Here is a 61,779-nt window from a genome sequence, read left to right on the forward strand (position 1 = left end):
GTGATAATACACACACATCAACAATTCTATAAATAAGTGAAGATGTCTGAAAGGTGGCCAGGCACTGCGTAATGCTGAACGGCGCGCGGTGAAACACACAGAGCTGCCGTGGCTTAGGCTGACGCGTTTCGAGGGCAAACCCCCCTTCCTCAGAGCCAAGAAATGCAGAGCCATGAACTACATTTTCCCTTGAGGTTTCTTCAGGGGTGCCTAGGCAAAACGCCTAATAATTGCCCCAAAATTGTATACAAGCCAGCGTGTGGATGAAGCTGCCTTTGTTTTCATTGTGCACCATTACAACTTTCTAGCTGCCAACCTCCTAGCGACCAATGGTATCATCAGTTGATAAGGAGGATGTCAGTTGCCTGCATATTATCCTTGTTTGACCCTCCCTTGCCTCTCTCCATCAGCTTTGGGGTCTCATTAGCTGAGTGATTAAGAGAAATTGAGGGAGAAGAGAAACATTGGAATACTAGTCAGTACCAGTTTGAAAAAGTGTATTTGCTTTGGAAGAATAAATCCCCTCTAATGTTGGGTGTCCTACAATTGATTGTTGCTGCATTATGTAAAACTATTAGAATAGTTTTTACATTTTAGAATTGGGGCGCCTCAAGACTGTCCATAATTTTGGAGGCTGCTTCGAGATTGTCCATAATTTTGGAGGCTGCTTCGAGATTGTCCATAATTTTGGAGGCTGCTTCGAGATTGTCCATAATTTTAAAGGGTTCCTTGACTGAAAAAAATATTGAAAACCTGTCCTAGAGATCAGCTTGAAAATGCCTGAAGCAGACATTCTGATCTTGGCATTGTAACAGAAGATCGCTCACACACACACACATTCTCCCGTGATTTAAGAAAGGTTCTTGTTTGCTCCTATGGTGCAAAGTCATGTGCTTTCCTCTGTTGATATTTGCATGCAAACATTTTCCCAGGCTGTGTACACACTTGCTCAAGGAAAGTGCCAAAATCCAGTGATAAGAGTCTCTGGAGGATGACTGCTGGCCTTTGATGCAGCTAGATAGGATAGTTCTCAGGAGCCATAGTAAATGGAGTGCCTATCCTAGATTATCGACCAAATGAAGCAAACATTTTATAAAATTCAATAAAAGTTGGAAGATTGATGTCTGAGAAGGTTAGTGATTGTACAGGATACTTTTTTTTTCTTTTTTTCACAAACATTATATACTTTCCTGCTCTATAGAATGGTTTTGCACAGAGCAGCCCAGATCCTCCTCTTCTCAGGTCACTCGCTGGCGCTTCTGGCCCCCGCTGAGTGTCCCCATCGCAAGCTGCTTGCTTTGGGGGCACTTTTGCTTGCTCGCTCCCAAGCTCAACTCTCTGTGTCCATAGGCAGGGGTGTCAAACTGCCAACCCTCCAGCTGTTGCGGAACTACAAGTCCCATCATGCTTCTGCCTGTGGGAGTCATGCTTGTAACTGTAAGCGTTGCAATGCATCATGGGACTTGTAGTTCTGCAACAGCTGGAGGGCCACCAGTTTGAGACCTGTGCTATAGAGTGTGGCTTGGCCTTGCCCCCAATCCCTTCTTGTTGGCTGTGGTTGACAGCCAAAGGCTCCCGCTGCTGTGTCTGCGCCAGTGAGGAGGGAGAGAGCCAAGGAGCTACTTCTCCCATGCAGATTGCTGGATCAAGATTGGGCTCGGGTAAGTATAAGGGGGTAGGGGGGGAGCTGCTTGCAGAAGGTTTTTTTTCACCTTTATGCAGAGAATGCATTAGGGCAGGCATGTCCAACCTGCGGCCCGGAACCACAGGCAATGCGGCCCACTGCCCCCTGACAATTTTTATTTTTTGCTGGGGAGGAAGGAAGTCGAGTCGGGGGCAAGGCCATTGAGGCTTCCAACTAACTGTAGGCAGAGGCTGCCTCGGAGGGGATCATCCACTAGTTGTGTTAAATTAGTGCTGGGGGGGGGGCGGGAAGGGCGCAGCAGTGTTTTATTACTTGTATACCTTAACTATAGTATATATTTTATATGTAGCCCGAGGAAATTTCTCTACACTCAATGTGGCCCAGAGAAGCCAAAAGGTTGGACACCCATGTGTTAGGGTCAAAAGCCTTTAGAACCATTTTAAAGAAGCTTGAAACCTTATTGAAATTGTTCACCTTTACAGAGGAAATGTAAAGTTAAATGAACACCATACACCCTCCCCACCCCCAGGTCCCTCGCTGTACTCCCTGGGGATGCTTGCAGCCAGCTGGACTAGATCAATTCACTGTGATGGTACTGACCAATCAGAATCAATCTGGTCTGTCCCAGAAGCGCTGCACAGAGAGGAGGGAGAATAGCAGGGATTTCAAATCTCTGGACGGTTTTGGCGACTTTGTCAGCTCAGCACCCCCGTAGGGTACAATGGAGAATGGTGTGCAGTATTGGTTCACCTTTACCTTTTTTTTTTTTTTTCAAATTTTTTATTTAAAGAATACAATACAGGCAACAGGCAAATATGTAGATTCATGAAACAACAGGTTTGTCATTACAACACAAAAGTGCGGAGAACCAAAAGCGGACAGTATGAGAAAATCTAAAAAGGTGATCCGCTACTTTAAATTACATTTACGCAGAGAACCACCTTTACCTTTTCTGCAAAGGTGAACTAACAGTTTTAGGCCAAGTTCACACTGCGGCGACTCCAAAGTCGACATCCCAGCGCAACTTTGGCATGACTTGCATTCAACTTTAAAGTGGAGTTCCACCTAAAAGTGGAAGCTCCACTTATCTGGCTGGCTGTTGTGCACTAATGGTCCACTTTCAGGCAGGCTCCACGCTTTTACAACGCAGTAATAGAGCTGCATCATTCTGGATAAAATGAGAATCACAATTTTTTTGCTCAGAATAAAGATCACGATTCTCGGCGTGACATAATCTTTCACATTATACAACAAAATTGGGCTAACTTTACTTTGTTCGATTTTTTTTTTTTTAAATTCATTGAAGTGTATTTGTTCCCCAAAAAATTGCTTTTGAAAGACTGCTGCGCGAAAACAGTGTGACATGTGACCTAAAAGATTACATCAACTGCCATTTTATTCTCAAGTGTCTCTGCTGCAATATATATATATATATATATATATATATATATATATATATATATATATATATATAATATGTGTATGTTTGCGGGTTCTAAGTAGTTTTCTAGCAAAAAACTGATTTTAACTTGTAAGCAACAAGTGTCAGAAAAAGACTTAGGCCCCTTTCACACAGGCGGACCGTTTAGATCCACCTGTCCATTTTTTTTGGCGGATCTAAACGGATGCCCCTTGCATCCCTATGGGGCATTGGATGTCAGTGGAAACATGTCCGCTGACATCCGATCCGTCAAATCTGGACGGATGGAAACCCTATTTTCCATCCGTCTATCGGGTCGGATGAGAACTGACAGACGATCCGTTCCCATCCGATTCTCCCATAGAGAAGAATGGGTACCTGACAGCTCTGTCTCCGCACACAGCCCAGAGACAGAGCTGCCATCTGCCTGCTCAGCGGGGGATCGGCGGATCAATCCCCCGCTAAGAAAAAACGCCGACGGACTCTACAGTGTGAAAGGGCCCTTATGCCCTGTACACACTATCAGATTATCTGAAGACTTTTGTCTTCAGATTTACCTTTTCTATGTAGTGCAAGGGCCTGCCGGATTGCATACAAATTGAAAGTGTTTAGGTTTGACCTCATATTATATGGTTTTGGTAAGTCTGCAGACAAAAGTCTTCAGATAATCTGATAGTGTGTACAGGGCATAAGTCTTTAGGTGGTTAAACTGACCTCTTTGGTAGACCGAAGTTCATCCCTTTGATCTAAAAGAACCAAATGATACAATGTTTTTTTTTTATCTCAGCGCTGAGTAATGTAATAAACTTTGCCTGCTGCTTTTTTTTTTTTTTTTGACAGCTCTGAGCAGAGAACGGCTTTGTACTTGTTTAACGTGAATCGTGGAAATGCCGGTGTTTTGCCGGATAATGCCTCCAACAGTCTGCGCATGCCCAGTATGTAACGTCCCTCCAGCTGATCTTTTGTTCAGCTGGTGTGACGTCAATACTGTACATGCGCAGATCGTTCCCTAACTGGAGGCAAAGCGCAGAGGGAGATTCTAATTGTCAGATTCTGCTTCGCTCTCTGTGGATACGTAGCACTTGAGCGACAGAATCTGCCCGGCAACACAGCCAAATCCACCCCGCCTGTGGACTCCGCCTATGACGTCGCTCAAGTCTCGCGCATGCACAGAGAGAGCAAGGCAGTATCTGCCAATTAGATTCTCGCACCGCAGTTTGCAGATCATTGGGTAATGCTTCCGCCGATCTGTGCATGCGCAGTGTTGACATCACGTCAGCTGATCAATAGAGAAGGCATTATCAGACGGGATGCATTATTCGACAGAACACCGGATTAAGGTTGTGAGGGCTGTTCAAACGAGATCGCAATTTTTTTTAACAATTGTGCAGCTCTATGCAGTTACGTAATTTGCACCTTTAACGTACAGTACTATGCTGTGCGGTGCCATTCATTTAAAATAACTTCCCTACTGCATGCATATTTGTAAGCAAATTCTTTTTCTGCATGCAAAAATGCCCTTATGATGTCAGGCAGATTCAACTGGAAAACAAGCCTGCTTGCAAAGAATAAAGCCCCGTACACACGTACCGATCGTCGGCCGAACGATCGGCCGTCTTTTGTCCAGGGCTGTCGTGTCTGTTGAAAACTGCAAAAGACTGCACACAAATTTTGTCGGCCAACAACAGCCGACTGCAGAAGTGATGTCATGTGATGGTTAACTTTCCTTGTCTTTTTTTCTTCTCTGAGCATGCCCAGTCTTGCAAATCTGCTGTCTGTCGGCCGAAATCTGTACTGACTGGCGAACAATCGGCCGTTCTGGTGTCGGCGTACTAAAATTTTAATGCTTGCACGACAGATTCTGTTCGGCCGAAAGTGCGCTGTCGGCTGTCGGAAGCATCATACTAACAAGCCGAAAATCGGCCGATCGGACAATCTGCATGTGTGTACGGGGCTTTAGACATCCATACGTCTTTCCTACTTTTAGTGAATTGCTTTAGGTATACATTGGCTTGCTGTCCCTCTGTGTGTATTCTTGTGTTCACCAATATCCCCCCCCCCCCCCCCCAAAAAAAAAAAAAACACAAACTTTTGCACTGGTGTTTGCATTTTGCAGCTTTTTCTTTTCTTTCAAACCTTTTAGTAAGTCCCAGAATACTTGTTTTTAACCAAAAAATCACATAAATGTAATGCAGTTTTATGCTAGATTTGCAATAACTTCCAGTAACATGCTCAATATAATTAGTTGTCTTGGTATCCTGGAAACGGCAGAAGCTGTAATGTCCGCTCAATTTGCCATAAGATGACTTTTTTTTTTTAACCACTTAAGCCCCGGAGGATTTGGCTGCTAAACGACCAGAGGGTATTTTGCGATTCGGCACTGCGTGACTTTAACGGACAATTGCGCGGTCGTGCGACGCTGTACCTAAACGAATTTGGCGTCCTTTTTTTCCCACAAACAGAGCTTTCTTTTGGCGGTATTTGATCACCTGTGCGATTTTTTGATCACGCGCTATAAACAAAAAAAGAGCGTAAATTTTGCAAAAATAGCAATATTTTTCCCTTTTTTTTATATGAAATTCCCCCCAAAAAAAATGTAAAAATCAAAATTTTTTAATATTTTCGGCCAATTTGTTTTATGCTACCTATGTTTGGTAAAAAAAATCGCAAAAAGCGTATTTTGATTGGTTTGCGCAAAAGTTATTGCGTTTACTAACAAAGGGAAAGATTTTTGTCATTTTTGTTGTTTTTTTTTTTAACGCGTAATGGCGGCGATCTGCGATTTTTTTTTTTTTTGCGGTACTGCGACATTGCGGCGGAAAGATCGGACCCTTGACTGACATTTTTGACACTTTTGGGGTTACCAGTGACATTTCTACAGTAATCAGTGCTATATATATGCACTGTTACTGTAAAAATACACTGGTAGTGAAGGGGTTAACTTTATTTGAGAGGGAGGGGCTGTGTGTGTCCCTAGGGGCGTGATTCTAACTGTGATTGGCTGTGGCTTCAACTGTATGCAGAGTGATCAATGGATCTACATAGTAGATCCATGTGATCAGCTCTCATACAGCGAGGAGAATGACAGGCAGCTTGTTTACACAAGCTGCCTGACTTTCTCCCTCTCCCCCGCCGATCGCAGAGTGGCCGGCGGCGATCGGGTCCGCCGGTCACACGCGCGGGGGGGTCCGTGACCACGTGGGAGCGGGAGCGCGCCTCCGGCGGCGCGCGCTCGCTCCCTAAACCCTCACAGGCGAGCGACGTAGACCTACGTCACTTTGCCTGTGAGGGGCTGACCGCCGCCGTAGATAGTCGTGCGGCGGTCGGCAAGTGGTTAAAACATCATTGCAGTATGAATTAGACAGCTCTCACATGATGTCCAGAAGAGGTAAAACAGTTCCTTTTCAAATGAGTACCGTATTTTCCGGCGTATAAGATGACTTTTTAACCTTAAAAACATCCCCCAAAAATAGGGGGGGGCGTCTTGTACGCATAGCTTCGGCTACATACAGTATACCGCGCTGAGCCAATTACAGTGAGCGATATGTTATTAAATACAAAGCCAGCTCGGATTGGCTGAGTCAGAGAGAATAACAACATCAGCACACCTCTCTGACTCCACCAATCTGAGCAGGCTTTGTACTCAATAATAGAATACATCACTCACTGTGATTGGCTCAGAGCGGTATACTGTATGTAGCCGAAGCTGCGGTAAATACCGGTACAGTATTCCCGCACATCCAGCCACCCTGTGTACTTAAAGCGGAGTTCCGGCTTCAAAATTGGAAAAATCGATTTTGGGCCATCCACTTGCTGAGGGTCACCTGAAAAAGAAATGGATGTTCCCGATTTTTTTTATTTATTTTTTTTTAATTACCTTGTTTTTGAAGAAAATATACTCACCTTCCTTCCACTTCCTCCCTCTGCGGCCACGGCCCGCGCCATCTCTTCCGGCTTGCGATAACTCCTGGTAGCTGAGCGCCATCGCTCCCAGGAGTCAATGCGCCTGCACCGACCCCGCTCGTCACTTCTGGTGTAGGCGCAGCATTCCCTGCTAAACAGCTTCTGGGCATGGGACTCTGATGTCACCGAAGAGTATGTAGAAGAGGATGCGCTGGCTTCAGCTGCCCACACCTGAGATGGCAGCGCTGGAGAAGAAATTTTAAAGGTAAGTATTTCTTCTTAAAGGTAAGTGCGACCTGGGACAGTTCAGAGGTTATCCATTGTGGAATGTACTAGCCCTGACTGTCCCGGGGATATTTTTATCTAAATTTCACCCCCAAGGCCGGAACTCCGCTTTAAACTTTACAAATCTTTAGGGCTAGTTCCCTGAAGAGCAAGCCGTGCATGGTTCGCTCTTCAGGGAGCATTTGGGAGGTGATGTTTTGCCGCCTCCACCGCCTGCTTTAACCCCCCTAAACGCTGCACTGTCGTGTCCTAACCACATGTATTGCGTGCTGTTGCAGCGCTGCCCTATTCACTTGAACAGGGGATAGAACAACTGCCACAGGCATAAAGCAAAGCTACTCAGTCATGCCACATCTACAACACTAACTGCTGCCTTTCCTGCTAAAAAGGGTTGAGGGGGGGTAAAAATGCAGCTCAACCATGTGACCGCCTCCCCCAGCTGCATGTGTAAATGTGCCCTAAAAAGAAAACCCTTGTCTAGAGTTTCATGTTCATGTTTAACTTGCAGAAGTACCCTGAGAGTTTGTCAGCAGTGCCCCCAGGGATACATGAGCAGCACTGTATGCAGTCATCAGCTAGAGCTGAAACCTTCTGGTAAATAGCAAGCGGTTCTGTGGTCCCGCTGGAGCCTGATACATGATATTCAGTGTCCAGAAACAGCCGGAGTGTGTGTAGTGCGCCTGGAATCTGCATCCGTCTATCTATGTCTTTCTGCTTTTAGCATAGGAGCTTCTGAGCAGCCCAAAAATAGCATCCTCCTTCCTCCCTCCCTCCCTTCTTCTTTTTTTGTTCTTGCGATCTCTGCGGAAACGCACTGTAGATGGTTCTCAGCAGCTGCACACACTTCAAGATTTGACAGTTTCTGTAATGTAACTCAACCACGTGGCACGGGCCCGCGCGCCATACCCCACATTCCTTCTTATTCTCCTGGACACCGGCTCTGCCTCTGTGCTGCACAACACTGGCTCTTCCCAGATCTCGCTGGCTGAAAATAGAGATTTTTTTTTTTTACCAAGCTTGGGATATCTGAGGAAGAACATAATTACTGGAACCCGTTCCCGAGCTGTTCAAGGCGGCGTTTTTCGAGTTTCAGAGATGGAGTGTAATTTATAATGATGCACGCATCTCATCCTGGATCCAGGAGCTTTGCATACGCTCGCAAACGGCATCTATATTAAGTCACTTATGTTTGTATAATGGTCAGCGGTGGGATTTTAGCTCATACAAGGTTTTCAAACTTTATAAAAAAAAAAGTGGCTTTAAAGTGTATGTCGGGGCCAAAGCTTTTGGTTCAAATTTCGGATAGAGTTAGGAAGGGTCTGAACTCCCATCTGGCTTTATTGTCCATCCAGGGCAGAGATTTACGCTCACTTCCTGTCCTATGGGCAACAGTTTCGTTTAACTGGAATTAAGGAAATCTGCAACAGGTAGTTAGTTTTCGCTCCTCTCCGCTGCTACACTTGGCACCTTTTCGGGGGGAGGGTACCTGATCTTGACAAGTACCCGCTAACTTCGCTGTGGCAAACTCATCTGGAAGTTCACCCCATGCCCCTCTCCTTCCCCCTGCCGCCGGGTCATTCACAAGGCGCAGCTCCCTTCATGCATGCAGGTACCCGCTCCTTCTTCCAGCTAACTTCACCGCGGTGAACTTCTGGAAGTTCACCCCATGCCCCCCCCATCCTTCCCCGGCCGGGCCATTCACAAGGTGTGCATGCAGGTTCCCACTTCAGCTAACTACGCTGTGGCAAACTTCTCTGGACGTTCACCCCATGCCCCTCCTTCCCCCGCCGCCGGGCCATTCACAAGGCGCAGCTCCCTTCGTGCATGCAGGTACCCGCTCCCACTTCCAGCTAACTTTGCCACGGCAAACTTCTCTGGAAGTTCACCCCATGCCCCCTCCTTCCCCTGCCGCCGTGCCATTCACAAGGCGCAGCTCCCTTTGTGCATGCGCAGTAGGGAACCGGCTGTGAAGTTTCCCTCACCCGAGATGGCAGCACCTGAGAGCCGATTGAAAAATCTGTTCTGGCAAAGACACCGCTGGATTTGTTAACAGGTAAGTCTCCTAATAATAAGTCAGCAGCTATAGTATTTGTAGCTGCTGACTTTTAATTTTTTTCTGAAGGAGCCTGGAGCTCCGCCGTAAAGTGTTACTAAACCCAGGAGCCTGCAGTCACTATATCTGCTCTCCCCAGGAGCCTGCATTCACTATATCTGCTCTCCCCAGGAGCCTGCATTCACTATATCTGCTCTCCCCAGGAGCCTGCAGTCACTATATCTGATCTCCCCAGGAGCCTGCATTCACTATATCTGCTCTCCCCAGGAGCCTGCATTCACTATATCTGCTCTCCCCAGGAGCCTGCATTCACTATATCTGCTCTCCCCAGGAGCCTGCAGTCACGATATCTGCTCTCCCCAGGAGCCTGCATTCACTATATCTGCTCTCCCCAGGAGCCTGCAGTCACTATATCTGATCTCCCCAGGACTCTGCAGTCACTATATCTGATCTCCCCAGGAGCCTGCAGTCACTATATCTGCTCTCCCCAGGAGCCTGCAGTCACTATATCTGATCTCCCCAGGACTCTGCAGTCACTATATCTGATCTCCCCAGGAGCCTGCAGTCACTATATCTGCTCTCCCAAGGAGCCTGCAGTCACTATATCTGCTCTCCCACAGTACACAGAACATGAAAATGCAATTTTTTTTTTAGTAAATATAAACTGCTAAATACCTTTTCTCATCAGCTTTTTATAGCCGTCTTGTGACTTCTATCAGTGTCTGGTTAAAGCTTGTAGGAGGAATTTTTATTCTCCCCTGATTTTCCCATTAGGCTGCATGACCCCTGACCCTACAGGAGACCATGCCAGAGATGGCGTAAATAGTGCAGCCGGAACTGCTTTATGTTGCATCAAATAACTTAAATGTTATATTTAGTAATCTAGATTTGGGCTTTAACCATTTGCCTGCTGGCAGTTTTTTTCACACACATTAAAACCTGCATTTTTTTTTTTGCTAGAAATTACTTTGAACCCCACTTTATCAAGGAAAGGTGGATGTGTATGGACAACCAGCAAGGTGCAGCGTGCAGGAAGATAAAACTGCAGACTGTTTTTACCGTCCTGGGTGCCCCTGTCCGCAAGCCCTAAAAGTTGATCCTGGGCCTGACTGCTATGGTGATCACATAGTATTGTAGAGATGGAATGCACAGCTGCAATAAGGACGCGTTGTATTCTCCTTATCAGCTGTGGGGAGTCGAGACGCAGGCTGTGACAGGTCCCATAACCCGCCATAGTGCTGGAGGCGCTGGACTCACATTTATTGCTTCTCCTGCTCCCATCTCTTGTCTGTAGGCTGCTTTGTGTTGGGGTTTAACGATTCTTTATAAATCTCAGCTCTCCAACTTCTCTGTGTACTGCTAGTTTACCAACAGTGTAAATAATGAGACGGATCGGGTGTCACTTCTTCCAACACTCATTTAGCCACTTGTTGGGTTTATGTTACATTGATTAGGAGAGTCATCCGACTGTTTTCCTGGAAAGCGATTAGTAACAGTTGATTAGCTCTCTGTTCACGTACACTTGGCTGCCTGTTATGTATACTTAATGTATAGGTGTCACGCTCCATGAAGACACAGGGAACCGCTTCGCAGCAATTGAATCAGAATCCTAAATGGCGCTAAACACATTTTTGATTTGGAAGTACAGTTTTAGGGCCTGGAGGCTCGAATAATTAAAATTCTGCTTTTGGAATTTTTAGTAGGTAACGTGGGGTAATTAACCACTTAAGCCCCGGAAGATTTTTCCCCCATTCCGACCAGGGGGTATTTTGCGATTCGGCACTGCGTGACTTTAACGGACAATTGCGCGGTCGTGCGACGCTGTACCTAAACTAATTTGGCGTCCTTTTTTTCCCACAAACAGAGCTTTCTTTTGGTGGTATTTGATCACCTGTGCGATTTTTTTTTTTTTTTTGATCATGCGCTATAAACAAAAAGAGAGCGTCAATTTTGCAAAAATAACAATATTTTTCACATTTTTTTATATGAAATTCCCCCCAAAAAAAATGTAAAAATCAAAATTTTTTAACATTTTCGGCCAATTTGTTTTATGCTACCTATGTTTGGTAAAAAAAATTGCAAAAAGCGTATTTTGATTGGTTTGCGCAAAAATTATCACGTTTATTAACAAAGGGAAAGATTTTTGTAATTTTTGTTGTTTTTTTTTTTTTTTTAACGCGTAATGGCGGCGATCTGCGATTTTTTTTTTTTTTTTTTTTTTTATTTTTTTTTTTTTTTTTTTTTTTTTTAGTACTGCGACATTGCAGCGGACAGATCGGACCCTTGACTGACATTTTTGACACTTTTGGGGTTACCAGTGACATTTCTACAGTAATCAGTGCTATATATATATATGCACTGTTACTGTAAAAATACACTGGTAGTGAAGGGGTTAACTTTATTTGGGAGGGAGGGGCTGTGTGTGTCCCTAGGGGCGTGCTTTCTACTGTGATTGGCTGTGGCTTGAGCTGTAAGAACACTGATCAACGGATCTACATAGTAGATCCGTGTGATCAGTGTCTTCACAGCGAGGAGAATGACAGGTGGCTTGTTTACACAAGCTGCCTGACATTCTCCCTCTCCCCCGCCGATCGCCGAGTGGCCGGCGGACATCGGGTGCGCTGGTCACACGCGTGGGGGGGTCCGTGACCACGCGGGAGCGCGCCTCCGGCGGCGCGCGCTCGCTCCCTAGACCCTCACAAGCAAGCAACATAGCCCTACATTAGTTTGCCTGTGAGGGGCTGACCGCCGACGTAGATAGTCGTACGGCGGTCGGCAAGTGGTTAAGACAGGTAAATATATTGTACCTTTCAGCTATTACTGAAGATGCATATTTAGCTTGGGAAAGGCAGAGACCATGTCAGGAGAACAGTGAATTAACCATTTCAGTTCCCATGGGCACCAGAAGATCTTTGCCAGATCTAGTTGGTTTCAGGTAGTAGTAGTTCAGTGTAACGCTTTAACCACTTGGTGACCAGCCGCCGTAGTTTTACTGCGGCAGGTGGGCTCTGTTGCTCGAAACGGCGCACATGTACGTTGCTTTGTGTAGCAGTTAGTGTGGGCACACGCACGCATGCTCCAATTGGCTAGAGGGGGACCCAATCAGTGGGTCCAGCGGCCGCGATGTCTGCCGGGCACCCGCGATCGCTTCCCGTGGAGACAGAACGACGGTCTGCCGATGTAAACACTGCTGTTCTGTCGGTGATGAACACAGGAATCCTGTTCCTCCTATTTAGGAACACGGGTCTCTGTTCATCCAGTGAGCCCATCCCCCACACAATTAGAAAGCACCCCCTAGGCACATATTTAACCCTTTGATCGCCCCTGATGTTAACCCATTCCCTGCCGGTGTCAGTACAGTAACAGTGCAGATTTTTAGCACTGCTTACTGCAGTAATGTCACTGGTTCCCCCCAGTGAGCCCACCCCCCCACACAATTAGAAAGCACCCCCTAGGCAAACATTTAACCCTTTGATCGCCCCTGGTGTTAACCCATTCCCTGCCAGTGTCATTAGTACAGTAACAGTGCACATTTTTAGCACTGATTACTGTAGTAATGTCACTGGTCCCCCCCCCCCCATATTAAAGTGTCAAAAATGTCAGGTGTCTGGTCTGTCCGCCGCAATGTCGCATTTCCGCTAAAAAACGCTGATCACCACCATTAGTAGTAAAAAATAAAAATGAGAAATCTTTTTCCTAGTTTGTAGACGCGATAAATTTTACGCAAACAATCCATATACACATATTGTGTTTTTTGTTTTTTTTTAACCAAAAATGTATAGAAGAATACATATTGGCCTAAAATGATGAAAAAATTTGATTTTTTTTTTTATTTATTTTTATTGGGAATGTTATATAGCAGAAAGTAAAACCTTTTTTTTTGTTTTTTTTTTTTTTTTGTTTTTATAGCGCAAAAAAAATAAAAATGGCACAGGTGATCAAATACCACCAAAAGAAAGCTCTATTTCTGGGGGGGGAGGGAGGACTAGGACATACATTTTTTTTTTTAGGTACAGCTTCGTACGCGCAATTGTCTGTTAAAGTAACGCAGTGCCGTATCGCAAAAAAATGGCCTGGTCATTATGGGGGTAAAACCTTCCGGTCCTTAAGTTAATAAGTGCAATTTAAATCCAAGTGGATGTGAAGTGCACACTTGATCCGGGTGAAATAAACAATGTAGGATAGGTGCAACTGAACGAGACAATCCTCCGGCGCTCCCAGTGACACATACAGCCTCTTACCTCTTACCTATTACAGGCAGTCAAATAGCGCAGGTTATCACCCAAATAAGCAAACAACCATCAGATGTTGGGCTCCACTAGATCTCCTCCTAGCAACAACGGCCTTATGCACTCTTCAGTATGCATAGCTCAAAAGAAAAATAACACGCTCATGGTGCAGTATATCGATCCACAACAAAGATTAAAACCACTGATTTGCAGTAAGAACTGCGTGTCAATAGGAAAAACATAGGTCTCCCAACCAGAAATATGGCCATGTTCCGCTCCACTCCGTTACATAGTGACGTCACATGCCGGGACTCTACCCAACGCGTTTCATCATCAACAAGACCTCGTCGGGGGGGCGTGACCAACTGACGACAGAGGCGTCTTAAATATCCGAGCGGCGGAAATACATTTTGCGTCCCATGCCCTCTAACCAGGGAGTTGGAAACCAGAAGAACCATCTTATTGAAAAATCAGAACCGCTCTTATAAACCGGAGTGACGGTGTATATATGTATACATAATAGAGCTGCACAATTAATCCTTAAAAATGAATCCGGCATTTCCACGATTCAGTGCAGAGCCATTGTCTGCCCAGAGCTGTCCTAAACATTGCTCAGCCCTGAGAGATAAATAGAAACATTGTATCATTTGGTTCTTTAAAGATCAAAGGGATGAGACTGTGTCTCTGTATTCTCTCCCTGTTCCCTATCTTTCTCTTCCAGACAGAAATTTTGTTTTATGGCACTGCTGAGTCTAGTCCCTCTCCAGCATCCCAGGCATCCCCTTATTTTCTCCAATATCTCTTTTGTTCCCCACTTTTCTCTAATAAACCGCACTCTGCTCTCTTACTCTAGCAGTCACTTCTGTAACACTTAACTTTCTATTCTTTTCTTGCCCTCAAACTCCTTGTCCCCCCTATTGGTATACATCAGATCCTTTAGTGACAATTATCTGCCTGCACTCACTTAGTAAGAGGAAGAACGTCCACAGTCGGGTCTGGAGCTGAGCGGCTGGTGTGCTGAGGCTGAGCGCGCTAGTCTGAGACTGCAAGGGCGGGGCCCGGCTCCAGAAGAAACCGCCACCCACGCATGCGCCACCCTTGCTACGCCGTGACTGGACAGGCACTGGCCAGCCCCCGCCATATTCGCCCAATCACAGGGCACCCACTGGCCATCCTGAGCCTGAAGATGGTGGCTGGAGCAGGGAGACACCATTAGGGAAAATAAAGGTCAGACGGCCCCTCCAGCCTCCCCCACTGGCCGGGACAAGTCTCGGCAGAGTAAGTTAGCCGGGACAAGGTCCTAATTGGCGGGACTGTCCCGTCAAAAACGGGACAGTTGGCACCTATGATTTTTGGCATATATGACCCGTTTGGCCAAAATGGGATAGGCTCATTTTCGGCCCAAAATTTCGGTTCACCACTAGTTTGCGCAAAAGTTATGGCGTCTACAAACTAGGGGAAAGCTTTGTCATTTTTATTTTTTTACTAGTATTGGCGGCAATCTGCGATTTTTAGCGGGACTGCGACATTGCGGCGGACAGATCGGACCCCTGACTGACATTTTTGACACTTTTGAGGGGACCAGTGACATTACTACAGTAATCAGTGCTAAAAATATACACTGTTACTGTAATAATGACACTGGCAGGGAAGGGGTTAACCTAGGGGTGATCAAAGGGTTAAGTGTGAGCCTAGGGGAGTGTTTTCTAACTGTATGGGGAATGGGCTTGTGAAATGACCATAGAGACCTGTGATCCTATATAGAAGGATCACAGGCGCTCTTTAAGCATTTCAGAGAGAAGAACGGTCAGCTGTGTTTACAACTGCCCGTCCTTCTCTCTCTGTGGGGAACGATCGCTGGTGCCCGGCGGTAGTTGCGGCTGGCGGTCCCATGGATCGCCATCCCCGCTGCCTAGTGGGGGCAGGAGCGTGCCCCCTACATAGGGCTGCGCCGTTTGGTGCAGCCGAGACAGCCTGCCGCAGTAAATGTGCAGCGGGCGGTCGGCAAGCGGTTAAAGCCATATAATCATCTAAAACTACATTGTCCGCAGGGTGACGACTAATAGCTGGGAAGATCAATAAGTCATTAAAATTGTTAGATGGGGGACCCAGAACAACAAAAACCGTTGTGTTAAAGTAGCGCCAAATCTCTTTTGGCTGGACTACTCCGGTGGGTGACAGGAGTGCACTTCATTCTGCGTTCCTCTGAATTGTATTCAACTGACAGTGGGCTAAAGTTCAGCTGTCGGCTGAAGTCACTGAGCTGGTCCAGACTCTGGAAAGACCCCCGACTTTAAAGTTGAGATCCACCCAGATGCCCGGACCAGCAACTGGCAGCATCTGAGCAAGCTGCTGATAGCCTGAGCCAGCCCCTACCGCCCCCTCCACAGCCTGGCACCCCAGTGAGTCCGAGGGGGGCAGAGTAGAGAGCTGTGATTGAAAAAGTAATTCCTGCACTACTTTTGGCAATTTGCGGTGCGACTTGCATAGAAAATCTTTGCATGAAGCTGATGTCCTCCAAATCGCACTGACATGCTGCTTTTGAAACTGTGCGATTTCAGATGAAGGCGCATGATTTCAAAGCTGCATTCAATGTGATCTAGGGCTTAATGTCGGTTTTAATTGGGTTTTGAAAGCAGTTGTTGCCTCTCAGCTGCAGTGACTAGCACAGAAGAAGTTTCTGAACACAAAAGTGCCCACAGAACTTTCCTCCATCTCTGCTCTCTGACTGGGGACTGTGTAGAATGTCGCCATGACTTCCTTAGAAGAATTCTTATAAATCAGTCCATTACCGGAGCCGCTCCCTGTAATCGCCCGTACAGCTGTGCATCCTTTTAAGGAATTAACATTCCAGGAGGTGATAAGCAGCCTGCGCCTGACCTCCAGCCAACCTCACATACCACAGTATTGTTGGTGGTTGCTGCACTGTGGTTTCTACCGCCAGGAAAAGAGGAACAACTTTCTTCATACATTTCTTTCCATTTCCCCATTGTTTAGGAGTAACAATAGATCAGCTGGCATTGCTTCTGCTTTATTAGTGCTGAACATCTAGTACAAAGAATAGAAATGCTGGGGGGGGTTATGTTAAGTAGCTGAAATGCACAGCAGCAGCAGCACAGTGGTTAGCACTTCTGTCTGACAGCACTGGGGTCATCGGTTCAAATCCCAACCACGTCACTACCTGTATTGCGTTTGCATGTTCTCCCTGTGCCTGCGTGGGTTTTCTCCTGGTGCTCCGGTTTCCTCCCACACTCCAAAGACATGCTAGTAGATCAGTTGGGATCCTGTCTAAGTCTAGGTTAACATCTATGTGGTTGCAGTTGATGTGTTTTTCAGGCGCGTGTTGCGTTTTTAAACCTGCGTTTTTGCATTTTTTTTTTTTTTGTCCCTTTAAAAACAAGGTATATAGCTGGTAGCTAACGACCAGCCAGGGGAAGCCGGCTGCTCCGTACCTAACAACTGGCAGAGCCCCCCCACCCCAGAGGGCATGCAGCGTTGTATGGTTCGGGGGGGGGGGGCGCTCGTTTGGCCCCTCTCCTGACCTACTGAGCTGCATGCTTGGATAAGGGCCTAGTATGTATGGATTTTGGGAGAGAGAGCTTTTTTTTTTTTTTTTTTAGCCTGGGGCCTTCAAATCCATACCACACTCAAAGGGCCTGGTATGGATTCGGGAGGGGGGCCACTCCTCCTTTTTTTTTTTTTTTTTTTTTCACAAATTTGTTTAGCCGACAATTAAATATTTTAACTTTTTATTTTTATTTTTTTTTTTTACAGCAGGAAACCCTGCTGACAGCTGGTGACTCATCAGTTGATAAGGACGCGGCGGCTGGCTTTCCAGGCCGCTCCTTAGCAACCAGCTACATACACTTCCCCAAATGACAGCCAATCGGCTTCTGTTTTTATGCTAGCTGTTTAGATTAGTAAATGAAAGATGAGATCAGTGTAATTTGATAATCAGTTTAAAGGGTAAGAAATAAAAGGTGCACCGAATTGGAAATTTTGGAACCAAAAAAAACAAAAGTTTTAAAAATATATATATAGTTTTTTTTTTTTTTTTTTTTATATATAAATTTATTATATTTGACATTTTAATTAATATCATGAATTTTAAATGACTATCAATGTATTGTTTGCAGTTGTTGGCACATTTTTAGCGCAAGAAAGTATCAAGAAACCTGCATTCCTTTAAGTTCTATGTATGACTTCACACTGGCCCTTGCGCTTCCGTTGTGGTGTTAAAAATCTTGCTTGCTACATTTTTGGTCAGTTAAAAAAAAACTGCACCAAAAACTCCACTCCCTGTTGAAATGCATTGAAAACGCAGCAAGAACGCATCAATAACGCACATGTTATGTTTTTGATGCAGGTTTTTGAGTCCTATGAAAAACACACTATAAGCACAGTAAAAATCTTGTGCGTTTTCTGCACCATTATGGGCACCTTTTTATTTATCGGCAAAATGCTTAAAACACAATTTTTGGCCAAAATTTTGGTGCACCTCCAGTTAAAAAGCTTTCAAATGTTGCTCCCCCCCAGACCCCCAAAAACACCTGAACTTGATCTTGATCCAGCTCTGTGCCCATCTGCAACAGCTCTTCTCTTTTCTCTTCTCCTTTCTCTCCTCCTCCCCTTCTCTCCTCCTCCCCCTCCCCTTCTCTCCTCCTCCCCCTCCTCTCCTCCTCCTCCTCCCCCTCCCCTTCTCTCCTCCTCCTCCTCCCCCTCCTCCCCCTCCTCTCCTCCTCCTCCTCCTCCCCCTCCTCTCCTCCTCCTCCTCCTCCTCCCCCTCCCCTTCTCTCCTCCTCCCCCTCCCCTTCTCTCCTCCTCCCCCTCCCCTTCTCTCCTCCTCCCCCTCCCCTTCTCTCCTCCTCCTCCCCCTCCCCTTCTCTCCTCCCCCTCCCCCTCCCCTTCTCTCCTCCCCCTCCCCCTCCCCTTCTCTCCTCCTCCTCCCCCTCCCCTTCTCTCCTCCTCCTCCTCCCCCTCCCCTTCTCTCCTCCTCCTCCCCCTCCCCTTCTCTCCTCCTCCTCCTCCTCCTCCTCCCCTTCTCTCCTCCTCCTCCTCCTCCTCCCCTTCTCTCCTCCTCCTCCTCCTCCTCCTCCTCCCCTTCTCTCCTCCTCCCCTTCTCTCCTCCTCCTCCTCCTCCCCTTCTCTCCTCCTCCTCCTCCTCCCCTTCTCTCCTCCTCCCCTTCTCTCCTCCTCCCCTTCTCTCCTCCTCCCTTCTCCACCTCCTCCTCCCCTTCCTCCCCTTCCCCCCTTCTCTCCTCCTCCTGCTCCTCCTCCTCCCCTCCTCCTCCTCCTCCTCCTCCTCCTCCCCTTCTCTCCTCCTCCTCCTCCTCCTCCCCTTCTCTCCTCCTCCTCCTCCTCCTCCTCCCCTTCTCTCCTCCTCCTCCTCCTCCTCCTCCCCTTCTCTCCTCCTCCTCCTCCTCCGCCTCCCCTTCTCTCCTCCTCCTCCTCCTCCTCCCCTTCTCTTCTCTCCTTTTCTCCCAGGAGACTCTGCAGCAGCTGGCTCCTGCTACTGTCAGTCAAAGCCTGTGAGAAGTGGGAGGGGCTGATCTGCACTGTGTGCGTCTACAGACCTACTCAGCCCGGCTTGGGATCAAGCCCCCACAAGTGCCCACATAGCATCTGGCTTGCTATGGAGGCACTGAGGGGAGAGGAAGAGCCAAGGTCACTGACAAGGGACCTCAGAAAAAAGGAGGTTCAGGGCCTCTGTGCAAAACCAGGTAAGTATGACATGTTTGTTATTAAAGTGGAATGAAACTCTACTTTTGAACTTGTACCTACAGGTAAGCTTATGATCAGTCTTACCTTTTTTAGGTGAATATCTCCTAAATTTCCACTGTTTAGGCAATATTCACACAACGCGCAGCCGGAGACGTCACCGGTTCATGCACTCTAAAGGGACGGCATACTATGCCAGACCTTCAGAGCTCCATGCTGGAGCAGAAGACTCCCGCGTGCGTGCCTGGGAGTTACGTCATCATGGCCCTGGCCATACATACAGCCAGGACCCACAAACCCGGAAGGAAGGCCATGATAGCGCTGTGCTGGAGGGCTCTGTGTACAGGAAAGTCTCTCATAATGTGCTAGTATGTGGTGCATACTAGTACATTATGACTTAAACCTGCAGGGGGGAGCCCATTTCTTTTCATTCTTCAGACCGTTTACTACCGCTTTAAAAAAAAAGAAAAAATCTAAATCCTTACAGTTGCTTGAGCTTGATGCATCCCAGGCACACGCTGTCTAGGCTGGAATGACTGACACTTGGTTCAAGTAGTAAACTGCACCATTTTTTTTTTTTTTTTTTTTTTTAGACCCTGCAAAATAAAGGCATAATGTGCTAGTACATTATGAAATACCTTAGAAGAAAGTACTGCAGCACAGCGCTGGCATGCGCTTCCATCTTCACCTAGTCTTCCTTCCAGGTTTGCTTCCTCCACGTGTCTGATTAGCCGTGCTGTGATGATGATATGGGAGTCGCGGACCACAAGATGGAGCTCTGAAGGGACAGCACGGGTATAGCGTCCCTTCAGAGCGCATGTAGTGTGAATATCTCCTAAACCGTGCAAGTTTTTTAGGAGATATTCATAGTACTAGGGATGCACCGAAATGAAATTCTTGGCCGAAGCCGAATAATAATGAAATGCTTGGCCGAAGGCCGAATACTGAACGCGGTGTTTCGCATTTTTTCCATTTATTTTGCCAATTTTTAGGGGGCACGCTGATGGGCACATTTTATGTTAGGGGGCACTCTGATGGGCAAAACAAAACATTTAAATCAGCGTTGCTCTTAACATAAAATATGCCCATTAGCGTGCCCCTTAAAATAAAATAAGGGGCACGCTGATGGCCACATTTTATGTCAAGGGAGCACTCTGTTGGGCACATTTTTTTTTAAGGGGCACTTTATAGGGCACTCTAATGTAATGAGCATGGCAAGTGGCAACAACATATGGCAGTCTGCACACTAATGCTTGTGCAGCTGCCAGCTACCGTATTCTCCCCCAAATGTGCTCAGCTCCACATCACATACCTGAACTGCAGCCAGAGCCAAAAGCTGCGAACAGGGGGGCGGGGCGTGGACCTAGTGTGAAGGAGCCGCAGTCAGGAGCAGGGGGCGGGGCGCGCGCGTAACGTCACACCCCCTACTCGCGGCCGGACAGGACACCGGCGGCGTGTGAGAAGGGAGCCGCGAGCCGCAATGAGGAAGTTGAGCGGTCAGGGCGGAAGCTGACATTGTTCGGCTCAAAATTATTCGTCCTTTTGACTTATTCGGCCGAACGCCGAAAGTACTCTTTTCTCTATTTTCGGCCGAATAATGTTCGGCCGCCGAATATTCGGTGCATCCCTACATAGTACCCTACAGGTAAGCCTTTATAATATGCTTACCTGTATGTGCAAGCTTACAGAAAGGGTTTACTTCCACCCAAAAGGGGAAGCTCCACTTGTTTTCATCCTCCACTGCCACATTTAGCACTTCGCCAAACACTACATACGAGTGAACGAGGCCTAAGTGTAGCCAGATGCAGATTGACAAGCTCCAGGCTTATAACCTTATACACACACTTGTGCACACTTTTTGGGGGGGGGGGGGGGTGTTATCGGGTACCTGGTTTTGACAGGTACCCCTTCCCACTTCTGGTAAAATTGCTGCATGGTGATCTTCGTCATGTCTGGCCCCTCTTTCTTCTCCCCTGCTGCCTGCTGGGACCTCTGTGTGTGCCAGAAATAGGCGGGACCATTCAGAAAGTGCAGCGCAGCTTGTGCATGCACAGTAGGAAACCAGCTGTGAAGGCTTCACTGCCGGTTTCCCTTACTTGCAATGTCTGCGCCTGCACCCGTAGCCGATGGACGAATTGATTTGGGGTTCTGACCTCGTGGGATACCTTCACAGGTAACTGTCCTTATATTAAAAGTCAGCAGCTGCAGTATTTGTAGCCGCTGACTCCCCCCCCCCCCCCCCCCAGGCTGGAGCTCCTCTTTAAGTCAATGAGTCAAAATCACAGTCCTGCTACCAAAAATTTCATGATGTCACCAATTGGAACCCCCTAGATTTCAACGCAGGTTTTACATTAAATCACTTGACAACTGAGGGTGAAGAAATATTCCCGGCTCTTCCAGATGTGGGGGGAGTATTTGGCTTGCACCCCTCCCTCCACATGGCATGGCTGGTGCTGGCGGTTGGCTGCTCAGTTTGTCTTGTGGATGATGCATGCCAGGTTGCAACTTAAGCCCCGTACACACGTACCGATTGTCGGCCGTAAATATTCGGCTGCCGAACGATCGGCCGATTGTTGGCTTGTTAGTATGATGCTTCCGACAACCGACAGCGCATTTTCGGCCGAACAGAATCGGGTGTGCAGCCATTAAAATTTTTGTTGGCCAACACCAGAACAGCCGATTGTTCGCCAGTCAGTACAGATTTCGGCCGACAGACAGCAGATTTGCAAGACTGGGCATGCTCAGAGAAGAAAAAACACAGGGAAAGTTAACCATCACATGACATCACTTCTGCAGTCGGCTGTTGTTGGCCAACAAAATTCGTGTGCAGTCTTTTGCAGTTTTCAACCGACACGACAGCCCTGGACAAAAGACGGCCGATCGTTCAGCCGACGATCAGTACGTGTGTACAGGGCTTTACAAACACTCTGCAGGCTGGTTGTGTTTCCTGAGTGGGTTTAAATGCAAAATATTCTGGTTTGCCCAGAGCACCCCTCTCATAGCATTTGTTGAATGGCAACTGCATAAAGAGGTCGTGTCTTTCTTTCAAAGTTTACTTTGTGTTTTGTTCTCACGTGAAGCACTGGTCTGTGACTGCATTCCATAACCACGTGCTGCACCTGACAGATTCACTGACCTGTAGCCTACAAAAACTCTTTTATGCTATTTGTTTTCTTTTCTGCTCAGTTAAGTAAATCATTGAAGGAAGCAACGAAAAAAAGTTCATGCTTTAGGAAGTATATTCCACAATTACCGACTGTCTGATTCCTAGAATGCCGCATTCTCTGCTCAATACAAGAAAAGTATCACAATTTTTTTCGCAGCCGTTTTAATTTTTTTTGGGCGGGAGGAGAGAAATACACTTTAATGAATTAAAAAAAACTTTTTTTTTTTTACCAAACTTTTTTGTATAATGTGAGATGATGTTACGCAGGGTAAATACATACCTAACATGTCATGCTTTAAAATTGCACGCACTCGTGGAATGGCACTAAAAACTACAGTACCTAAAAAATCTCTATAGGCGTCACTTTAAAAGTTTCTACAGGTTATCAATTTAGAGTTAGAGGAGATTTAGTGCTGGAATTATTGCTCTTTTGCAGACGTTCACGGCGGTAACTCACATGTGTGGTGCAAGCAGCTTATGTATGTGTTCACTACTGTGCTTCACATTTTCTAATTATTTTTATTATATTTTAAAAATTTTTACACTGACCCTTTAAAAAAAAAAATGTTTGACATATTGCTATCGCAAGAAATGTAAACATCCCTTTGCAATAACAATACAGCATGACCGGTTCATGGAGTGATCTGGGGTCTAAAATATCCACGATCTCTCCTCTACCCTTCAAAGCATAAGATTAACCACTTAAGCCCCGGAAGATTTTACCGCCTTCCTGACCAGGGGGGTATTTTGCGATTCGGCACTGCATGACTTTAACGGACAATTGCGCGGTCGTGCGACGCTGTACCTAAACGAATTTGACGTCCTTTTTTTCCCACAAACAGAGCTTTCTTTTGGTGGTATTTGATCACCTGTGCGATTTTTTTTTTTTTTTTTTTTTTTTTTTTTTTTTTTTTTTTTTTTTTTTTTTTTTTTATCACGCGCTATAAACAAAAAAAGAGCGACAATTCTGCAAAAATAACAATATTTTTCACATTTTTGTTATATGAAATTCCCCTAAAAAAAAATTAAAAATCAAAATTTTTTAACATTTTCGGCCAATTTGTTTTCTGCTACATATGTTTGGTAAAAGAAAATCGCAAAAAGCGTATTTTGATTGGTTTGCGCAAAAGTTATCACGTTTACTAACAAAGGGAAAGATTTTTGTCATTTTTGTTGTTTTTTTTTTTTTTTTTTTTTTTTTGCGGGACTGCGACATTGCGGCGGACAGATCGGACCCTTGACTGACATTTTTGACACTTTTGGGGTTACCAGTGACATTTCTACAGTAATCAGTGGTATACATGCACTGTTACTGTAAAATGACACTGGTAGTGAAGGGGTTAACTTTTTTGAGAGGGAGGGGTGGTGTGTGTCCCTAGGGGCGTGATTCTAACTGTGATTGGCTGTGGCTTGAGCTGTAGGAACAGTGATCAACGGTCCTACATAGCAGAACCGTATGATCACTGTTTCTACACAGGGAAGAATGTAAACAAGCCGCCTGCCTTTCTCCCTCTCCACCAATGATTGCCGAGTGACTGGCGGGGTCCGTGCGCTCGCTCCCCAGAGCCTCACAGGCTAGTGACGTACCCATACGTCACTTTGCCTGTGAGGGGCTGACCGCCGCAGTATATGTACTTGCGGCGGTCGGCAAGTGGTTAAAAAAAAAAAAAAAAAACCTTTTTTTTTTTTCTCTTATGCTTTAAAAAAAAAAACATGCCAACGCTCCGGTCCATTAGGGCATAGAGATGAGCGGTGGCCATCTTTCCATCTCTCCTCGCTATGAAAAAACCCTGCCGATGCCGGATGGTTCCCAGGCTCAGCGATCGGTAAGGTTAGCCTGGGAACCACCAGGAAGCAAGTAGGGGGGGGGGCGTCCTCTCCTGCCGCTTCTATGAAATGATTCCATGGCGAATCCGTCGCTAGGATCACTTTTATCGGAAAGCCGGCTGCCTGAGGGAAAGCATGATACCAGAGTTATGGCATCCAGCCGCAGCCATAACCCCGGTATTTAACGTCAAAATCATGACGTACATTCCCAGTTAGGCAGTCAGCAAGTGGTAAAATGCAGGGTAGAGACCAGCCACAAGAAGACAAGTCACTTCGTCCAAATGCCCTCAAGCCAGCGAGGAAAAAAAATGGTACGCCGATGAAGCGACCCAGCAAGACGGAGGGGAACGGGGGTCCCCTTCTGTTTTTTTGCCAGATCGGATCAGATCCAGAGGTAGCCCGGTGTAATTGGACACAATGCTGTTTACATCCAACTGCCCATAGAGAGAAGAATGGGTGGTCCATTTGGGTCCGGCTGAAAAATGTGCAGCTAGACTTGATTGGACCTCTTGTGTGAAAGAGGCCTTAGAACTTTTTAAATTCCACACAAAACAAATATATACAGTCTAACAAAAGTGAGTACACCCTTCACATTTTTGTACATTTTTTTTATTTTTTTATTATATCTTCTCATGTGACAACACTGAAGAAATGACACTTTGCTACAATGTAAAGTAGTGAGTGTACAGCTTGTATAACAGTGTAAATTTGCTGTCCCCTCAAAATAACTCCACACACAGCCATTAATGTCTAAACATGTTCTGGCAACAAAAGTGAGTACACCCCTAAGTGAAAATATCCAAATTGGGCCCAAAGTGTCAATATTTTGCGTGGCCACCATTATTATCCCGTACTGCCTTAACCCTCTTGGGCATCTACTGTAGATACCACGTGGTCTGTACTGGCCATTGAGTCCAGGGAATTGCCTCCCCTTATTCAGAAGAAAACCTGATCAGGTATCTGTAAAGATTGATGTATATTGTTTTTTCCCTCTTCAGTAAATTACTTATTTTTTTTTTCTTTTATTTTTAGGTGTGATGGAAAATACGGAAAGTGGGATTCAGATGTCAAATGTGGATTTTAGTTCAGACGATCGGTTGGCTCCAGATGCAAAGATCAATACCAAGCCAGAGATGATGCAAAAGTGTAATGACCCTTTGATTAGTGTAATCCAAAAGCTGACTGCCATGGTGAAGGGTGAGGAGGCCGCTAGGGCTCTTGAAGGGAAAAAACGTTCCTACCCAGTAGAAGAGGTAGAAGTGCAGTCAGTGTCCAAGATGGCTGACCTAGCTGAAGTCAGCTCCAAGAGGGTCAAGGAGGCGACTACAACCAACACGATGGAGAGCCCTTCGCCAAGCAGCAGGAAAGTCATGTTCTACCAGTGCAGCCTTTGCAAGTTTGTGTCTCCTTCTTTTGAAACGCTCGCAGCCCATGTAAAAAGTCACGGACAGCAGAATGAAATAATCCTAATGTGCTCAGAGTGCCACATGACTTTTAAATCCCACAGTGAGCTGGAAGCTCACATTAAAATGCACTGTGAAACGGAGGTCGCTGCACCTTCGCAGGGTAAAGACCAGCCACAAGAAGACAAGCCACTTAGTCCAAAAGCCCTCGAGCCAGCCAGAAAAAAATGGTACGCCTATGAAGCTTACGGGCTTTACCGCTGCCTGATCTGTCGATATACCTGCGGCCAACAGCGAATGTTGAAAACTCACGCTTGGAAGCACGCTGGGGAGGTTGACTGCTCCTACCCCATATTTGAGGAAGAGAATGAGTCTGCTAGCTTACCGGATTCCACCGTTGCTCACACGCCGCAAGGAAGCGAGTCAGTGCTGTCCGAAAATACTGACCTCAAACAGCATGCGCAGAGCTCTGTTGCTCAGGAACAAAGCGTGGTGCCAAAAGACGTTCCAATAAAGGAGACGGAAACTCTAAGCCAATCAGCCACTCCAGCTCCCTTGACAGAAGTAGTTGTAGTTGACGATGCCACACCAGAGACTGATCAAGATAGCTTGCTGAGAGAGAGCCTGCTCTCGTCCGCTCAGAAAATAATCAGCTGTAGCCAAAACACAAAGGGCCATGTGAATGTTATTGTAGAACGCCTGCCAAGTGCCGAGGAAAATGGTTCACCGAAACCTTTTCTGTTAAATGCAGACGCTGAAGTCAAAAAGAAACTAGATTCCCACCTTGGTGCATCTGTTGAACTTGAAAATGTGGTAGAAAGCGAAGAAATTATTATTGGGTGGAGTAACCCTGGGAAGAACAGCTCAGATTTTGGGGTGTCTGATGAGAATTCACCTCCAGTGCGGAGGAGGACAAACTCAGAGTGTTTGAGGCTTCATTCATTGGCTGCTGAGGCACTGGTAACCATGCCTATTCAAGTAGTGGAATGTCCCAAATCCAGCCTGCGGCTTATCCATGATCCAGATTCTGTTGATCCAGACACCGGGCAGCGAGACAGTGACAAGACCCATGGCTCATGTCCCAAGGTGGAGTCCTCCAAGGTCCCTGAGGAGCTAAATGATCTTAACCAGAAAAGTGAGCTGACTCAGACCCCAATGAAAACCGGGATTAGCACATCTTTACTGAAAGTGATTGAGAAACTAAGGGAAAGGACTGACCAGAATGCCACAGATGATGATATTCTGAAAGAATTACAGGACAATGCCCAGAGCGAGAATGCCAGCGACCTCGGCTCTGGCAATAGCCTTGTGGAGTATTTACCTCGCGCTGAACGCCCTTACCGATGCCGCCTGTGCCATTACACCAGTGACAATAAAGGTTATATTAAGCAGCACTTGCGTGTTCATCGACAGAGACAGCCCTACCAGTGCCCGATTTGTGACCACATAGCAGAAAACAGCGGAGACCTGGAGAACCACATGATCAACCATTGCAAGGCGATCAAATACGAGTGCAAGCATTGTAATGAATCCTTTTATTACAAGGTACATATCTTTGTGGTGACTACTCGCTCTGGGGTGCTTTTTAAATTAATGGTATGGAGTTTTTAAGATTTCCAATATATATCAAAATTAAAAAAAAAAGTTCAACATTTGGGTTTACCCTTTTCTCTTATACCGGTCATTGTTGACAGGTCTGATTCCTATTAAAGTATTAAACTCTGCTTCCCTTGTCACCCTTCTAGTATGATTTGGCTATGCTTCTCCCTTTTTAGACACTAGATGGTGCTGTGCATAAAATAAAATATATACAGGAAGTATACCTTGCAACAGATGCAGAGGATGCCAAATTTTACAGAACTTAACCTTGCTCTCCTTGTATTACAGTGAGTTATAGACTGACAGCTAAGTGTTTCCTTGGGAAACCTTTGCAAAAAGTGGTTCTAAAGGCTGAATATTTTTATTTTGCCTCAATGCATTTTCTGCATTAAGGTAAAATACCTGAGTACAGCTCTAACCACTTTATTTACCTGCCCAATCTCGTTCCACACTCTCCCACCTCATAGGCAGCAGTGGGATCCTGCTACTGTCAATCGCAGCCAGTGTGGAGGGCTGGGCTGAGCCATGCTCTGTGTGTCAACGGACACACAAAGTGCGCATTGGAAACGAGCCTGCGCAAGTGCCCTCACAGCAGTCAACTTGCTATGGTGGGCACTTGGCAGGGGGGGGGGGGGGGGGGCAGGAGTGCCTGCAGGGGACCCGAGAAGAGGAGGGTTGGGGCTGCTCTGTGCAAAACTATTACACAAAGCAGGTAAGTATGAAATGTTATTTTAAAAAATCACTTTAAGGTACATGTGAATCCTACATTTCAAAATAATGCAGTGTATAGTGCATGCATATAAGATTTAATATTCTTGTAGGTTTCATAAGGAAAAAATTCAGATAAATGCTTTTTTTTTTTTAAAGCTAAAACAAAATAGATTAAGGCCCCGTTCACATAGGGGCGACGCTACTTTGCACCGCGCCGCGACCTCGGAGCGGCCGCCACGGACTTCATAACATTGAAGTCTATGGCGGTGGCCTCCTGGTCGCCCCAAAGAAGCTCCGGACCCTTTTTCTAAGTCGGAGCGACTTGTGTCGCTCCTATTAGAATGGGTCCGCAGCTTCCCTATGGGAGGCGACCTACGGCGACCTGTCAGGCGACCAGGTCGCCTCAGTGTGAACCGGGACTAACTGACACTGATATGTGCATGAGACAATTGCCATTGTATAAACACAGGGCATAATTTATCAAACCTGAACAGACCGACTTCTTTAGCTTGTTCAGTTTAACTTTGAAAAATGAAAGCTAGAAACTGGTCGCCATGCAAAACTGCTCCAGTTTTGAAATTCTCCTCATCGTATTACCACTTAAAACAGTATCTCACATTAGCTAGAAAACCCACCAAATGTTTGTCCATTCGCTTGAAACACACATTCCAAATTCAACAGAAAATGAGGAAGATTTCAAACAATCCAGCCTTGCAGCTCAAATGAACAGTCAAGAAATTTTTGAGCTTGTCAAAGCTTGTATTGAGGCCGGTATTCAACATTGCCCTGGTGTCGCAAACTCTGACTGAGTGGGATAAGCTTTTACGCCGTGACCTGGAGGGGGAGTAGCTTCCCCCTGCCTTTGCTGAGCCTGTCCAGGGGCTACAGTTTATCTGTGATGCGGCTCCCCTACTTTCTGTGCTCAGTAGTAGTCCTTCAGCATATTTTTTTTTTGGGCTCAAATGCTGGTCTGCGGACCAGACTTCTAAAAAGGCCTTGACTGATCTTCCTTTTCAAGGAGATCACCTGTTTGGCTAGTAAGGGCAAGGAACCTCGTCGCAGACATAGGCCATCCTTCTCAGCTCAGAAGTTTTTTCATCCCTCAGGTGGGGACTTACAAGGGATCAAAGCCTTTCAGGGCCTCCTCTGGTCGATCCAAGCGAACTTGGTCTGGCAAGTCGAGTGTGCTTCTCCAGACCCGCGGACAAAGCTCCTTCAGCATGAAGGTGTGCGCTCACCTGTATCTGGGGTGGTGGGACATTTTCCCTGGTTTCCGGACCCGTGGACATCCCTGGTACAAGACAAGTTGGTTCACTAAGTCATACGGTCCGGCTACAAGATCGAGTTTCGTTCTTACCCTCCGCAAAGGTTCTTTCCTTCTAACTTGCGCCTGTACTCGTACCGCTTACAGGGTCTTTTTGGGGCAGTGCAAGACCTGTTACTTAAAGGGGTGATTATCCTGGTTCCGACATTGGAACGTTTTCAGAGGTTTTACCCAAACCTGTTTACAGTTCCCAGGAAGGAAAGCAAAGTGTGTTTTTAATTCTGGACCTCAAGGCAACTAAGCTGCTTTCTGCGAGTTCAGAAGTTCCACATGGAGTCCATTTACATGGTAGTGGCTTCCCTACTTTAGGGGGATTTCTTCTCGCTTCTTTCGACATCTGGGACGCCTACCTGCACATTCTAATGTGCTGGTCGCCAGCGCTTCCTCCGGTTTGCCATGGATAAGGAGCATTAGCAGTTTGTGGCACTGACCTTTGGTCTCACCTCCGCACTTCGGGTCTTCACAAAAGTGTTGGCCCCGGTGCTGGCATTGTTTGAGTCAGCGGGAAATCGATGTACTGGGGTACCTGGATGATCTTCTATTGCGAACGGAGTCTCCGACTGCTTTGATGGACTACTGGAGATTGCTCTGCGAACTCAGAGTTCGGTTGGATCCTGAACATTCAGGAGTCTGCTTTGGTTCTGTCCACAAAAACTTCACTATCACTATCTGGGTCTGACTCTGGACTTGGCCTCAGCCAGAGTGAGTCTTGGGGAAAAACTCCAGACATTGCAGGAGACAATTCAGCATCTGTTGTTCAGCAGACAGTCATCCCTCCGGGCTTGCATGCGGGTGCTGGGCCTGATGGTGTCCACCTTCGAGGAGGTCTGTTTGCACAGTTCCACACAAGACCTCTGCTAAAGAGATTCTGGTAAAATAGGTAAAGGATCCACGGTCTCTAGTGGTGGCTTTGCTCTCCGGCACTTCGACAGGGAAAATCCTTCTCCCCCTGTACTGGACGGTTGTCTCCACGGATGCCAGCCTGTCTGGGTGGGGAGGCATCCTCAACACAGACTTGCTCAGGGAGTCTGGACTCTGGCAGAGCCTAGACTGCCAATTAGTGTACTGCAACTCTGAGCGATCAGACTTTGTCTGGCTCATTGGACAATCCTCTTCAGGGGTGTCCAGTACGTATTGTTTTGGACAATGCCACGGCGCTGAACTGCTTTGTGCGGGTGCAGAAGTTTAGAATAGAGTCCATTCGCATGGTGATGGCATCCCAGCATTATCTTGCCTCTATCAACATCAAGGACACCTACCTTCACATTCCAATACCAGCGCTTCCTCCGCTTTGCTGTGGGAGAGGAGCATTATCAGTTTGTGGCAATACCCTTTGGTCTTGCCACTGCTCCTCGGGTCTTCGAAAGTGTTGGCCCTGGTACTAGCATTGTTACATGAGTAGGGGATCGCGGTACTGGGCTACTTGAACGACCACCTCCTGTGAGCGGAGTCTTCTACTGCTGTGGTGGAAAACCTAGAGATCACCATATGAACTCTTGAGGGCGTTCGGCTGGATTCTGAAATTTCAGAAGTCTGCTCTGGTTCCGCCCACAAAGCTGGACTATCTGGGTCTGACTCTGGACTCGGCCTGAGCCAGAGTGCTCCCATCCTCTGGACAATCTCCAGAAACTGCAGGCTGCAATTCCTCTCCTGCTGGGCAGCAGATGGTCATCCCTCCGAACTTGCGGGTGCTGGGCCTGATGGTGTCTACCTTCGAGTCGGTTCCATTTGCACAGTTCCATACACAGTCCTGCAAAGGGAGATTCTGTGCAAATGGGACAAGAATCCACAGTCTCTGGACAATCAGATCTGGTTGAGCTGGGGAATGAAAGGATCCCTGATATGGTGGCTTCGTTCTCTGGCGCTTCGACTGGGAAAATCTTTCCTCACCTTGTATTGGGCAGTGGTCACCATGGATGCCAGCCTGTCCAGGTGGGGAGGTGTCCTCGGCAAAAATTCTGCTCAGGGGGTCTAAACACCGAAAGAGTCCAGACTGCGGATCAATGCCCTGGAACCCCGAACGATCAAACTTTGCCTGGAACATTGGATGGATCGTCTTCAGGGATGTCCAGTGCGCATTCAATCGGACATTGCCACGGCCGTGGCTTATGTCAATCACCAGGGGAGTACAAGAAGTGTCCTGGTGGTGCTGGAGGTAGCAGGCATTCTAAGGTGGGCAGATTTCTTTGTTCCAATCCTCCTTGCACGTTTCAGGGATGGAAAACTGGCAGGCGTATTACCTCAGTCAGCAAGTGCTGGAACAATGGGAGTGGTCCCATCATTCAGAGGTGTTTCATCTGTTGTGTCTCTGGTTGGGCATTCTGAGGTGGATTTGTTGGCATCTTGGCTCAACAGGCTCATAGGTTTGTGGCACGGTCACGGGTTTCTCTGGCGGATGCCACAGACGCGCTAGTGGCCCCGTGGGGTCAGTATTGCCTGATTTACACCTTCCCTCCTCTCAAGCTTCTGCCCAGACTCCTATGCAGGATTGAGGCAGAAGGGATTCCCGTCATCTTAGTGGCCCCAGACTGGCCTCGCCAGGCTTGGTATGCCGATCTGGTGCGGCTGGTCGCTGACGTTATTTGGAAGCTTCCTCTCAGGGAGGATCTGCTGTCCTAAGGGCCAATCTTCCATCCTGCTTTAGTCACTGGCTTTGACAGGTTGGCTGTTGAACGCCATGTACTGAAGTATAGAGGTTTGTCTGAGTCAGTGATTTTAACGCTGTTAAAAGCTAGGAAATCTACCATCCTACGTGGGAGACGTACATTGCGTGGTGTGAGTCTCTTGGGGTTCACCCTCGCTGTTTTTCGGTGGCTTGCATCTTGACCTTCCTTCAACGGGGGGTTGAACAGAAACTGGCTTTAAGTACTATCAAGGGCCAAATTGTGTAGTTTTGCGCAGCCGGGCCACCCTGCCGCAGTAAATGTGCAGTGGGTCCGGAATGGGTCAAGGTAATTTGCTAAGTCTCAAAACCTTCTGTGGGGCAGCTGCCTCCAGACTCCCCTTTTTCTTTCCTTTCTCTTTTTCCTTCAGTCAATGGACGCAGCTGCAGGACTCGGGAGCACGACCGCACAGGTGCCCCCATGGAAAGCGGGTTTCGGTGGGGGCACCCAACAAAGGGTCAGATCCAGGGGTGCCAGTGGGGGCACCCTAGAAGAGGAGGAATGGGGCTGCTTTGTGCAAAACCCTTGCAGTATAAGTAGAACATGTTTGTTTTTATTAGGAAAAAAAAAAAAACCTTTATAACCCCCTTTAAGCCACAATAGGCAGTGGACAGGGCTGTTTACATGCAGCAGTTTTGATGCTTTACTTCATGAACACAGCAAAGTTCACCCGACACATAGCGATCCGTGAGATTTGCGACACCCTCAAACAAAATGGGAAAGTGCCGCAGACGCCCCGTTGCATTTGTTGGCAAAAATAGTGTTAAAACAGACAGGGAGGAGAGGTCGCATCACTTCCTCCCCACCTGTCAGTAGCCTCAGAAGTGTGATCAGAACTGATCTGGCTTCAGAAGAAAGGGAGTTTTAGGCGCACAGCTAAATCTACCCTTATAGTATTTTTGGAGCTGCAAATGTCAGAGCGAGAGCAATAATTGTAGCATCAGACCTCCCATGTAACTCTGTACCAGGGATCCTCAAAATACAGCCCTCCAGCATGACTAGGCATGATGGGAATTATAGTTCCTAAACAACTGGAGGGCCATAGTTTGAAGACCCCTGCTCTGTATTGATACCTGAAGAGGCTTTTAAAGTGTAATACACAGCAGGAACCTAACAGCTGGTATCACGGTCTCTGTCCGGCAGCACCGACCATTCATCCTGCATACACACACAGTAAACAACGCAGATCGCCGTTCTGTCATTAATCGGATGCTGACCGCTGCACGACTATATACTGCGGCGGTCAGCCCCGGCCAGGCAAAGTGACGTACCGGTACGTCACTTGCCTGTCATTTCCTTGTGAGCCAATAGCGAGCGTGCGCGCCCGCCGCGGCTCGTTCACAGGGAAGTTAGTGCGTGTGACCGGCGGACCCGATGTCCGCCGGTCACTCGCCGATCGCCGGTACAGAGGGAGAAAGGCAGGCGGCTGATGTAAACAAGCCGCCTGTCATTCTCCCCTGTGTAGAAACAGTGATCAGACGGTTCTACTATGTTGGAGCGTTGATCACTGTTCCTACACTAGTAGCCACAGCCAATCACAGTAGAAAGCACGCCCCTAGGGACACACTTAACCCCTCCCTCCCCAATAAAGTTAACCCCTTCCCTGCCAGTGTCATTTTGCAGTAACAGTGCATATTTATAGCACTGATTACTGCAGTAATGTCACTGGTAACCCCAAAAGTGTCAAAAATGTCAGTCAAGGGTCCGATCTGTCCGCCGCAATGTCGCAGTACCGCAAAAAAAATTGCAGATCGCCGCCATTACGCGTTAAAAAAAAAAAAAAAAAAAACACCAAAAATGACAAAAATCTTTCCCTTTGTTAGTTAACGCAATAACTTCTGTGCAAACCAATCAAAATACGCTTTTTGCGATTTTTTATTTACCAAACATAGGTAGCAGAAAACAAATTGGCCAAAAATGTTAAAATTTTGATTTTTACATTTTTTTTTTTTTGGGGGGGAATTTCATATAAAGAAATTTGAAAAATATTGTTATTTTTGCAAAATTTACGCTCTTTTTTTTTGTTTATAGTGCAAAAAGTAAAAATCGCGCAATTGTCCGTTAAAGTCACGCAGTAAAAAATCGCAAAAAAAACCCTGGTCAGGAAGGGGGTAAAAATCTTCCGGGGCTTAAGTGGTTAAGGAAGGCATGGATCCTGTGTTCCAAAAGCAGGGACTTGGATCCATCTCTTCCCCTAGTAAAAGCACCTTGCACACTGTGGGGGGGGGGGGCTGGGGGACATGCTAGGCACACAGTTAACCATTTGTTCGCCACATGATGTTAACCCCTTCCCAGACAGTGTCATTAGTACAGTGTATATTTTTTGGCAATGATTATTGTCACTGACAAAGTGTCAGTGTCTGTCCGCCGCAATATCGCAGTCCTTCAATAAGTGCTGATCACCGTTTGTACTAATTAAAAACGAATACAAATATCCTATAGTTTGTAGACACTATAACCAATCAATATACGCTTACAGGGATTTTTTTTTTTACCAAAATATATGTAGCAGATTACATATTAGCCTAAATTTATTTACATGTGCTTTTTTTTTTTTTGTTTTGTTTAAGCCTCGGTTCACACTAGGGCGACCTGTGAGGCGACCTGGTCGCCGCAGGTCGCCTCCCATAGGGAAGCTGCGGACCCGTTCTAATAGGAGCGACACGAGTCGCTCCGACCTAGAAAAAGGGTCCGGAGCTTCTTTGGGGCGACCAGGAGGCGACCGCCATAGACTTCAATGTTATGAAGTCCGTGGCGGCCGCTCCGAGGTCGCGGCGCGCTGCTCGCACCGCGATCTCGGGGGTCGCCCCGGGAAGTAGCGTCGCGGTAGTGTGAACCGGCGCTTATAGCAAAAAGTAAAGAAATGTATTTATTTATTTTTTTCTCAAAATTGTCGCTCTTTTTTTGTTAGCGCAAACAATAAAAACTGCAGAGGTATTTTGGTCAAATACCACCAAAAGAAAGCTCTATTTGTGGGGAAAAAAGAACATACGTTTTTATTTGGTACAGCTTCGCCTGACTGCGCAATTGTCCGTTAAAATAATGCAGCGCTGTATTGCAAAAAATGGGCAGTCATGGGGGGGGTAAATCTTCCAGAGCTGAAGTAATTGTGTTTCCTAGGGGCATGAATACATTTAGATGTGTATGTAACATGTTGAATGTTACAGCTACCAGTATTTTTTTTGTTGACAACCTTAGTAGCCCATAGAATGTTTTTGTGTTTTTCTATACGCTAATTAAATGTCACCTTTTACAGAGCCAGCTGAGGACTCATGAAAGGGAGCACCGGAAACTTCTAGACTCCGGATCTTCTGCCAGTGAGGAGACGCAGCTCTGTACAGAGGAGACAGAAGAGAGATATTCCCTGGAAGATGGTAGGTTAACTGAATTATTAAGCAAAGGAGTTTTATTATCCATAGCAGACTACATTACCACTGTGAAACCAAGTTGGCCTGAAGCTATAATAAAATTAATTGGTTCGGCTTTAAAGTGGTTGTAAATTTCACACACAAATTATGAACAAAGCATATCCTTCTATAGTGTGCACTTGTCTCATTCCAGAGCACTACATGTCATTTCTGTCTGCTGTCCCATTCTTCTGTTATCAGCATGAATCCATTCTGACAATTTTTCCTGATGATAAAGGTGACAGGGTGCTGTGATTGACAGCCTCGGCTCTGCTTCTGTGTGCTGTGCGAAGGGGGGAGTGTGCCCCTTCCCACCAATCAGCTCTCAGAGCTCTCCTCACTGAGCTCTGCAGTGTGTTACCTCATCTCTTTGCCCCCGTTTTCTGACAGTTCAGACAAGCTTTATAAATTCTACACTTTGAATGGATGTAGAGAAGGGAAGACTGCAGATAATCAGGTACAACAGTGGTCCTCAACTCCGGTCCTCAGGGCCCACTAACAGGCCAGATTTTAAGTATTCCCTTGGGGAGATGCAGACTAGAATACTGCAATCACTGAGCAGCAAATGATATCACCTGGGATGTATTTCAGTTATCTTGCAAACCTGGCCTGTTAGTGGGCCCTGTAGGCCAGGGTTGAGAACCACTGAGGTACAAAGTAGGAGGATTTGTTTATTGCCTATCACCTGAGGCCAGTCACTTCACTGGGTATATGGAAGAGTTTACAACCACTTTTAAGTCCAACTCCAGGAGCTGTGCTTCTGCCACCAACTGCCCACCAATAGAATGCCGAACCAGTTCTGCATTGGTTGGTCTACAATTACAATAGCTTGTATTGTATTGTTTAAATGTTCAATGCAAGAGAGATGTGCAGCTGTTTAAAGAGAAGATGCTAATTTCAGAGTGTCTTCTAAAAAAAATGCTGCTACAGGCTTAAAGCCAACTCCATACTAGAGAACGCTGTTCTTGAATAGTAAAGCTTTTATAAACAAAGGTCCCTGTACATAGATGCAATTACAGGTGGGTGCCAGGCATGGACAAATATCTGCCCATTTTTACTGTTAATAAAATATTTTGTACCTGTAAAAAAAAAAAAAAAAAAATGCTGAACCAGTCACAGGATACCAGCACTGCTGTCTGCATCAATACACTGTGAGTGGGGGGGGGGGGGGGGGGGTTTGGGCATTGGAGCCATGACTCCTTGCTCTCTGTCTACCAGATTGAGAAACCTTGGCTTCCTTCAACCCAAATGACTACATCTTGTAAGTTAGCTCTTCACTGTACATACTACATGGCTTCTGGTGTGTTCTGTGAAGATGCAATGTGTTTTTTAGAATGCATTGTACTGTTCTCCAGCTGTGCTTCCTTGCCGTTCTGTTCAGCAGAAGAGAAAATTCAGATACTTCTGGGTATGGGGAGCATGTGACTCCCTCTTCTTCCCATGTGAACGACCTAGTGATTGGCTGCTCAGACACTCTGCGCCATCACAAGGTGGAGTGTAGAGAGTCCTTAGCTGCCAGTCACAACTTGGAATTTAGGGCCAATTCACACTACATGTGGTAGTGATCGACCGATTATCGGCAAAGCCGATATATCGAGGGCCGATCTGCACTTTCCCCGATATATCGGAAATTGGCCACCAAGGTGACCGATATTGCTGATATTTCAGGAAAGTGCTTGTCCCGGAGTGATGCCCGCATCTAGAGGCATTACCCCGGTACCGACGTTCATAGCCGACGGTCAGCTGTCTTGTAATGACAACCAATGCGGCTGAGAATCCGCTCAGCTGTCATTACAAGGAGCGGGAGGGGACATCCCCGGGAGACCTGAACAACCAGCCTGCATGGCCGCCGCAGACCGATCAAAGCCGCATTCGGCTGATCGGGTCTCCATGTAAAAACTCAGGTCATGACATCCCTTCCGGGTACTCGGCGCCAGATTCAAAAAAATTACAGCATTCAAAACGGCCAAACTTGGCGTTTTGAATGCTTTAAAGTGCAGAGGAGGGGTCTTTTTTTTTTGTAGTGAAAATATCGGCCAATATCGATATGCATTGACCAAAATATCGGTATCGGCAATGGAAAAACAATATCGGTCGATCACTAACATGTGGTGACAGACATTTTACTGCATTGTATAACTTCTGTCACCACAGGGACACACGAGAAAAAAATGTGTGTCCCATTCACACTGCAAAGCTGCCTAACGCTGTGCTGCAGCGTGCTGAAATAAAATGCAGACATATTGCAGTTTATCGCAGCGAACCGGCCCCGAACACACTGCAATGTTGGGTAGCGCAGCTACGTGTATGTTTTGTACACTTCAAATAAACCTTGGAACAAAAAAATGGGAGCCGTGGGATGCGCTTAATCACACACCACACCTGCCTCCTAGCAGCCAGTGCCTCAGAGTGGCCATATCGGCGAATCACTCCTGGTACTCTGCGATTTCACTAAGTGTTAGTGGGAATTTATCCTTGCACAGCTCTTTCCATCTGTTTTTGGTGGCCATGGGATCATGTGCTGCTGGGAAGGGTCGCAGTAAAGAAACTGTTACTTTGCTCAGCATGAGATGCTTTAACTACTACCCGCCTGCATAATGCAATGACATCACAGACTTTGAGTGCAGATATCTGAATGATGGGTGCAGCTGCAGGCATCATTCGGATATCATCTTTTACAGCAGGCGATTCCCTACACTGAAGAAACAATCATAGCGGCTTTTTAGCCACTTGATTGTTTTTACAGGTGGCAGAAGGGGACATCCCCCTCCTCCCAGCCGCCCTTCGGTGCTTCTACCAGCTCGCCCTTGCAATCGGTGAGCCTAAGAAGGAATCCACCAACGCCGGAGGTTCACCATGGAAAATACCACAGCCAGATGGTTACCCGGTAGTCTCTATGACCTTTTGGAGGCCGGGCGTGATGTTATGATGTCACGCCTGGCCTCTGCAGTTATAAACATTGCCATTGCCTCAGCTAGGAAGTCGATATTGTGTCTTGTCTTTTTTTTTTTTTATCTCAGACTTTCCAGCCTAGAGGCGAGATTTGCGGACTTCTGCACTCCAGATCTCACTGTAAAGAGGACCTGTCATGTCCTATTACAAGGGATGTTTACACTCCTAATGGGAATAAAAGTGGTCAAAAAAATGTAAAAAGAAAGTTTCAAAATAGAAAAATATTGGAAAAAAAGAAAAATAAGTGTAAAATAAACAATAAAAAAAAAAAATCAAAGTGCTTCCGTCCTCGCGTGCTCGCTCGCAGAAGCGAAAGCATACGTAGGTTGCGCCAACATATGTAAACGGCGTTCAAACCACACGTGAGGTATCGCCGCAAATAATTCTACCACTAGACCTCCTCTGTAACTAAACGGGTAACCTGTAAAAAATTTTAAAGCGTCGTCTATGGGGATTTTTAAGTACTGAAGTTTGGCGCAATTTTAAAGCGTGACATGTTGGGCATATATTTACTTGCCGTAACATCTTTCACATTATAAGAAAAAAAAAATTGCTGCCCAAATACCGTGCAAAATAAAAGGTTGCAACAATCACCATTTTAATCCCTAGGGTCTCTGCTAACCTATATAATGTTTGAGGATTCTGAGTAATTTTCTAGGAAAAAAAAAATATTTTTACTTGTAGTCAGAATTGGCCTGGGTGGCAAGTGTTTAAAAGTTAGCTGCACTTATATACTACAGTCATTTAAAACTCTTCAAGTGTCAATAAATTCACATCATAAAAAACGATTAATAAATGATTTATTACATGCTGTTCATCCTCACTCCGTCACAATGGGATTTGTTTTAGGGATTTTGCAGAAAACCTGGTTGATCCTGCTGTTCTCTCTCTCCACCTTCTGTCCATGTCCCCAATTCGGCTAGGGATTTTGCAGCTGTGGTGGCAACTCTGCACATGCTCAGTTTTCAGTAAGCTTCTATGCTGTTTCCTCCCTATCACATCTGAGCAGCCCCATGTGACTATAGAGTTACACATGTGGGTGTATACACAGTGGTAAATGACAGCCCACTAACCCGCTAAACACAATAGGGGGCGGGATATTACATCTAGATTAATGGAGGCTTCACCTCCCTCCTAGTCAAAGACACAGACTGGAGGGGCATGACACAGCCTGTAAATGCCAGAAATCCGCCCACACCATGTTGCAAAGAATAATAAAGATTTTATTTCAAATCTATATTTGTATGACAATTTAAAACAGTGTGCTGATATTAATTATTTTTACTCTGTATTTCAAAGGCTATTTTTTATTTTTTTTATTTTGAACATGTGACCAGCAGCAGAGGACTAGAGGCTCCTCCTGCTTATGTTTCCCTGCAGACAGGCTGGGAAAGAGCTGGGTCATGTGACAGCTCTGTGTATCGATTAGGAAAAAGGTACTTAGATGTATTTTTTTATTTTTTTTTTAAATAATTACAATAACATCATCCTCATACAGAAATAGAAGGAAAATGTAAAAAAAAGCATGTGTTTTTAGTATAGCTTTAAGGTTGAAAAGACTTCCCCTTTGCACCCTCCTTACAACTATTTCTCTATAGAGATTGAATGTATCCTGATACGTTTTTTATTTTCTCCCTCCTATGCACTTTAGCCGTGTATTCATCTGGTGAACATATTGTTCAGAAGTGGTCCATTCCCACTGGGGGTCAAGTGTCCCGTCATAACAAGAAGCTTACTAGTCAGTCAGAGGATGCGCCTGTCTTCAAAGACTTAACCTGAAAGCCTTTTCTATAGCTCTGTTCTCTCTGAAGGGTCCTGCCCTTCACCCAATATTGGCTTTGACTTTACATTGTTAAACCATATCCAAACCATATCCGCCACCCCAAACTCGCTCATCCATGTCTTTATAGACCTTGCTTTGTGCACTGGTGCGCTGTCATGTTGCAACAGGAAGGGGCCATCCCCAAACCTTTTTGCACAGAGTTGGGAGCATGAAATTAGTCAAAATTTCTTGGTGTGCTGACGCCTTAAGAGTTCCCTTCACTGGGACTAATGGCGCTTTTCCACTGCATGGAACCCAACGATTCGGCTCGCTTTTGTGCTTTTCCACTGCTGGTACCGCATGGTACGGTGTAGGAACGGTTCGGTACGGTATGGCGCTTTTCCACTACATGGAGCCTGAACGCTACGGCTCTCTAAAACAGTACCACCTCGATTGTGGTTCCAAGAGGTACCATACCCGGTACCATATCCCACAATCCTTTGCATGCAGTCACTACTAGCCACTGATTGGTCAGAGAATCGTTGTTATCCCACCCTCTTAACTTTAGTACTACTTTAGTGGAAAAGCAAACCATACCGAACCGTTGCAACACCGTACCATGCGGTACCAGCAGTGGAAAAGCAAACCGGGCCAAGCAGGGCCGAGTAGAGCCGAGCCGGTACTTGCAGTGGAAAAGTGCCATAAGGGGCCAAGCCCATCCCCTGGAAAAACAACCCCACACCATAATCCCCCCCTCCACCAAATGATTTGGACCAGTGCACAAAGCAAGGTTCATAAAGACATGGAAGAGCGAGTTTGGGGTGGAGGAACTTGACTGGCCTGCACCTCAACCCGATAGAACACCTTTGGGATGAATTAGAGCGAGGACTGGGAGCTAGGCCTTCTACTCCAACATCAGTGCCTGACCTCACAAATGCACTTCTGGAAGAATGGTCAAACATTCCCATAGACTATCCTCTTTTCTACTGTACTGCCGTTTCTTTTGGTGTACTGTGTTTTGTTTGTTTAATAAAAACCTTTAAAAAAAAAAACATTCCCATAGACACACTCCTAAACCTTGTGGACGGCCTTCCCAGAAGAGTTGATGCTGTTATAGCTGCAAAGGGTGGGCCAACTCCATATTGAGCCCTATGGACTAAGACTGGGATGCCATTAAAGTGCATGTAAAGGCAGGCGTCCAAATACTTTTGTTAATATAGTTCATATCAAATTTTAGGCTTGTCGACTATGTACATTTTAAGCGTAAAAAATCAGGCACATTTCCTCAGATGGCAGCGCCTGGATCCTAAGCAGTTGCTCCTTCATCTGGAGTTGTTCCTGGACCTGTCGCAGGTGAGGGACACCAGATGTGGTCCTTCTGGCCTCCAGGTTCAACAGCAAACTGGACATCTTGTTTACCAGGTTCAGGGTTCCTCTAGCACAGGGATGTCTAACCTGTTGTCCAAGGCCATGCAGCCCCAGACAGCTATGAATGAGGCCCGACAGAAAATCGTAAACTTACTTAACATGATGATTTTTTTGGGGGGAATTTTTTTGTAAAAATGTGTTTACACTTCGCGAACACATGCAGCTGAAGAAAAAAGTCAACCGTGTTTTTTTATAAGTTTTACCTTCTCAAAGAAAATCTCCCACTCTTCACAATCGCACCTATTCATGTTATCAGTTTTCGGCAGCACCTATATTTGTGAGCAACTATTTTCAAGGATGAATCACACGATGGGCAAAATTAGAAACAAAATATCTTGTGAGCACCTTGAGAATTCATTGAGAATTGCTCCTCCGTCCATCCAACCAGATATTGGTGCTTTCGTTTATCAAAAACGGTGTCAAGTATCGTACTAGTTTTATGTTGCCCTCTTTTTTACTTTTATAATAAAAGTATAAAAAAGTTTATTACCTCGGATAGGTACATTATCTATATCGGTGATCGACAACTTGTGATCTGCCCAATTTCTTCTGCTCATCCGCGATCCTTATTGTTAGTGTATTTTATGTGGGGCCCAAGACAATTCCTTTTCTTCCAGTGTGACCCAGGAAGGTCGAAAGGCTGGACACCCCTGCACTAACAGAAGTTGTGGATGCTTTGGTGGCTATAGAATCAGTACACCCTGATCTGTGCTCCCCCCCCCCCCACCCCCCGAAACTTCTTCCTTGTTTACTTTGTGAGACCGAAATGGAAAGCATTCTTGTAGTCCTTATTGCTCCAGCTTGGTAAGACTCCTGGAAGACCTTCCGTGGACATTTCCAGATAATCAGGATCTTCTGTCCCAAGGACTATCCCGATTCACGGTCATAGTAATGGCATGGCTATTGAGGCTAGGTTCTGAGGGACAGAGGCATGAGGCTGTGATTCCTAAGATGGTAAAAGCTAGGAAGTTGACTTCCTGTAAGACATGGAAGTCACACTTCACTTGGTGTAAGTGTTGGGGCTTCCACACCAGGAGTTTTAAAAAGGGAAAAATCTTTTCCTTCCTACAGCTGGGTCTAGACCAGTGTAGCTCCCCCATTTATTACCCTGCGACGCAGTGGGATCTGGATTTTGTTCTCCCAGTGCTTCAGAAGTGGCTGTTTTAACCCATTAGAGACCATCCTCTACTCAGACCCACAAGGTAGTATTTCTTGAATCCTTCACCTCTGTGAGACGCACGTACTGAACTAGCTGCCTTTTCCTGCATTGGGACAAGGCGGTCTTGAGGTTTAAGATTTCCTTTTCGCCAAAAGTAGTTACAGCTCAACCAGGATGATGTTTTTTCATCCTTCTGTCTGACTCCAGTTCACCAAAGGGAAATTTCCCTACCTTCTCTGGCTGTGTTCGGGAGTCTATCTTTCAGCCACTGCTTATTTCAGAAGGACAAACTCCCTATTTGTCATGCCGGATGGACTCTAAAAAGGTTGCATTGGCTTCTCATTCCTCCATGTCTTGTTGACTTAAGCCCCGTACACACGAGTAGAAATTCGGCCGGTAAATTTCGTCCGACTACCGATCTGCCGATTTTCGGCTTGTTAGTATGATGCTTCCGATAACCGACTCCGACTTTTCGTCCCAAAAAATCCTGGTGTGCAGGCTATATAATTTTTGTCGACCGTCAAAACACGTCAGATTTTCGTCTCATTAGTACAGATTTCGATGGGGAAAAATCTTATGGGCAAGACTGGGCATGCTCAGAGATGAAAGAACACAAAGAAAGCAATCCAACACATGACATCACTTCTGAAGTAGAATTCTGTCGTGCGGGAAATTTTGTGTGCAGTCTAGAGCACATTCCAACCAACAGACACGCACTCTAGACAAAAGACAGACGACCGGTCGGTGGAAATTCGTGGTGTGTGTACGAGGCTTTAGGCAGCATATTATCTAAGCCTATGGTCCCAATGATCGGGTTCTACCCTTTCCTGTAAAGGCATGTTCTATTAGAGTTGAATGCTTCTTGGGCTTTTCGGCACTGAACAACTATTTCTCAGATTTGCAAGTCGGCTTCCTAGTCTTCTGTTTACATGTTCTTCTGTTTACATGTTATCTAAGTTCTACCAGGTGGACGTTTCATCTGATACTAGGTTTTGACTTGGACTAGATTTGGGATAAGGACTTTCAGGTGGCTATTTAAGCTGAAGTCTGTCCCCAGTTCTGTTTGTTTTTCTTGTACATGTCAGTGTGTGTTTGTTGTGTTGTCCATCCCTCAATTGGACCGCTTTTGAACAAGTTCCATGTTCTTGTGTCCAAAAAAAAAAAAAAGAGAAAATAGGAATCTCTTTCGTTCATTGACGGACACAGCTCCAGAATCTTCTTGACCATTGGGTTATGCTTCCCCCCTACAGGAGTAGGACACTTGGCAGGAAAAAACTTTACCGCACCTATGGGGCAGTCCCAGGGGATATACTCCCACTTCCTGTTATAGGCACTCAGTTTTTGTTCTGCCTAGTCAGGAGTAAGGACCTAGTTCCTTGCTGGGATGGTCCTAGCATTTTTTCTTTTTGAAATGGATTTTTTTCTTTTATTATTTTATATTCCTGTGGGAACTACAATCAACTGTCGAAACTGGGCGACGTACTGGATATTCTAGATCCTTACGGTCTCCCCAGTCCGGCCAGCAAGTGTGACCTGATCTTAGCTCCGCACTGGGTCGGCCCGAGATGTAGCCCCACTGGACAGGGGCTGAAAGAAAGGGGAAAAAGCACCTCTTGAGTGTGGTATACAGGTTTATTAGACAAAAAAGATTATAGTGACTCACATCTGTAAACTCATTGGTGTGTGCGGCGTGGTGTAGTCCGATGGCTGGGAGCCTGCTCTAGTTCCGGTGCGGTCCGATAGTCCGGGAGAGGTCCGGGGGTAGGCTCAGGCGACTTCCGGGTCGGATCGACGATGGAACTGCGGGAAGCTGGAGCGGCGGCCGACAGCGTCTGACGTCACGGGCAATGAGGACTGTGTGGGCTATCCGGGCTTCACTTCGCGTTTCAGAGCATGCACAACATGCCGCTGTCGGGCATGCGCACTCCTTTATCACACTTGATAAAGGAGTGCGCATGCCCGACAGCCCCTTGAGGCCAGTATCGTCTGATATACGCCTTTTCCCCTCTAAAACTTCAGCCAAGACTTCTGCGAAGAATCGAGGCAGAAGGGATTCTGGTCATCTTAGTGGCCCCAAACGCCTCGCCGGTCTTGGTACTCGGATCTGGTACGGTTGTACGCTGTCGTTCCTTGGAGACTCCTCTCAGAGAAGACCTTCTGGCTTAAGGGCCGATCTTCCATCTTGCTTTACAGTCACTGACTTTAACGGCGTGGCTATTGAAAGCCAGGTGCTGAGGGATAGCGGGTATCGGAATTGGTGATTCCCATGCTGTTGAAAGCTTTTATAGTTTATTATAGCGTCTGGAAGGCGTACATTGTGTGGTGTCCCCCCTGTTCCTTTTTGGTGGGTAGAATCCTGGAGTTCCTCCAAAAAGGGGTAGATCAACGCTTGGCCTTGGGAACCATCAAGGGTCAAGTTTCGGCCTTGGCGATTTTATTTCAACACCCATTGGCTACACACTCCTTGATTCATACTTTTATTTAGGGGGTCAGCCACCTGGCTTCCCCGGTGAGGTTCCTGTTGCATCCGTGAGACCTCAATTGCCTCAGTTGGTCCTCAATTTGGTGCTGTCGGTTCTTCAGAAACCGCCTTTTGAAAATATTTGTGAGATTTCTCTGCTCACTTTGACTTGGAAGGTAGCTTTCATGGTGGCTATTACTTCTGCACGTAGGGTGTCAAGAGTGGGCTGCGTTGTCTTGTTGTACCCCTTATCTAGTGGTCCACAGAGACAAAGTGGTGCTTCGTCCCTGTAGGTCATTCCTTACTAAGCTTGTTTCTGGTTTCCATCTAAATGACAACATTATGTTGCCTTCCTTGTGTCCTAAGCCTAAACGTCTTAAGGAGATTGCCTTACATCCCGATTGGCCGAACCACATCCAAGGAATGTATCTGGTGGTGACTGAGTCGTTTAGGAAATTGGACTCGCTATTTGTCCTTACGGATGGACCTCGTAAAGGGCTGACTGCGTCTGCTGCGACCATTTCCAGATGGATCAGGCAGAGGGTTGTGCAGGCCTATTCCATTAAGGGTCAGGATCCTCCTTTCCCTGTCAAGGCACATTCTACAAGGGCGCTTAGTGCCTCTTGGGCCTTTTGTCATCAGGCGTCCGTGGTGCAGGTTTGCAAGACGGCCACTTGGTCGTCTGTGCACACTTTCACAAAATTTTACAAAGTGGATGTGGTGGCATCTGCAGACGCTGCCTTTTGGCCGCAAGGTTTTGCAGACCGATTTTGAAAGGACTAGTCCTCTTTGAGGGTGTATTTTGCAGGTGAGCTCCAGTTGTTTCTGGTTGAGCTCTTGTTACCTGGTTGGCTACGTTTAGCCTTTTTGGGAATTTTCTTTTTCTGTGTTTTTTTTCCCACCCCTCATGTTTAACACTGCTTTGGTCAAGAAGATTCTGGAGCTGTGTCCGTCAATGAACAAAAGAAAATTGGATTTTGTCTTACCGTAAAATCCTTTTTTCTGATGTTCATGGAAGTACACAGCACCCACCCCTCTATTGAGTTGGGTTATAATTCATCTGACACTGCTTGCAACAAAACTGAATGCCTATAGCCGGAATTGGGAGTATACCCCCTGGGACTGCCCCATAGGCATGGTAAAGTGTTTTTTTTTTTTGTTTTTTTGCCTAGTGTCCTGCTCCTGTAGGGGGCAGCATAACCCAATGGTGAAGAAGATTCTGGAGCTGTGTCCATCAATGAACTTCAGAGAAAAGTATTTTTCTTGGAGTCCATTAAGGGACACAGGTCTTACCCCTCCGTGTTTCTGATCATGCTCCTTGGTACTGCTTTGCACCAAAACAGGGTTGCTGGTAGCAGGATTTTTTGTTTGCCATTGTCCAATCCTCCTGTAGGCGGCAATATGACCTAGAGGCTAGTCTGTGTCCCTCAATTGACTCCAAAAAAGATTTTTACAGTAAGTATGTATTAAAAAAAAAAAAACCAGCGGTTTCTGGCTTTTTGCTTTAACTATAATAGCTGCAAACATTTTGTTGTACACATAAAAATATCACTGGAAATCTTCTCTCCCTTCATGTAGTGACTCTTTTCTTTGTAAATCTAGGTAACAAATCCAGCATGTCAAAGGTATATCGGTGTGACGTCTGCAGCTACACCAGTCCTACTTACGTTGGTGTTCGCAATCACATAAGAATTCACACATCTGATAAGCCGTATAGGTATGTGACCGCCTTGTTGCTTTTTCTGATTTCCATTTACCTCTGGGTTTTACCCATTAGAGCAGGGGTAAGCAACCTCAGCAATCCTGATGTGGTGAAACTGCAAATCCCATCATGCCTCTGCTTCCGGGATTCATGCCTGTTGCAGTCAGTCTTGCAATGCCTCATGGGACTTGTAGTTCCACAACAGTTAAAATTCCAAGGTTAGCTACCCCTGCTTTAAAGAACCCAATCTCATAGGCTTTAAAGTGGTTCTAAAAGCTTAAGGTTTTTTTACCTTCATACATTCTATGCATGAAGGTGAAAAACCTACTCAGTGCAGCAGCCCCCTTAATACTTACTAAGCCCCATCGCGATCCAGCAATGTGCACAAGAGCTTCTGCTTTCCCTCATTGGCTAAGACAGCAGTGGGGAGCCATTGGCTCCCACTGCGTTCAGTCACAGCCAGTGAGCCACCGAGAAGAGAGAGGGGACGGGGCCTAGCCTGCGGCTCTGTGTCTGAATGGACATGCAGAGCATGAGCTTGGGATCAGGGCTGCTCTGTGCAAAACCATTACACAGAGCAGGTAAGTATAACATTTTTGTTTTGTTTTTTGAACCTTGCCTTTTAAGGCTCCTTTCACACGGGCCAATCCATTTTCACGCTAGCTCAGCTGTTTCTTCATTCGTCTGTTTTCAGCGGATCTTGTTGGATCTTACAGGTCCGCTGACTCCCCATAGAGTAGAATGGGTGACCTGAATAGGTCCGCCTAAAAAACAGACAGGCAAGTCTGATCGTGTGAAAGGGCCTAATGTCCCTTCAAAAATTAAAATTTTCAGGCTCTACTAAAAGTGTAGTTTCTTGTGCATCTGTTTGGTGTCATCTTCAGTGCTACCTTTTGTCTCAGACTTTTTGCAAATATCTTCTGCCCAGAATTCTAGACGCAGGGTTCTCATCTACACAGAGAAACGGTCGCATATATTTTTCTAAGTAAGAAGCAGACTCCTTTGTGTCTAATTGTGTTGCTGATTTTCTTGATAAACCTCTGCATCTGTGTTTTGCTTATTGGCAGGTGTTCACTGTGTGGCTATGTTTGCAGTCACCCTCCATCCCTAAAATCCCACATGTGGAAGCATGCCAGCGATCAGAACTACAACTATGAGCAAGTAAACAAAGCCATCAACGAGGCAATGTCACAGAGCACTCGGTATGTAACCTAAAATCAGAGGTAAACTGTAGTAGTTGGTCATGGTAAAGTCTTAGTACAGTACATTAAATAACTCCCTTCCACGTAGCTATCCCTCAAAGTTAGTACCAAACCTGATAAATGCAGCAAAGGGGGTAATCCCCAAAAAAATAGCTAGATGCAGAAGCTCCCACCCAGAGAGTGGTTTAAAAGAATCGAATACGTATACAATATGGATTACCTTGGCAGCAGAAATAAAAGGATGGAGAGCTTTTCAAATAAAGAAAATGGGCAGACTTAAAAAAAAAAAAATGTGTGTATATAAATTTTTTTTTTTTTTTTTTTTTTTTTTAAAGTCTGCCCATTTTCTCCATTTATTTGAAAAGCTCTCCATCCGTTCTTCATCTCTGCTGCCAAGGTACTCCATATTGTATATGTATTTGATTCTTTTAAACCACTCTCCGAGTGTTTTAAATACTTTTTTCACCTAGGCTGTGCCAGATTTGTTTCTTTTTTAATGGAATATATATATTTTAGGCTTCAGCAAGACCCTTTGAAAAAGCAGATACCGGAAGATTCCTCCACAGCAGCGGACAGCGACACTCCCAGTTCCGCGAGTCGTCCAGCGGCAGAAGCAAGTTACGTTGAGAACCAAAGCATCAGTCTGTCACAAGGTAGCTCGTGCAGCGCCGAAAAACTACAAAGCCAGATAAGGCCCGGAACCGAGCTGTGCGTTCTGTTATTTTGCTGTTGCATTTGCGGGTTCGAGTCCACCAGTAAGGACCTTCTGATGGAACACATGAAAGCACACGAGGGAGAGATCATCAACATCATATTGAATAAGTCTGAATCCACATCCTGAATTTGGAGCTCTGCAACACCTACGCCTGGGATCCAGATGTCTTGTGGAGTCTGTTAACTTATTACTTTTCTTTAATAAAGGGCACGCACTCTAGAAAAAGGTACCAATTATCAAAAGGAATAGATTGTATAAGCACTTCATTTTTTTTTTTTTTTGGCCTACCCAGCTTTTATTACTTAGAGTATGTTAAGGCAACAAGTAAAAGGCACTGCCATTTGATGTTTAGGAGTCATGACTTTGACTTGATCTGTGTTTACCAAATCCATCTCAGTCTGGCTCGGATGTCTTCTTAAGTGACCACTTCTTGTAACCTCTCTAGCTCTGATGTGTATAGGTAATGCATAGGGCGAAGCTTGAGTTGGAACCAGCAAGCACACAGGGCTGTATTTTCACAAGCTTAGAGCCAAACAACGCATACAGATTCTGTCAAAGATAAAAAGTTCACCTGCAGAGTAAGCCGGTGGTAAAAGACGAAAATTGGGAGTAATTTTGCTCACAGACGGAGTCTCCAGAGTCGAGTTAAATGGAACAAATGATCACATTTGGTTGGAACATTTCTTTAAACTTCTGTTAGCCCTTTTTTAAAGGTTTTTTTTTTGAGGAGTTGGAGAGAGCGCTAATTTGTTTTCCGTTATTTAAGGTCGAGATGTTTGCAGGCAAAACTTGTTTGAGGGAATTAATTTTATTTTTTGCCATTTTGCGGAGTAGTTTTGTAGTAGCTGAGCTTGGGGTGTACTTTTTTTTTTTTTTTCATTAATTTAGAGGGTTATTGATAAATAATACAAGTGATATATTGTAATGGAAAAACATTTAGACTTGGCACAATTTTTTTATTACTTTATATATGTACTTTCAGAGTTTTCAGTAAAGCAGTGCTAAGAGCCACAACGTGGACCATTGTGCTGGATCAGCTTTAAGTAACACTGGAGCTAGGTCACGGATTTTAGGATTAAAGCCGAGCTCCAAGCAAAGGACTAATGCGTATATTGGAGTAGTTTCAGCTGCCTAATGATTTGTATTTTTTTTTTTTTCCAGCCAGTCCTGAGATTTACACAGGCCTGCTAGATAATACAGACAACTAGATGAGCTATATTTTTTCTCTGCTGCAGTTAAGTAATAGCTTGGTCACCTCTCTGCCCCCAGACTATAATTGGGTAGTGAAGCACAGCTGCAGCACAGTGAAGTGCTCTCCTATTATTTTTCGGCAGGTCAGATGCACCGCAGCACAGCTGATTGGCTCCTAATGTTGCCCCTCAGTGTCTGTCTGCTTGCCGTTTTGCTGCTCCAATCCACTGCAGCACAACTGATTGGTTCATAATGTTGCCCCTCCCTTTCCCAGGCTGATCGTTGTTTTGCAGCTCCGATGCATTGCAACACAGCTGATTGGCTTCTAATTTTGCTCCTCCAGGTCCTAGTCTGAAGTATGTTTTTCAGGTTCTGAATGGCTCCTAATGCTGTCCCAGTCTGATCATCCTTTTGCAGCCCAGATGCACTGCAGCACACCTGATTGGCTTCTAATGCTGCCCCTCCCTGTCCCAGTCTGATGACCATTTTGCAGCTCCGATGCACTGCAGCAGCACACCTGATTGGCTCCTAATGCTCCCCCTCCCTGTCACAGTCCACTCACCATTCTGCAGCTTAGATGCACTGCAGCACAGCTGATTGGCTTCTACTGTTGCTGTTTTGCAGCTAGGATGCACTGCAGCACAGCTGATTGGCTCCTAATATTGTCCCTTACTGTCCCAATCTGAAGTCTGTTTTGCAGCTTTTGAATGGCTCCTAATGTTGCCCCTTCCTGCCCTAGTCTGATCACCGTTTTGCAGCTCAGATGCACTGCAGCAGAACTGATTGGCTCCTAATGCTGCCCCTTCCTGTCACAGTCCGATCACCATTTTGCAGCTTAGATGCACAGCAGATTGGCTGGTAATATTGCCCCTTGCTGTCCCAGTCTGAAGTCGGTTTTGCAGCTTTTGAATGGCTCCTAATGTTGTCTCTTCCTGCCCCAGTGTGATCACCATTTTGCATTGAAGGCTGATACCAAAGTCAAAATGTGGTACTTTTTAAGGTACCTGAATGAGCCTCTTGACATCCCCATAGTGCTAAAGCCAGACTGGGAAAGGGAGGGTCCAGACAGGGAACTAGTCAGCTGTGCTGCATTCAATATGCCAGCAAGGAACATGCTTATAGGGGGAGAGAGCAGACGGAGTAGAGAGATGACCTCATCAGTCTTGTTGCATGATCACTGTAAGGTTAGCAGGTTGAGGGGTGGAAAGAGGACACCGCCATCTTCCTTCTACAGCATCCTTTCTCAACCAGGGTTCCGTCTGAGGTCTCCAGGGGTTTCCTGATTTCCCTTACATTTGGAGGTGCCTGCATAGTTCCAGGTCAAAAAGCCCTTTGGCACAACCCCCCCCCCCCCCCCCCAGCCTGCTTCTTTGATAATCAAAGAACAGAAGCAAAGTCCTTTCTCTACACTATAGGCTAGATCTGCAGTAGAGAAAGTGATGTCACCTGCCTAGCTGTACTGTGTGGCAGAGCTGGGTACATTTCAAAACTGAATAGATAAAAATACAAATCCTTTGGCTGGTAAAACATCTAGCTATATGCATTTCATTTCTGTATTTAGCCAGTTGGAGTTCTGCTCTCCTATTGTTTTCAGCCAAGGAAGCTGCCATCTTGGCCTCTGTTTGACCTGCAGCTTCCAATGGTGCTGCACATGTGATCAGTTATGAAACCAGCCATTGGATGGTTTGACAGTTTGGTTGAGAGCACAAGCAATGTGACAATTACATTGCTGACACGTGCCGGGAATGCAAATGTTTTTTGAAACTGGTAAATTGATGGGTTTTCTTCCGCTTTAAAAAGACTCTAAAACCCATATTGCACTTGTGAAATTGCTGAGTACTTACGGAGTGAATCCCCCTTCTTTTCTCAACTCCAAGACAAGCTGCGACTGGCACATATTGCCCAGTTTGCACCGATAACTTCGGCTTCTTTCATACTGAGGAGTTTTTAAGAGCTTCAAATGCTTCCCTTTGACATCTTCCGGATCGCCCACTGTGTATTTACGTAGGTCCTTTGATGTTAAATACCGGGGGTATGGCAGCAGCTAGCAAGTACACACTATAGAGCAGGGGTCTTCAAACTATGGCCCTCCAGTTGTTCAGGAACTACAATTCCCATCATGCCTAGTTCTGTCTGTGAATGTCAGAGTTTTACAATTCCTCATGGGACATTGTAGCTCCGCAACAGCTGGAGGGCCGTAGTTTGAAGATCCCTGCTATAGAGGGATATGCTTTGTTTATATTTCATGTCTGAGATTTACAACCACTTTAAGATGAAGCTTTTAAAATCACTAAATCTATTCAGTTAAGTGCTCTTCTTCTTTCCTTGCAATGGGAAGCTAAAGCAAAGCCTTATGCCTCGTACACACGTGCAGATTGTCTGACCGATCGGCCGATTTTCGGCTTGTTAGTATGACGCTTCCGACAGCCGACAGCGCACTTTCGGCCGAACAGAATCTGTCGTGCAAGCATTAAAATTTTTGTATGCCGACACCAGAACGGCCGATTGTTCGCCAGTCAGTACAGAATTCGGCCGACAGACAGCAGATTTGCAAGACTGGGCATGCTCAGAAAAGAAAAAAGACAAGGAAAGTTAACCATCACATCACTTCTGCAGTCAACTGTTGTTGGCCGACAAAATTCGTGTGCAGTCTTTTGCAGTTTTCAACAGACACGACAGACCTTGGACAAAAGACGGCCGATCGTTCGGCCGACAATCTGGACGTGTGTACGAGGCATTACTAACCTTATATGCAAAAATGATCACTCTGCCTTTTGCGGCCTCATGCACGCAGGGCGTTTTTACAGATGCTTTTAGGAGCGTCAGGCGTTTTTAAGCTGCAAAAAAAAAAACGCCCCCCTACATGTTATTCTATGGCCTCGTGCACACACAGGCTTTTAGGAGCTGTAAGTGACATAGGCTTTTTCAAGCTGTAAAAATAACACAGGGTCGGTGCGTTCTGGAGCAGCAGCGTTATGCTGTAAAAATGCCTGACGCTGCTAAAGGCTGCATACAGTGTTAGACCGCGTCAGACGTTTTTAAGCTGTAGTAGTTGGATTTGAGGTTGGAAAATAGGACCCAGAGAGGCTGCTAAACACTAACGCTGCTAAACGTGGCTAAAACTTGCATTAATGCCAATACAAAACTCTTCTAAAAGCACGTTTTTGCAGCTGTTTTTTCCTGGCATCAGAACTGGCTTTACAGTTTGTTCAAACGCCCTGTGTGCACGAGGCCTTACGGTCACCTGACAGTGGTGCTGCTCTCCTTTTTCTCAATTTATACCTGATTTCTATGGGAGGTGGAAAGGTCAGGGTGTGACTTGCCATAAAGTCTTTACAGCTTTCAGTTGGACCTTAGGAGAGGTTTTTTGCCCCACTCTAAGCATAGCCTAGCCACACTAAACTCAGACTTTCAGCCGAACGGCTGGTGTTACTGGAATTTTCTGCATAAAGATATGAAGAATCCACTAGTAGTAATTTCAACCTCAGAAGAAAACAGTGGGCAGAACTGAGTGGAATGCATTTCCAAGTAGCTGTGTGGTAGATGCTGAGGGCCACACCAACTTAAGCCTCGTACACACGCACTGATTGTTGGCTGTAAATTTTCGGCCAACGTCCGATCGGCCGATTGTCGGCTTGTTAGTATGATGCTTCCGACAACCGACTGCGACTTTTCGGCCAAACAAAATCTGGTGTGCATGCTATAAAATTTTTGTTGGCCGTCACCAGAACGGCCGATTGTTCGCCAGTCAGTACAGATTTCAGCCGACAAAAGTCAGATGAGCAAGACTGGGCATGCTCAGAGAAGAAAAAACACACGGAAAGTAAACCATCACATGACATCACTTCTGCAGTTGGTTGTTGTTGGCCGACAAAATTCGTGTGCAGTCTAGAGCACATTTCAACCGACACAACACCACTGGACAAAAGACGGCCGATCGTTCGGCCGACAATCGGTGCGTGTGTACGAGGCATTAGCTGGCCATAGATGGTGTAAAACTCCCTGCTGAACCAGGCTGATTGTACCCAATCAACCTAATCCCTTTGTTCTCCCGACGGGGACAGCTCCCTGCTGGGAGAACACAATCGCTCCTCGGGATGCTGATGAGAGAATCAAGCGTGTTTTCTTTCCAAATAAAAAAAAAAACGCTTCATTTATTGCCAGCTTTATTGCAAGAAATTTTTTTTTATAGCACTTCTGTATTGAACGTTCTAGTAGCTTTATAGCACTAACAATACTTTATTCCACAAATAGGAGACCTTAAAGTTGAGTCCCCCCCCCCCCCCCCCCACACACACACACACACACACACGCACACAAAAAAGTGCAAAAAAGGTGAGGACAGCGCTCAAGTGCTAGTGCATAATAATACTTCCCCAATAAATTTATATATAAAAATAAATTGTATAAATAAGTAAATTGATGAATTCAACACCAATAGTGCTCAAATTATATGGTGTAGGATAAGGCGACTGTGCACTGAGTGAATATTATTAGGCTCATAGACACATCCAAGTGCATATACACATTACCTATATGTGGTGTTTCAAACGGGACAGTCTTTTATAGTTTCCAAGAAAGTCCTGTTGTACTCAATGATGGTCAAAATGATATGGTGACCATAAGCATCCATGTGTACACTTAATTGGGGGGTCCTTCACCGTAATTTCAGCCCACTTACCAGATGACCCATTGGGGTCTAGTGTAGGTAAGTGGTCCCCTTTAAATAACTCCCGGACGTCCCTCTAGGTGCCACGATGGGATCTGGGGTGCCTGTACTAGTAATGACGGCAATCAGCAATTTTAGCGGGACTGCGTCATTGCGGCAGACAGATCGGACCCCCTAACTGACATTTTTTGACACTTTTGGGGGGACCAGTGACGTTACTACAGTAATCAGTGCTAAAAATATGCACTGTCACTGTACTAATGACACTGGTAGGGAAGGGGTTAACTCAGGGACAATCAAAGGGTTAAGTGTATGCCTAGGGGGTGTTTTCTAACTGTGAAGGTTATGGGCTTGTGGAATCAACACAGAGACCTGTGATCCTAAATAGGAGGAATACAGGCGCTCTGTGCTAATTCCTGAAAGAACAACGCTCTACTGTGTTTACAACAGCTGACCGCTGTTCTCTCTCCACTGGGCACTCGCGGCCGCCGGCCCCCTGAATCGGCATCCCTGCTGGCTAATAGGGGCGTACGCGCGCCCCCAGGATCGCTGTACAGGTACGCCGATTCGCGCAGCCGAGCCAGCCTGCCGCATTCTATATGCGGCGGACAGTCGGTCGGCAAGCGGTTAAACCTTGACAATAAAAACCATGAAGGCGATTGGTTACTATGCATAGCTGCCCCAGATTCTGACTTCAGTCGCACTGAATCCGACTTTAAAATCGTGCGACTTCACTTGATTTCCCCCCTCCAATTTTCTAAAGCCTATTCTGTGTTGGCCTGTTTTGGTTGAACAGCGGAGTTCTTTCGTAACAACAAGTTTTTCACATGTGCTATATGGTGTCTGAGAAAAACCCAGCAGTGACTATCTTATTGCAGAACGCATGGTGGGAATCTGTTTCTTGGTGCTTTAGCGGTGTATATAAATGTATTCATTATATGAATTGGTTAGGGGTTGAAGCCTCTCAGCGCCGGTGGACTTCCCGATCACTGGTCCTGTAGATAAATATATAATTTTCTAACCGTTTTCTGCTTTGTAATAGACAATTGAAATGTATCTCTTGGGTAAAAGCTGCCAATAACCTTCTGGCAGATCAGGTTTTATAATCCACTTGTTTTTCATGTACATGCTAGTGGCAGCATTGAAAGAATAGGTCCATTTTCGTGAGATCCGACATCTGCGTCCTTTAGTGTTTACATCCAGTGACACATGTACTCTCTCTCTTCTTTACGACTAGGGATCCACCGATCCGATATTGGGATCGGATAACGGCGCCGATACTGCCAAAATAGCGGGATCGGTAAAATTACCCGATCCACGGGTCGATCTGGTTTTGCGGAGTCCCGGCTCAGCTGGCCCTTACTTGCATGGAGCCGCTACTTCCTGTATAGGTCCAGCTCACAGGTGGAGTGATATCAGGTGCACTCCACCTGTGAATGGAGGAGCCATACACAGGAAGCAGAGGCTTTGCTCTGTACTGAAGCTGCATGCATATTGTGTATGTGTGTAGTTCCGGATCAGTATCGGCATCGACAGATACACAAAGGCAGGGTATCGGGACTAGAAAAGTTGGATCGGTGCATCCCTATTTACGACCACGCCTGCGCATTACAGGCTCATACACTTATTTTGAAGCTTTTTCCTGAGGCCATGACAGACGAGTGCCATAGCATTCTTTTAGGGTTAAACTCTGCAGGCACGAACAGGGGAGAGAGGACTTGCGGCGCTGGATTGAAACTTTCCCCTGAGCCAGTGGCCATCAAATCCTTATTAAAGTAGAACTCCAGCCTAAACCTAACGTCTTAAAATGCCCTTTTCCCCTCCTATGCTGAATAACCTGTGTAAAAGAAAAGATATACTTGCCTATTTTCAGCCTGCTCTGGTCTGGTCATGTGATCCCCTGTTAGCAAGTGGCAGCTGCATGGGAGAGGAGAGACTGCTTGACGTTGGTTGGGAAATTTTGGAGTGGGGACATCACCCATAGGCTTCCATGTCCCCAGACGTTGGCACTCCCTCCTCTCCCATCCAGCTGCTGCTGGTTGACACAGGCCCTTTCTCCTCCTAACACCTATGCTGACTAACCTGTATAAAAAAAAAAAAGATATACTTGCCTATTTTCAGCCTGCTCTGGTCATTTGATCCCCTGCTAGCCAGCAGCAGTTGCAGGGGAGAGGAGAGACTGCTTGACGTTTGTTGGGAAATCTGGGCGTGGGGACATCACCCATAGGCTTCCATGTCCCAGACGTTGTTGATATTCCCTCCTCTCCCCTCCAGGAGGCCCTTTCTCCTCCTAACACCTATGCTGACTAATCTGTTTAAAAAAAGATGTATATACTTACCTGTTTTCAGCCCGCTCCAGTCATATGCTCTCTTGTGTTAGCCAGCAACGGCTGCAGGAGAGAGAGGTTGACCATGGCTGGGAAATCAACAGTGGTAGTCTCACCCATAGGCTTCCATGTCCCACACTTTGTTGGCGGTCCCTCCTCTCCCCTCCAGCTGTTGCTGGTTGACACAGGTTCTCCTCCCCCGTCCGAACACCAGTGCTAACTAACATGTGTAAAAAAGATGTATATTCTTACCAGTTTCAGCCCACTATGGTCATGTGACCCCTGTGTTAGCTAGCTGCAGGGGACAGGAGAGCGATTTTTTGGCCAGGGCTAATGGGAATTGGTTCTCTCCCGGCCTTTTGAGAGGTTAGGCCGCACCTTTTTTAAGTCCATTAATAGATATTTATATGCGGGCAACCCTTGGTTTCCCTTCTGAGTGCTGTGGCTCCCAAACGATACCGGTATTCCCTCTGTGATGCAACTCTTTGGAGTCATCTTCTTTATATGAGATGACTTGCCAGTTTCAGCCCGCTATGGTCATGTGATCCCCCGTGTTAGCTAGCAGCAGCTGCAGGGGACAGGAAAGAGCTTGAAAATGGCTGGGAAATTTGGGAGTCACCCATAGGCTCCAATGTCCCCGCCATTGTTGGAATTCCCTCTTCTCCCCTCAACCATCGCTGGCTGATGCCTGGGAGCTGGATCATGTGACCGAACCAGAGCGGTTTGAAAATTGGTAAGAATATACATCTTTTGTAGTTTGCGGAGGGGGGAGGGAACATTTTTACGGCTAGTTAGGTTTAGGTTGGAATTCTACTTCAAAGTGGTAGCAAAGGCTCTTTTAATGCTTTATACCTGTAGGTAAACCTATAATAAGGCTTGCCTATAGGTACAGTAAATATCTCTTAACTCTGCACTGTTTAGGAGATCTGTATTTTAGCAGCGCCAGTGATGTCACCCACGTATGTGGACTGCCATCCATAGAGAGAGCCGTGCCATGGCCATGACTCCCGTGTGCATGCGGAAGTGACATCATCACGGCTCGGTCAGTCAAACGGCCGCTGCCCACAAACCTGGAAGGAAGACTGGGTGAAGATGGAAGCTTTGGGGGAGCTGTGGGGGACTTGGTTTCTAAATTTTTCATAATGTGCTAGTATACATTATGCTCTGAACTTGCAGGGAGGAGATTTTTTTGCTTTCTTTTTTGCAGTTTGCTACCGCTTCAAGTGTACATCTGTAGAGGGGAGGGATGGATGGCTTAGCTCGGAGCAAAGGGACTAAAGGCATAAGTGCACATATCCTTTTAAATTGTTTCCTTCCCACACATCTGCGGCTATCTCTTGCTTTTGGCATTAGTAGCCTGGTTAGGGCTTGTGCCAACAAACTTTGGGCATGGGTTTATGACATTACTTTTGACAACAGTGTGAGAAGCTCCTGAGATTGTTCATAATTCAATGACAGATGTACTTGACCTGCAGTTGACCTCATTATGACTGTGCTTCGAATGGGTTTTGCAGAAGCCTACAAATACAGGCCCTAAAGTGGGTGCAAATCATTCTTGACAACCCTTTTTTGCGGTCGTGTATATAGTATAGCCCAGGGGTCTTCAAACTATGGCCCTCCGGTTGTTCAGGAACTACAATTCCCATCATGCCTAGTCATGCCTAGTCATGTCTGTGAATGTCAGAGTTTTGCAATGTCTCATGGGATGTGTAGTTCCGCAACAGCTGGAGGGCCGTAGTTTGAGGATCCCTGGTATAGTAGTTTGGGGGTTTTTTTGTTTTACCCCTGCTGAAAATCAAGTCAGGTGATAGCTTGAACTTGTTTCAAGAAGCATTTTCGCTAAAAGGCAGATACATTTGCAGTGCAGATTGGTAAAAACATCATAAAAAAGGTATTTTTCTATGTTCAGTGGAAAGGTCGGAGTGTGACCCACCATAAAGTCTTTACAGCTTTCAAGTAACCCAGAGGAGAGGTTGTGCCCCACTCTAGACGTGGCTTAGCCGCACTAAGCTTGACCTTTCAGCCGAACTTCTGGTGTCATTTGATTGTTTTACCCCTTCTGAAAATGAAGTCAGGTGATAGCTTGAACTTGTTTCAAGAAACATTTTAGCTAAAAGCCGGATACATTTGCAGATTGGTGAAAACATCATAAAAAAGGTATTTTTCTATGTTCAGTGGAAAGGTCGGGGTGTGACTCACCAGAAAGTCTTTACAGCTTTCAAGTAACCCAGAGGAGAGGTTGTGCCCCACTCTAGACGTGGCTTAGCCGCACTAAGCTTGACCTTTCAGCCAAACTTCTGGTGTCAATTTGATTTTTCTGCATAAAGATATGGAGAATCCACTAGAGCAGTAATTTCGACCTCAGAAGAAACACTGGGCAGAGTTGTATCGTGGATGTTGAGGGCCACACCAACCTATTGCAAGAAAAAGATTATAGCACTTCGGTAATGAACGTTCTAGTAGCTATAGCACTTACAAAACTTTATCCCGCAAATAAAAGACCTAAAACTTTTCTTCAATTGGGCTTTAAACTGGCTGAGGGAGAAAGAGGGCCACACACAGTCAAAGCCCTCTTTTGGAATATTTGTACAATATACTTTTTACCAGATAACACCAGAAGCTCAACTGCAAAGCCAAGCTTGGCCTGCTGCAGTACTGGCAGAGGTGGGGAAAACTGTTCTTACTACAACAAGAAAGTTGTAAATACTGGGTATAAATAGGACCCTGTCCCACGCCACTCAAAATTTGGAAGAATCATTGTAGTACACAAAGAAATAAAATTTGTGCTAATGTCGCACAAAAAAAACCTACATGGGATAAGTAGAACCATATTTAGGTGTACAATGAAAATTGGAAATAGATAGGTTAAAATTTTAACCTGCACTATACGATCAAAGGTTTGTGGACACCGGATTATCACACCTACCTATATGGGACCCCCTTCCAAGATTGAGTTCAGGTGTTCCAGTAAAGGGTACTGTGTACAAAGCCAGTCTCGTGGTTTGAGTTTGGTGGGGAGGAATTAACTGGTCTACACAAATCCCTGACCTCAATCCTACTGATGCTGATTGTGAGCCAGGTCGTCTTATCCAACATCAGTATCAGTTCTCACAAATTACCCCAACCCCACTGAACACCTTTTAGGATGAATTGGAAGGCTGTTTTGGGACTAGGTCTTCTTCTCCAACATCAGAACCTGAACTCGACCCTGCTTGAACACCTTTGGGATGAATTGGAATGCTGTTTTTGATCTAGATCTTAGACATCCGAACCTGACCTCAAGCTTACTGAACATCTTAAGGATGAATTGGAAGTTTTTTTTGAGCTAGGTCTTCTCCAGCAGGACCGGACTTCAACCGTACTGAACACCTTTAAGATGAATCGGAAGGCTGTTTTTGAGCTAGGTCTTCTACGAAAAAACTTGACCACAACTCTACTAATCTCCTTTAGGATAAATAGCAAGGCTGTTTTTGGACTAGGTCTTCTACCTCCAACATCAGAACCTGACCTCAACCCTACTGAACATCTTAAGGATGAGTTGGAAGGTTTTTTTTTTTTTTTTTTAAAACTAGATCTTCTCCTTTAACATCAGAACCTGACCTCAAGCCTACTAAACACCTTTTAGGATGAATTGGAAGGTTTTTTTGAACTAGGTCTTCTCCAGCAGGACCGGACTTCAACCGTACTGAACACCTTTAAGAGGAATCGGAAGGCTGTGTTTGAGCTAGGTTTTCTACGGAAACACCTGACCACAACTCTACTAATCTCCTTTAGGATAGATTGCAAGGCTGTTTTTGGACTAGGTCTGCTCCAACATCAGAACCTGACCTCAACCCTACTGAACATCTTAAGGATGAATTGGAAGGTTTTTTTTTTTTTTTTTAAACAAAATCTTCTCCTTTAACATCAGAACCTGACTGCAACCCTACTGAACTATTTTAGGATGAATTGGAAGGCTGTTTTTGAGATGGGTCTTCTCCTGAAACCTCAGAACTTGACCACAACCCTACTGAACTCTTTTAGGATGAATCGGAAGGCTGTTTTTGAGCTAGGTTTTCTACAGAAACCTGACCACAACTCTACTAATCTCCTTTAGGATAAATTGCAAGGCTGTTTTTGGACTAGGTCTGCTCCAAAATCAGGACCTTACCTCAACCCTACTGAACACCTTTAGGATGAACGGGAAGGTTTTTTTGAGCTAGGTCTTCTCCAGCAGGACCGGACTTCAACCGTACTGAACACCTTTAAGATGAATCGGAAGGCTGTTTTTGAGCTGGGTCTTCTACGGAAACACCTGACCACAACTCTACTGGTCTCCTTTAGGATAAATTTCAAGGCTGTTTTTGGACTAGGTCCTCTCCAACATCAGAACCTGACCTCAACCCTTCTGAACATCTTAAGGATGAATTGGAAGTTTTTTTTTTTTTTAAACAAAATCTTCTCCTTTAACATCAGAACCTGACTGCAACCCTACTGAACTTTTAGGATGAATTGGAAGGCTGTTTTTAAGATAGGTCTTCTCCTGAAACCTCAGAACTTGACCACAACCCTACTGAACTCTTTTAGGATGAATTAGAAGGCTGTTTTTGAGCTAGGTCTTCTATGGAAACGCCTGACCTCCACTCTACTAATCTCCTTTAGGATAAATTGCAAGGCTGTTTTTAGACTAGGTCTTCTACCTCCAACATCAGAACCTGACCTCAACCCTACTGAACATCTTAAGGATGAATTGGAAGGTTTTTTTTTAAACAAAATCTTCTCCTTTAACATCAGAACCTGACCGCAAGCCTACTGAACTTCTTTAAGATGAATCAGAAGGCTATTTTTGAGATAGGTCTTCTCCTGAAACCTCAGAACT

General features: G+C 45.8%; 1 protein-coding gene across 1 annotated transcript; it reads left to right on the forward strand.

The window, feature by feature from the left end:
- Positions 1–25,283: 25,283 nt before the first annotated feature.
- Positions 25,284–48,984, forward strand: ZNF507 (zinc finger protein 507; the record flags this gene model as incomplete). Its single annotated transcript, XM_082270644.1, has 5 exons — positions 25,284–27,194; positions 35,203–35,320; positions 46,718–46,832; positions 47,885–48,019; positions 48,536–48,984. The coding sequence occupies 5 exons, from the start codon at positions 25,284–25,286 to the stop codon at positions 48,858–48,860; spliced, it is 2,604 nt and encodes an 867-aa protein (XP_082126770.1). The 3' UTR covers positions 48,861–48,984.
- Between the last annotated feature and the right edge of the window lie 12,795 nt (positions 48,985–61,779).

The sequence above is a fragment of the Pelophylax lessonae genome, assembly GCF_965119305.1.
Source record: "Pelophylax lessonae genome assembly, chromosome: 10".
NCBI classification, from domain to species: domain Eukaryota; kingdom Metazoa; phylum Chordata; class Amphibia; order Anura; family Ranidae; genus Pelophylax; species Pelophylax lessonae.